Below are 66,282 nucleotides of genomic sequence, written 5' to 3' on the forward strand. Positions count from 1 at the left end.
TTAGAAAACAAACGGACCATCCTTAGAACCAGCAAATCCTTTCCTCCCTTCTCTGTTTCACTTTTGGTGTTTGGGGTAAACCATTTGGGAAGAGAAGGCAGAGAAAGAGGAAGATGAGAGGCAGTCACACTGAAGGGAAACCCTGGAGGTCAGGGCAGGAAGGTGGACGGAGCAAGGGGGCGAGTCCTGGGCTCTCCAGGCCACCCCCAGTGCCCGGTCAGTGCATGCACACTGAAATGTGACTCTTGGTGAGGTTTTCTAAATAAGTAGATTGACAACTCAGATGAAAGAAATGCTCTTTCACCACGTGCCCTAAACGGGCCAGGAAAACACAGCCTGGTTGATGGAGAGTGGGCAGACGCTCCCCTTAGGAAGGTGGAGGGAAAGGAAAGTGGGGGTGGGATGAAGCCCGGAGAGAAGCAGACCCCCTCCCTGGCCAGCCCACCAAAGCACAGGAAACACTTCCTGTGCAACATGGCAAAGACGAATACTTTAGAAATACCTCAGAAGGTGTGATGGCGCTGGTTCCTGTCACCCCAGGTCCACCCTGGTGAGACTGGTGAGAACCAGGCTCCTTTTGGGCAGAAATGGTTCTCGTCGGCTGAGGTTCTGTGGGCCTCTCCGGGAGCTCAAAGGACTGAGAGAATTGTTCAGACCTGGCTGAGGATTCCCGAAAGCCTTCAAACTCTCCCCAGGCACCGCTGTGTTCCCCTAGGTCTGGACCCCTGGCGGAGGCAGACAAGCCCTCTCCGCTGCGCCCAGAGATCCTGGCTTCCCCATCCCCATCGGGCGGGGGAAGAAGGGAGCGGGGACTCGCCCACCCCACAGCGTCACCGCCCTGTGTCCCAGGTGCCGAGCCTGCACCGCTGTATTCAGAAACCCGGCAGAAGGAAACCCCGCCTGCTTGCTCTGCGAGGTCACTCAGAAACGCGCAGAGAGGGGGCACGTGGCCAGGTGCTCCCCCCAGCTCCCGCTGGCCTTGCATGTTGGTGCCGCCAAGCCCGCATAGACGCGATGGGAAGATGCTCAGGAGACATCCACACCGCTGTGCGGGAGCTGCCCGGGGCTGGACAGGGCCCGACGGGGTTGCCTGCTCGCCCGCCGCCCAGCAGCTGCCGGCGGCTCCCTCGGGAGTACGGATGGGCTGGTGTGGGTCCACTGTCGCTGCGGAACGGACACAGACCGCATACACAGCCTGGTCACCCAGGCAAAAGTGACCGGAGCCGCTGCCCGGCTTCTTCCTCCACGCGTCTGGGCGAACGGTCCAGCACAGGGGCGTGTCCTAGAGACCAACCAGGTGCTGGGGGTCAGCACTGCCTGGGAGGGTGGACGAACTGCGGGGTCCTGTCTCGGCCGCCGTGGGCAGGGGTCTGCGAGGCCCAGTCTGGCAGAGCCGGGGAGAGTCCGGGCGCCCGAGGGAGGGCGGCGCCCGGGGGTCCCCGAGAGTTGGGTTGGGGGCTCGGGTAGTCCCCTCGCGGGGCGGGCGGGGGTCCGAGGTGGCCGCTGAGGACCACGATCGGGCCTGGCCTACGGCTCCCGAGGGGCGGACTTGGAGCGCGCTGGGGCCCCGGCGTCCGGCTCGGGCCCGCACCCACCTCGGCCAAGTCTCCGCCTCCGCCCGCGGGCGCAGCAGGCTGCGGGGGGTCTCCTCGGCCCGCGCTGGACAGTTGCCCGGCAACGACGCGCGACTGTCCAGCTTCCGTCGTCTGCAGCCCTGGCGTCAGTGCGCCGGCGCCGCGCGGGGCGTGGCAGCGCCAGGCCCCGCCCCCGCGCCGGCGAAGTTCTGTGAGCGTAGGGAGCGGACTATCCGGTTGTGCCCCGCCTGGGCGGGACCCGTCACCCCCGCGCCTTTCAGCCGCCGCGCGAAAAGGCTCTGGTTAATTAGACGACTCCTCGTGCTGCCACCCAACGTGGAGCGGGCGCCCTACACGCCCCGCGGCCGGGAGTGAGCAGGCGCGTGCTGCCGCCAACGTCCATCCCCCCAGCCCCGGCGGCCAGCTGCAGCCCTCCGACCCGGGCCGCCCTGGATGCCCTCTCGTGCCCCTGCCCCGCCTCAGTGGGGATGTGTGTAGCTGTGCCATCTGTCTTGTCAAACCCTGAATCCCCAGAAGCTAGTACTTCCAAGCGTGGGCCTCCTGGCGGGCAGGAGCGGGGGCGCGACCCCCTCCCTCTCGGGTCCCATGTAGAGCCCTGATTCTCGGCCTGGTCACCAGCCAGCCCCAAGGCAAGGCAGGGCCAGTCTGGGCCATGGACCACCAGCCCCTCCTGCTGCCACATGCCCCAGGGCAAGGGCCGCTCGTGGGCTAGCCCTGCCCTCCTGCTAGCTCCTTTCCCAGGCACTCCTGGCCTTTCCCCATCTGCCTAGATCAGCCCTCCGCAGATGCGGCCATCAGGCCCCCGGCTGAAGCCCTGAACCACACGCGGTCCCCCAGTCTGCCTTCGTGCTCAGAGTTCTCCACCCTGGGACCTCCTGGGGGCCTCCCTGGGCCCTGTCCGGTTTGCATGAATCACCTGCTCTCTTAATGGTCCTTCGCAGCTAAGCTACCGAAAATTTCCATTTTAAAAATTACCAGATGAGATCGTTCTCTGAACCCCGGACCTTAGCCATCTGCCCCATCCCCTGCTTCCCGAGGGGCACAACGGCCAGCAATGCAGTGTTGGAGTAATGCAGTCAGACTGCCCAGTGCTGGGCAGTCACTGGGGTGACCCTGCAGGAAGGTGACCAGACACCGGCTCTCTCCTGCCTCGACGTCACCCAGGGAGATCGGTCCTGTGCTGTCCACCCACTGCTCGGACCCCCTCATTCACTGTCCTTGCCATCCTTACAGTCCAGGGGCTGGAGAGGGGTAGGAGGGCTGTTGTCTTCATGTCCCGGTGAGGAAACTGACGGCCAGGCACGAAGGCCTGAGTAAGAAGTGTTGCTGGGGCTGGAGCCTGCTCTCCAGACCCTCGGCAGCTCCCCATGCGCTGTCTGGACCTCGGTGAAGAGTGAGGATGGCACTGTGACCCTCAGGGGACAGAATGAGGTGACCCGACAAGACACTGGCCTGCGGGTGGGTTGTTCTGCATTATGTGGTGTGGTAGGTGAATAAAGCCTCCTGCAGGAGCCCCTGCTGATCCCCAGAACCTGTAGGGACTCTACAGACATGACCAAGTTACGCCTCTCACGATGGGAAGAGGGTCCCGGGTTACGCCATTGAGTTCGATGTCATCACAAGGGTCCTTACAAGAGGGAGGCGGGAGGGTCAGAGTCTGAGAGAGAAGACGGCGGGACGGAAGCAGAGGTCAGAGTGATGCAGGGCCACCAACCAAGGAGCGCAGGTGGCCTCGGAAGCTGAAGAAGGCCAGGGCACGACCTGTCCTGAAACAGATCCCCAGGAGGAATGCAGCCTTGCGACACAGGAACTGTAAGGGAATAAATGAGAGTTGGTTTAAGCCACTGCCTGTGTGTGTGTGTGTGTGTGTGTGTGTGTGTGAGTGTGGTTACACCTGGCTGACCCCTGGCTACACCTCTAAGGAGGTGCTGCGTTGGGGGAACCAAGACTCAGAGGAGGCAGCAGAGGTGACCCCGACATTGGGTGCCGTGCCCTGGATGCAGGAGTGGGTGGGGGAAGCCCAAGGAGCTGACAGGTGGCCCCTGGCTCCTCAGGCTGGCGTCTGGGGGCTCTGGGCATGACGTGGGGCAGAAGCCAAGAGCCAGGCCTCCAGGTGGCTGGGCAGGGCAGGCAGCTGTTGAAGTTTGAAAGGCTTCACGTGCTGGGGGAGACTGGCCAGAGGGGGCAGGTCCCTATTAAAGTGGGGGTGCAGGGGACACAAGCCACGACTCCCGAGGTGCTGTGCGGGCTGGGCACAGTGTGGTGAAGAGAGAGCCCATGTGGCCCTCCCAGGCTGCTCGTCTGTCAACACCTCGGTCCAGCCCTGCGCCCCAGCCCTGCTGAACGGTGGTGTGGGCAGCTTCTCCTCTGCCATTGCCCCACCAAGCCTCCCCTGACACAGCCTCAGGAAGAAGGGGCCGGCTGCCACTCCGCCTGGAGCCCCACGGTATCCTAGCAACTCTGCACATCACCTGATGAGCCATGGGGAGGGCCACTCACTCCAGGGAGCACCTAGCTGGTCCGCTCCTCAGCCCTGAGTCCTTAGAGTGAGTCAAGGAGGACGCCGGTCCCCAGGCCTGGAGTGGGCACTCAGCTTGGGGGAGAGTGAGGCAGTTAGCGGCCGGGGGCAGCAGACCTGGAGCCCTTCCCCTGCCTCTGTGCAGAGGACTGGGTGGGAGGGCAGATGGCAGTGGAGGGCGACCCAGGCGCCCCCACCAGCCTGTGTGCCCCTCCAGCTGGGCTGGGCTGGGGCAGGGACAGTGGCAGAGCTATTTTTGCTTATGCTGCCGCGGCTGCCGCAAGGAGGCATCAATCATTGATGCTCTGGGCATCCCTGCCTGCCCGGAGCGGCACGGAGGGCAGCCAGCCAGGTGGGTGGGGCAGGCCTGGGGCTCTGCTGAGGAGGGGGGGCCTAAGGAGCTACGCCAGCCAGCAGCCCTGGCCCCTCGCCCTGTCCCCAGCAGTGCACTGCGTTGCCAGCCACAGCACCTGGGTACCCAGTCTGAGACCCCGACCAGCGGCGGCCAGGGCTGGGGTGTGGCACCAGCCCCGGCGCTCCTGGGGGGGGCTGAGCAAGTGCGGGCCGGCAGGAGAGAGCGCGGGCCGCTCAGGGCCCCCACAGGCCGCCCCAGGGGTGCCCCTCAGAAATGGTGCGGGGCCTCGTGCGTGCCAAGGGTGGCTGCGAGTCAGCCCGCGTCTCCATGCTTCTTGAGGGGCAGCTATTGCTGAGCCATGCCCAGCTGCTGTGGCCTCCGCCAGCGGGGCATCTGTCCCCAGAGGGGGACCTCAGGACGGGCTGGAGTGGAGCGTGATGGCAGGAGCTCCTGGCCGCGCAGGGCTCTGCGGCAGGCGCCCGGCCAGGCTTCAGCTGGGCGGTAGGGAGGGCAGGGGTCAGGCACAGATGGGCCGCGCAGGTCCTACCCGGGCAGCCTTCTCCCCATCAGGCGCTGTGACCCTGGGGCCAGGCCGGGGTTGCAAGGCCCCCACGGGTGGGAGGAGGGACTGGTAGGAGGAGGCAGGGCCAGGCCTGGCTGGCCTGGGGGCTGACTCCTGGGCAGTCTCCCTCTACACAGCTGCAGTCCGCCATCTGTGGGGTACACTGCCTGAGGGACCACACCCTTCCAGAGATGAAATGGGCGTACAGGGCCCCCGCTGGTACATAGGGGTGTGCACAGCGGGTGAGGCCAGCCCTCTGCCTCAGGGGACACAAGAGAGGGGAAGGGGCAACCCCTTGGCCGGGGCGGGGGTGTCCCTGCCTACCCTCATCCTGGATCTGGGGCCCTGAGCTAGTGCTGAGTCAACTCCCTGGCTGCAGAGTGAACTCGGCCCCAGCAGGAAAATGTAAGCCCACCCAGCCCTCACCAAGCCCAAAGGCAGAAGTGGCCCCAGGGAGGGTCCCTGCCTCAGCCTCCTCCAGGCCCCGGCTGGCCTGGATTCCCAGGGAGCACCCAAGTGCCCAGGGACTGTCCCCAGAGGGGCCAGCGGTGCCCACCTCCACTCTCCCTCAGTGGCCTCTGTTTAGGTGGGGCAGCCCCCTGGCCTCCCCTCCGCCTCCCCACAGAGCTGACAGGAGCCACCGCAGCCCTGTGTGCACCATGCTGGAAAATCAGGATATATGCCACACAGGGTGAGGCCGCTTCAGCTGAACGGGGCCCAGGAGCCACACGACTTATCCAAGTTCACATGCCTAATTGGGCAGGGGCCCAGAGAGCTTGTGCTGACTGCACAGACTGCCCCTTGTTCCCAGGCCCACAAGGCCAGAGTCACACACACACAGGACAGGCAGGCTGAGACTCCCAACAGGCCCGAGCAGATGCCAGACACACCCAGGGACCCATACAGCTCTCTCCCTGTGCCCACAAGTAACTGATTCCCATCCGGACCGAGTAGGGCAGGGTCTCGGGCCCCAGGGCAATGCTGCCTGGCCTGAGAGAAGACACCAGGGCAGGAGGGGTGAGACCCAAGCCCCGATGTCCCCACCTAAAGGACAGGGCTGTGCCCCGTCATGCCATGGGCTCGAGAGACGGGAGGCCGCCAGGGCCTCTTCCCGGCAGTGATGTGTGTGTCTGTCTGACCGTTTGCTGGAAGGCCGTCTGGCTGCAGCCCAGCTAGCGGGAACTGCCAGGCATGACTCGTCCCGCTGGGCAGGCTCACCTGGGCCCTGCCAGCTGTGCGATCCCTGAGTGAGCCCAGGAATAAGTAGTGTGCTCTGTGTGTGCACCTGTGTGTGTCTGCGTCCTGTCGAGCACACCCCGGCACGTGGGCCTGAGTGGGTGCACGTGTATGAGTGTGTTCCCAAGCACTTGTGTGTGTGTGCGCGCGCGTGCATGTGTGTGCCTGTCTCTGAGTGCATGGGGACATATCCAAGTAGACCTGTATCTGTGTATTGGTGTCAGTGTGTGACATCTCATCTACAAGCGTTTGTGTGTCTGTGTCATGTGTGTGTCTACGTGTGTTTCTGTGTCTGTGTCAAGTCTGTGTGTCTGTGTGGTCCTCCTGTTTCAGCCTGGACCCTTTCTGCCCCAGGAAAAGTTGACTGTGTGTGTTTCATCTGCCCCAGCACTACCGGCACCGTTTCAGGGCAGCCCCCAGGAATGTGCTGGCCCCGGCGCTTCACCCCCACCCCAGCAGGACCCGCACTCCCCAAGGGGCCCTTCCTCAGGTCTACGCCAGGCTGGGCCTCAGGTAACGCCCTACTTCCTCGGAAACAGAGCTCTCCCAGGCATCCCCACTCCCTGCCCACACCCCCAGACGTGCCCTGTTGCACACGTCTGCACGACACCCAAGCTGGAGCCCAGGGTGGCCCCTAAACCTCCCCAGTGGTCTTCCAAGTCCCCTCTGCCAGCTTCCGGAACATCCAGGACCCTTCTCCCTCATCACAACCCTGCCCCGGTCCAGCCCCCACCCTCTTGCGGGGCTCCTGACCTCCAGCACTGTGCCCCTAGGGACATCCCCCAGCCACCTGGTAGTCAGCCCTGCTGCCCCCTGCCCCCAACCCCCCTGAGCCTAACTTTCCGCGGTGTGAACCAGCTTCGGCTCTCTTACTCCGTCTGTCCTCTGCACACACACTACTGCGTTGCTTCGGTCCAGAACTCTGTTCCCTACTCCTGAAGTCCGAGCTTAGACTGTCTGCCCGGAGCCTTCCAGGACCCTTCCCTACCCACCCCCACCGTGGCACCATGCTACCCCGCTGCGCACACCTCCAGACCAGGAGCCCCCAGGGCCGGGCTAGTGGAGTCAGATCACATGCCGTGGCCTCCCTGGGCTCCGCTGTCCCTACGCCCTCGCCCAGGGTGCCCTGCTCCCCAGCTTGTGACTGAAATGTCTTGTCTCCGGACTGGAAGGCAAGACTGCGGCGCGCAGGTCAAGTCCGGGAGTCTTGGCGCGGCGTCCGGGGACCGCCCCCGGGCCCCCCACCCCCGACCCCCCCGGGCAGGCGTCCAAAGTCAACACTCAGGACTCTGTTGGGGCGCGGGGCGGGGCCAATCTAGTGGAGGGGCGGGCCTGCCGCGGAGCCTGTGCCGGTGATCGGACTGGAGGTGGGACGTTGGCGGGGTCCGGACTGAGAGGCTGGGCCTTAGTGGGCGGGGCCTGGGTCAAGCCGGTTCCCGGAGGGACAGGGGCGTGGCGTGGCCGCTAGGGGGCGTGGCCTGGCGGGCAGCAGCCAATGGGCTGAATGAGGCCGGCGGCTCCGCCCGCGCTCGCTCCGCAGTGGCTGGGCTCGGGCTGGGCTGGCCCGGGCGGGGTCCTGGCGGCGGCGGGGTTGGGGGCGCCGGCTCTGCCCGCAGCCCGCGGCCTGCAGCCAGCGGCATCGCAGGGCAGCGGAGGCAGAGCGCTGCGCTCGCCCGCACCCTGGCCGCCCGCGCGGCGGAGCCGGGATCTGCGACTGGACGCGACGGGCCGCCGCCGGCCAGCACCGCCCGGCCGCCAAGATGTGCGACTGCTTCCACATGATGCTGCCCACCTGGTCCGAAGCCCCCGGCAGCGGTGCGCCTCCTCCCCGCCTGCAGCCCGCTCCCCTCGGGGCGGGTGGGCTCCGCGCGGGGCGCGCGCCGGGCGGGTCCTGGGGCGCGCGTTGCGGGTGGGCTGCGGCGCCGGCCAGGGTGGGGGAGCCTCCGGGACCGGCCCGCGGTCTCGAGCGCGTTTCTGCGCCTCGGGGGCTGCTCGGGTCTGTGCCTCCCTCCTCCTGCGTCTCATCTCTTACCTGTCCCTGTCCCTTGGCCTCCCAGCCCTCTCCATCCCTGCCGCTCACTTTGTTTCTCTGGGTCGCTGACGCGCCTCTACCACCCTGTCACTCCTCGCCTCTCTCTCTGTAACTCACTGTCTGTCTCTCCCTCTCTGTCAACTGTACCCCTGCTGTAGCCCTCTGGGACGTGTGCTGTCCCTAGAGGCAGCCGCCTGGGGCGGGCCGCACGTGTAAGTGGGGCATGACTGCCGTGGGTCAGCAGGCGGTGGGAACCTGCCGCCAGGACTGCCGTCTGACCTGCTTTTGGGGAGAGCAGTCTGGCTGGACCAGGAGTTGGGGTTGTTGGCGTTGGTCCAGGGCTGCTCGGCTGGGCTGGGCTGGCCCAGCGTGTGGCTACTGTGTGCTGGCTCACTGGCTAGGTGGCGGCTGAGGTATGGGGCTTGGCGAGGGGCCTGAGTGGGGTCAGAGCTCAGGCCACAGGGTGCCCCAGTTCTGAGCAAGGGTAGGTGGGGGTTGCCCATGGGGCAGGACCCCTCCCTCTGCACCTCTGGCCGCAGAATGAGAACCAGGTGCTCTGTCTGTCATCTGTCTGTCCCTGCACTGGGCCTGGTTCCAGGGTCTGGGTGTCTCAGCATCGTGGAGGGCAGGGTGGGGTGGGGCAGGGACAGTCTTTCCAGCCCAGGGTCAGTAATGCCGCAGCCTGGCCACACCCAGGACACCTGGCCAGCTGCCAGCAAGGGGGGCTGGGGCCACACTGCATTAGCACAGGTGGAACCCCACTCCCTGGGGAAAGCGGAGATCGATGACGATGGCACTGCTGATGCAGAGGGGGTGGGGCTCCCCTTCAGCTGCGGCAGGAGCCCCCATGGTCCCTCCTGTTGCCCATTAATCTGGTTAGCACTGAAGCCCAGCTGACCTCCTGTTTCGGCCTCCCTTGCCCAGGTGGGGACCCAAGGCACCCCGATTCTCCCTGGACAGCCAACGGGAGAATGATGGGTCCCTAGCCCCCTCCTCCTGACTGTGGCGGGCCTGGCCCACATCCCTGGGAATCTGCCGCGTCACAGGGAGAGGAGCGGGGCCCAAAGGACTTGGGGCCGTTGCTCTGCCTCGCATCCCACAATGGCCTTCTCCTCACTTACTGGCCGCCTGGAGACTCCCAAGCTGCAGGGTCTCGGGCCATCTTATCCACCCTCCTGCCTTGCAGAGGCCTGTGCTGGGAGCACCTCCCCAGCTGAGGCCCTCATTCTTACTCTGACATGTGGTTCTCTGGCCTCTGGGGCAGTTCCTCCTTGTGTCCAGCCTGCAAAACCATCCCCTCTTAGGGAACAAGGTCAGTGGCTTTCATGGGCGTTGGCAGGAGACCTGGCCCTGGGGGGTTGTGTCCAGCATGCAGATTCCCAGGCTTCCCCATCCTTCTGAGGGGGCCAGGGAACATGCATTCCTAATACAGAGCCATGAGGATTCAGTCCAGGCATTTTCCAGCTGCAGTTCCCTCCTAGCAGGCCAGAGATGGGCAGGCCCTCCCTGTCCCTCCCCGCCCCTCGTGTTTCTGCCCAGCCCACACCTGCCCTCCTGGACCAGTCCCTCCAGGTCCTCTGAAGACCCCTCCCACATCCTGTCGGTGCCCCAGACAGGGGCCCGGGGGAGGGAGCCATGTCTGGTCCAGCCTGCATTCGGAGGCTGCCCCCTGGTGGCTGTGCTGGGAACACACCAGCACAGGACCCGCCTAGCCTCCCTGTGCCTGGCCAGTCTGAGTAGCACCCGCGCACCCCCACCCCACTACTGCCTTCCCAGGCGACCTCCACCTGGAATGGGCCCCCCTTTCCTATCCCAGGGGCAGCTGGTTCCTTCCCGAGGCAGAGCTGGGTCTTAGGCAGCTAGACTACTGATAGGCAGCCCCCAACTCCCAGGCTGGGCCTCTGCGCTGCACCTTCAATCCCCTGGCTTGGCCTGAGGCCCCTCCCACACCCACCCTGAGAAGCCCCCACAAGGGTCAGAGAGCCCCAGGAGCAGATGACACCATGAGGCGTCTCTGGGTAGTCTCTCCCTGGCAGGGGGCCACGGCAACACTGGGGCCTTTCCCGAAAGCAGTGCAATGTCGGGCATCCCCTGTGGTGGCCTCACCCTTCTGAACAGGGCCGGCGGCCTCTGCACAGGCCTGGACTCTGGGCTATGGGCTGGATCTCGAATCTATGAACAGGAGCGACCATGGCTGCTCACGGCCCAGGCGGGGCAGAGAGGTAGAGCCGTGTAGCCAGGGAGGCCAAGGGGTGGCTCCAGTGAGCAGTCCAAACTGGTGGCTTTGCCTGGGTTGTCCACACTGGCAGAGGGCTGTGTCCCCATTTTGCAGACAGGGACACTGAGTTTCAGAGCAGTGAGGCAGAGCCCCGAACCAAAGTGGAGCCTCTCTGGCCTCCACAGGGGTCAGAGCAGCCATGCCACACGCTCTGATGCTGCCCTGCCCCACCAGGCAGGGGGCCCACAAGGCCGGGCACAGAGAAGAGGCCTCAGAGGCCATCCTGGGCAGGAGTACCGACCCTCCTGACACTTTAATGAGGACGATTCTGAAAGCCACCGCTGGTGATAGCATACGGGTTCCTGACAGCACCCCCACTTCTTCTCTTTGTGGAGAAACACTCTGGATAGCCTAGATCCAGCCTCAGGAAGCAGGGTGGGGCCCAGGAGTGGATAGGAGGGTCCAGTGCCCCAAACCACCTGCCTCCCACTGTGCGCCCACTCCACCTGGGGCTCATCATGGCCTTGCCCTTGTGAAGGCCATGGCCTTCTCTCCCTCTGGCCAGTCTTCCATCCTGGGCCCAGCCAGGAGCTGCCTCTTCCAGGAAGCCCCCTGGATTGCTCTCCTTCAGACTCCAACCCTCTCTCTATCTTCTCTTGTGACTGCCTTTGCTGAAAGGCTGTGTTTCAGGTTCAGACTGGGGCTGCTTTGCCTGGGGGTGGGGAAGTGGAGGTCCCAGCGAGGAGAACCCCAGGGAGGTGGGGTGGGGCATGGGCCATCTGGGGGCCCCCGCCACCCATTTCAGGGGTGAAAAGCCCAGATTTCCCCAGCTTGGCCCTCTGCCTGGACAGGAGCAGGAGGAGGCAGACCCTACGCCTAGGGCTAATGCGAAGCGGGGTTGCCTGTCCACCCACCCGTCCATCTGTGCATCCCAGGGGCCCTGGGCCTTAGATGTTCACACATTGGGGAGCAGGGATTCACCAGTGTTCATTCATCAAAGGTGAGACAGGTGGGGCTTCTGCCATCAGTGCCACCTTGGTGCACAGGGAAGTCAGGGAGGGCTTCCAGGAGGAAGGGCTGCCTGATGCGGCATCGTGTGCAAGAGGCCTGGAGAGAATGTTGACTGGGGAGCAGCACGTAGCTTAACAGGGTGGGTCTGGGGATGGGGGTGGGGTTAAGGGTGGAGAGGTGTAGGGACCGTGCTGTTAGGCGGGAGGGCTATGTTCCAAGGGCACCGGGGAGCCTCAGAGGGTTTCAGGGCAGGTCCCATGGGAAGGGATAAGGCCCAGCAGGGCGGAGGAGGGGGCATCGAGGAGCTGAGGCTGAGGGTGGGGAGGGTGGACGGGGAGCCTCAGCTGCACACACGCGAGAGCTGGCCACGCTCCCCTGAGCCCCTCCCCATTCTAAGGGCAGCTGCCCCTCCTGGCCGGGTCCGGGCACACCGGGCGCCTTCAGGGGCACCTGCAGGCCCTGCCTGCCCGCCTGGCCTCTTCCTCAGGTTTCCCTTTTTCTTTTTTTGGAGGCACAGGCGGCTGGGCGCTAAAGGTCCACCTCGCTGGGATAAATATTTAATAGTCAGAAGCACTTTCTAAAATGGAAAGATGGAGCTGGGCCCAGGAGGCCTGAGGGGCCAGGGCAGGGTGGGAGGTGGCGTCCCACCGTGCCCACTGCTCACCTGGTTCCTGCCCTGCGGGGAGCCGGAGGACCCAGTGTGTGTACCCGAGGGTGAGGGGCGGCGTTGGGCCCCTCCCCAGAGAGCTTGGCCGTAGAGACTCGCCGGCGCGTCGCGCCCAGGGCTGCTGCTGGAGCGGTAGGTGGAGCTGTGGCTCCCAGCCGCCAGCAGAGGCGGGCTTTCCACCTTCTTAGTTGGTTGAACTGCCAGGAGTCCCGGGAAGGTCCAAGATGGGCTCCTGCCCGGACACAGCACCGGATGTGGGTGTCCATTGCCGAGAGGATGGCCGAGGCTCAGAAAGGAGCGGGCCAGGAAACCCGGCGTGGGGTCCTTATTTGGGCCTCCCTGTCACAACAGTGCGGTGACAGGCTCGCTCAGCCCCGTTGTCCACTGGAGGGTCCACCCAGGTGCCGGTGTCTGCGTGGGCTGGAGGCCCCCGTGGTGAGGCCCCGCTGGGCCAGGTCAAGGCTACTTTGTTTGGGGCTCAAGCCTCCGGCTGGCTGCCCACTCCAGGGTGGGGGTCAGACCGTGGGCTGCCCATACTGGGCTCTGGGGGCCCCGCCCCTCCTACTCCTCCCCCGACCCTGGCTGGTGCCCTTGTTTCCCAAGAGCTGCCAGTGCTGCCAGACCCTTCCAGGCGGGAAGAGGGTGGCCTCCCACCCGGCACCTGAATGCAGGACTCCTCCAGGCGGCTCCTCCCGCACCCCCGCCCCGGCAGGCCTTGCTCCTGGGTGGCAGCACCTGCGGGCTCCTCCGTGACACATGCCCTGAGAATGCCACGCTTGCCCCGACCTCCTCGCCGGCGGATTCACCATCAGCCGCCCCTGGCCCCGCCCCGCCCTTTCCCACAGTGACTCCAAGGGCCTGGAGTCCTGGCGGCTCTGAGCTGCGGCTGCCGGTGCAGCGGGGGTCGGCGGACACGTGCTGGGCAGCCCGCATCCAGGCCAGGAGGTGTGGCAGCGCAGCAGCTGCCCCGGCCAGCGTCCCTTCAGCTGGCCCAGCACCTGCCTGGAGCCAGGGGCCCGGCAGGTGGGGTCCCCGGGAGCCAAGGTGGGTGGACAGGGCCTCCTCACCCAGAGCCCTTATCCGCTGGGGAGCCAGGTACACCCTGCGGGACTGACACCAGCCCAGGGGCGGGGTGAGGAGTGGCCCCCTGACTCTCGCCGCTACCGGGTCACAGTGGTCCTGACCCAGAGCCCCGTGCTAGCAGCTGACCCCTTCCCTTCCCAGCCACTTCCCATCGCCCTGGAGCTGCCCCCGCACAGCACGGCAAGGGCTGCTGGCGCTGGCCTCCTGAGGGAGCGAGTCCAGGGTCTGAGCCGGGCGGGTGGATGCTGGAGTCTGGAGAGGGCTTGTGGGGGGCGGGGTCAGAGCACAGGGTGTCAGGGCTGGGGCCTCCTCCAGCCAGTGGGTGGGGGTGCCTGGCCGCAGGAGACGGAGCCCGGCCGGGGCTGTCACAATGGTCCAGGGCCCGGCGGGTGGCCGCAGGGGAGGTGGCAGAGGGTGCAGGAGGATGGCGGACGGCTTCACTGTGATGGAGCGCCCAGGCTCAGAGGGGACGAGGCGGGGTGACCCTGCTCCATGCCAGCGTCTGCCCCGCCTCCCAGCTGAGTCAGCAGGCCCGGCCCTGCCCGGGGGCGGGGGCGGGGCGTTTGGGGGTGTCGGTAGCAGTCTGGTGGGGTGTCAAGCAGTAAACAAAGAATTCCCAGGTGAGAACTGTGTGGGCCGGTGGGGTAGGTGAGGTCACTGGCCAGCAGGCCTGGCCGGTTTCCTGTCTCAGTGTGACTAGAGTCTTTTATGACCGTTAGGTTTTCACGGGGGACAGGCCGGGGGGGCCCTGGGTGCTTTTCCTCCTTCAGGCCTCTCACCCAGTGTTCCCAGCAGTGCCGGGAACTGGCCTCGAGCTGGTGGAGCCCTCCGCCTACCCGGGAGCCCTTCGAGCGGCCGGGGGCCTTCCCCTGCTGTCACCCCACCTCAGGTCGCTCCGGGCTTCCCCTGTCCTGGTGGGGCCCGGCCTCCCTGCAGCTACTTTCGGTGCCTGTTGCCCTCAGCTCTGCGGCCACCGTTGCAGGCCTGGTGTGTCTGGTGGGGGTGTAGGTGCAGGTTCGGGCTGACCCATCGCCACCCTTGAACCCCAGCCTGGGCCCCTCAGCTGTGCCGGCCTGCTCCGACCTGCCTGTGGGATGCAGGTGCCCGCAGCCAGCTGGGCCCCACCCCACGGGGCTGAGAGGCGCAGGGCAGGGCAGCCCCCGGACCAGCAGCAGATCTGCAGATAGGCCTGCCGGGCCTGCCTGGGCTCCTGGAGCTGGGAGGGGCCTTGGAGCCAGAATCCGCGTTCTCCCGCCCCACTCAGGGGTCCCCCAGGGCAGGAGCTGGGAGTCCTGGGGGCAGAAGGGTGAGGTGACAGGAGGGGCAGGCCCGGCAGGTGGGGTCTGGGGAGCGGGGGAGTTGGGCGACGACTGGGGAGGGGGTGGTTAAAACTGCTGGTTCCGGGGACCCACCCTCCAAGGGCATGGGCAGGGGGGCAGTGGCCAAGGCCACCTTCCCCAAGGCCACTGGCCCAGGCCGTGGGTGGGCTTGGTCTGGCCCCGCTCTGGCCTTTGTGGCCTTGGCTGTGGAAGGGGCTGGCTGTGCCCTGGGCAGTGGTCTCAGCAGAGTCTGGGGGGCCGTGCAGCACTGAGGTTCCAGAGGCAGCAGTAGCCTGTGCCCATCCTGGCTCCCTCCTGGAAGGGCCTCCGTCCCCGCCTTGGGCTATGCCTCCACACCCCTCCCCTGTACCCCCAGCCCGACAGCCCTCAGCCTCTGTCCCAGGCTCGTGCACAGCCTGCCGGAACGGTCCTGTGTGACATCTGAGTCTGTCCACACAGCAGGACTAGACTGGACCGGGGTGGTGTGAGTGACTCACACACCCCGAGCTGGGCGGTGTCTCCTCCCCCAGTCAGCTGCTCGGCCTGCGGGGGCGCTCTGGGGGAGGGGCGGGGGCCTGGCCCAGCTGTGGGGGCCTGTAAGGGGACCCGCCCAGTCCCTCTGGTAGGGCGAAGGGGGCTTGGCGGGCTCTTGGCACAGCAGAGAAGGGGCCTGTGGGCGGGGCGGTGGAGGGAGGGGCTGTGGAGGCGAGGAGTGGGGAGGACGGCCAGAGGGAGCTGCAAACCTGGGACCTTCACCTCTGGGCAAGTTGGGAGGACGTCGGGCTCGGTAAGTGGCTGCGCTGTCTTCTGTGCCCACACTGCGCCCCCTGTCCCCTGCCTTCCTGGGTTTAGCCCTGGGGCACCTGATCACCTCACCATCCAGCAGGTGGAGGGTGGGGGCACAGGGGTGGGGGGTGGCAGAGCCAGGCCGGGCATCTCCCTGACTCTGCCCTGCTTCAGCTCCAGCCGATGTTGGAGGGTGCCCAAGGGCACCAGCATGGCCATTTCAGTCCCAGGACAGGCAGATCCCCAAGGCTGGGCCGTGTGGCCTGCAGGGGGTCCTCAGAAGATGGCCGTTTGGTGCACTGGGAGCCCTGGGGGGTGGCGGGAGGGTGCTTCAGACACGCTTACCTGCAGGTGCCAGGTGGGCGGGGGGGGTGCCCGTGGTGGTGGGCTGCCCTGTCACAGGGTCACACCATGCTGGGCATCTAGGTGCTGGCCTTTCAGCCCAGAGAGAAAGAGACTCGGGCCCGCTGGTCCTGTTGGGGTGGACAGGAGGTGGGGATGCTCCTTTCGGCTGCCGGGCCCAGGGAGGTGGTGGACTGGTGGGCCTGCTTCCGGTCTCGGTGTCTCCAGGTGCAGGAGGAGAAGCGCCGGGCCCACCTGCTGCCCCTCCCAGCCCTCGAGACCCCGCTGCGCCCTCAGGCTGGGCGGGACTCACCTTCCCTTCCTCTGCCCACCTGTGCCCAGCACTAGCGTTCACCTAGTGGGGGCCGGGCTCTGAACGTTTGTGAGACTGCTCTAGGGACCAGGGGCCAGGCAGTGGCCAGAGATGATGACAGGGTGGTCAAGCGGAGGAAACTGCATGTGGAAAGGACAGAGGTCGGGGCAGAGCCTGCTCTGGAGCTCAGCTCCGGAGGTCTGGGGCCCAGGCAGCAGCGGTGCAGACTGGGGAGGCTGCCGATGTTGGCGGGCCAGGAGGACTGACAGGCCGGAGAGGGCGATGGGAAAACTGGTTGCTGCTGCGGCTGCAGTGGCAGTGGCCGCGGGGTGGGTGAGGAGTGCTGGCCCCCAGGCCCGGGCAGGCCGAGGCTGGTTCCTGGGCCCTCCCGAAGCCTTGGAGGCAGAGCAGGAGGCTGGGATGCCCCCCTGTGCAGCAGGCTCATCTTGGGAGCTGCTGGGGAGCGGGGCGGGCCCTCGGCTGCCCGTGGGTGTTGCTTCAGAAAGTCTGACGGTCTCATGACAAGTCAGCCGAGCTCGGCACTTTCCTCGTGGGGTTCCAGGATGGGGGGAGGCCGAGCGTCCCGTGCGCCCCTGTGGGCACCAGCATCCCCCGAGGAGGGAGCCTACATCTGGGGCTCCCACTCTCTCGGCTCCCTGGGCCGGCCGGGGGCCTCAGCTGAGGCTGTGCACGTTCACACACACACCCAGCACAAGCACAAACACCCCGTGAGCAGACGCCCTCGTGCTCATAAACACACACGCGCACGCGCACCCAAGGCTGGACACTCAGGCCACTATCTAGGGCTCGCAGCTCTCCTCCCCACCGCTCTCACAGTCCCCCAGCCCCACCGCTGCCCTCGTGACACACCAACTTGCGCCCACGCCCGGCCCCACTTGGAGGCTGGAGCTGGGCCCTGGCAGCGGCCAGTTTGGATGCAAACTTGGGTTCTGTTTAAGCAAAACTGCCACACCCACGAGTGGCCCTGCTCTGGGCCCCCTAAGAAGCCCCAGTTGGCTGGGGGCTGGCGGGAGAGGCCCCAACTCAGTCCGGGGCCCAAAGGGCAAGGTGAGTATGGGGAAGTCATCCAGGCAAATGCCCCCTCTCTGCACCCCCTCCACCAGGTCCCCCTCAGCCAGCATCGCACATCTCGGCTCTGCCCCCTCCACAGACTCACTTCCTGGAGGTCCCACCCCAGAATATTACAATTCCCGGGAGCGAAGCTTTTCAGCTGGCCTGGTGCCAACCACGCCCCGCACCCAAGGCCCCCGGTAGGTAGTGTTTGAGGCCATGGAAGAGTTAGGGTGAGGGCTGGATGGACGCGTAGCCCAACCAGGGTGCTGGGGCCACAGCAGGGCCTTGAGCCTCGAGGACGGGGGAAGGGCATTTGGCGACGTACCAGGTGCCAGCATGTCACCTCCACATCCTTCTCTGTAAAGTGGGGCTTTGGTGACCTTATTTTATTAGTCATTATTCGAGGCGACTGCTGGGTCTGGGCTATCTGTGGGGCCAAGGCCAGGCCAGGCAGGCTGTTAGGACACCTCCCTTGCACTCAGGGGGTGGGGCCCTCAGGACATGGGGACTGTCAGGACAGTGCTCTGGGGGGTGCTTGAGTGCCTCCTTTTCCCTCCCCAGGGGCACGTCTGAGGCTGGCAGGGCTGCTGGCGGCCTTGCCCTGTGGCAGGCAGGATTTCCTCCTTCCTGTTTGTGCATCTCAGCCAGGCTCCAGCCAGCCTGGGGCTCTGTCCTAAGGGTGCAGAGGGACCCGCCGGGCATCTTCCCAGCGGTCTGACCTTGGGCGAGGCCTGTCCCCGCCTCCCCGAGCCCCGCTTTCTGTTCCTACCTCGGGTGTAGGGCTCTTGCACCCAAGCGGGTGGCTGGGAGGGCAGGACTGGGCCGGGTGGGGGCCCAGAGGCAGGCGCGGTGGTCCAGCTGGAGCAGGGCTGGCTGAGCCTCCCCCGTCCCCAGGTTCCCGGCTGTTAACACCTTTCCTCACCCCTGCCCTGGAGCGGATCTGGGGGTACGGCTTCTCAGGGCCCGGGTGTCCCCGCCCGAATTCGGGGCCTTCCACCGCACCGCCCCTGACACACAGCGCCCAGCCCAAGGCCCCGCTGGCTGGCCCGACCGCACAGCCGCTCGGGGTCCCATCCTCCAGCAGCCGCGGTCCAGAGCCTTCCCAGGTCTGGGCGGACCGCCGCCCTCGCCCCCAGGGACACACCTGCCTGCCCCGCGCGGAGGGCGGTCCGGGCCTTGCCTTGCGGTGACTCAGAGAAAGCTGTGGGGCTCAGGGGAGGCCGGGCTGCCTTTCTGGGCGCGTCCGCGCAGCTCCGCAGACCTCCCCGCCGCTCTGCCGGCTGCCCCAGCCCCGAGCCCAGGCCGGTGGGGACCCTCCGACACCCCCAGCCCGTCACAGGGCGAGAGAGGCAGCCCCGCAATGACCGGTCCCGGGATGGCCGGGGTGGGAGCGCGGCCACCCTGGACTCCGCCCGCCGCGTCTAGTCCCCGCGCAGCCCCGCGGGCTGAGCCCCCTCGGGCCAGTGGCTTCCCCTCCCCCAGCCTCAGATTCCTCGTTGCTCACCCACAGCGCGCCCACTTTGCGGCTGGGGGTGAGGGTCTCGGCAGAACTGGAAGGGGAACTGCGGCCGGAGAGAGTGGGGTCAGCTGCCGTTGCCCTTGGCTTCCGCGCAGGGCAGCGGGCTCGGTGGGGGACAGGCTTTGATCGCCACTGCTCCCGGGGGCGGGGCCTGAATCAGCCTGGGACTCGCTCCCCCCTCCCCGCCGCGCTCCCCCCCCCCACCGCCCCTCCGCCTCCTCCACAACCTCCTCTCCGCCCACCTCCCACTCCCTGCGGTCCCTCTGGGCTTCTGGGTGGGCAGAGTAGCCCTCTGACATCCATGGGGAAATCTGGGCTCAGAGAAGGGACAGGCTTGCTCAGGGTCACACAGCAAATTGGCCAGGGGGTAGCAGCCAAACCTGCACTCCCGCCAGGACTGGGCTTCCCCCGTGTGTTCCATGGGGGCTGGGACGTGCCTGGTGCCCATGCCGGCTGCCCGGCCTGTGGGACAGGGATTCCCTCCCGGCTCTGAGCCCTGCTGGCTGCGGTGGGTTGGGAGTGGGCACCCGTGTCCCCTCCTCACCAGCAGTGCAGTCACAGACAAAGACGGTGTGGCTGAGCCCAGGGCCAGACCTAGTGTGAGATCCTGGGCTGCTTCTCCTGGAATACTGAGTACAATTCTGGGGGCGCTGGGCCCGGAGGTGCTTGTGGACCGGTTTTAAGGAAGGGCTTTTGTTGTTGAATCATCACAGGACTATTTACGTAGCCTGTTTCTCCTTGTGCGGTGCTCGCAGTTATTTCTCTAGGAATATGTCCAATTCCTCTACATTTTCAGATTTATTGGCATAAAGTTTATAATTTCCTCATTTCAATTTTATGTAGAATTTAAACATTTTTTGGGAAAGGTACAAATCATATGTGTGTAGCTGGATGCATTTTCCCAAAGTGGACACACTGGTGTAACCAGTACCCCTTATCCTCACCAGAGGCCTCTCCCCCGCTGGTCTGCCCCCTCCCAAAGGACTTCCAACACCAGTGCACGTGTGAACTGCGTGCAGCGGGTTCTGTTTGAGCTCTTTATGTCTAGCTCTATTGCAGCACTAAGTTTGTGAAATTCACCCACACTGTCTGTGGACGCAGTTCATCGGACAGACTCCCAAGTTTTTTTCGTTCTACTGTTTTTTTTGGCGGTGCTGCACATCATGTGGGATCTTACTTCCCGACCAGGGGTTGAACCCGTGTCCCCTGCATTGGATTCTTAACCACTGTGCCACCAGACAAGTCCCTAATTTAATAATTTTAACAATTAGTTGTTTCCTTTAAGGCTAGTGCTGTCTGTGTCCTGGTTAAGAATTGTTTCCCTATCCCCAGTGTCATTTTGGTTTATCTTCTGGAAACTGTATCGTTAAACTTTGGATCTGCAATCCACATGGAATTAATACTTCCTGGGGCTGACCTAGGGGTCGATATCAATATTATTCCCTGTGAATTTCCAGTGGACCCCACACTGCTGACTGAAAAGATCATTACTTTCCCACAGCGCTATATCTGTATGAGTCTGGTTCCGGGACCTTTGTTTTGTGCCATTGGTTTTATTAATAATTTGCATTTCCCTGACGACTAAAGAAGTTGACCATCTTTTCCGTGCTTACTGGTACATCTTCTTTTGTGAAGTGTCTGTTTAAATCTTTTGCCCACTTTTAATTGAGGTTTTTTTTATTTTTTGTCTTTTTCTATTGATTTGCAGAAATTCTTCTGGATGCAAGTTCTTTGTCGGATATATTGAATTTGCCTTTTCATTTTCTAAAGAATGTCTTTCAAGACTAGAAGTATTTAATTATGATGGAATATATTGATCAGATTTTCTTTTATGATTCACACTTTTGTATCCTGCCTAAGAAAACACTGCCTCCCCCCCAAGGTGGTGAAGAATTTCTCCTGTGTTTTCTTCTAGAAGTTTTAAGTTTTACATTTAGCTCTATGATTCATTTTGAGTTAATTTTTACATGTGCTATGTTGTAAGGGTCTAGGGTTTTTTTCCCCAAATAAATATCTACTTGTCCCAGCACCATTGCTGAAAAGACTATTATTTTTCTATTGAAATAACTTGGCTGCTTTGTCAAAAGTTAACTGATCTTACAAAGTGTGGGACCATTCTGGACTTCCTATTCGTTTTCACTGATATTTGTGGTTATACTGTACCGTCTTGATTCCGTTGAGAGTCAGAGAAAATACCTAGCTGATTTGAAATGGTCTTAATTATTTTAAATTTACTGAGACATTTAAATGAGCTAGCCTATGATCTATCTTAGTGAATGTCCCATGTGCACTTAAGACGAATGTGTACTCTGCTCTTGTCAGGAGGAGTGATCTCCGCCGTGGCCTCATTGGTTGATGGGTGGATCAGTGTTCTTACCTATTCTGTTTTGTAAGGTTATCGATTACTGAGAGGAATGTTACAATCTCTACTGTAATTGTGGATTTGTCTTTTTTGTCCTTTCATTTTTGCTAGCTTTCACTTCAGTGCTTTTAGCCTCTGTTACTAGGTATATACAGACTTAGGTTTGTTATTATTTTTTTTTATGAATTGTGCCCTTTATTATTATGAAATGATTAGTTTTTGCACTGTATGTATTTTTTATTTCCTTTTCTTTTAACTTCTTTTTGTTTATAGTCCATTTCTCCTAGATAGCATGTAGTCAGGTCTTGCTTTTTAAATTTAATCTGATAATCTCTACCTTTTTGATTGGAATTTTAAGTCCTTTTATATTTAATGTATTGTCAAAATGGCTGGTTTAAATCCTACCATCTTGCTAATTGCTTTCTATTTTATTCCATCCATCCTTTGCTCCTCTTTCCCTGGTTCCTTGTCTTGTTTTAGAATTAATTAAATATATACACAGGTATATAATTACTTAATAACATATATTACATATATAAATATAAATTTTGTATCTATAAATGAATATAGATGTATACGTTATATATAATTAATTATATATTAACTTTATATATTAATGTAAATTATTTATATACATTATATATATGTATAAAACAACGTGTATTTTTAGTATTGCATTTTATTTCCACTACTGACTTACTAGCTACACATCTTTTTCATCTTTTTTTAAAATAAATTTATTTATTTCATTTATTTATTTTTGGCTGCATTGGGTCTTCATTGCTGCGCACGGGCTTTCTCTAGTTGCGGTGAGCGGGGCACTCTCTTCATTGCGGTGCGTGGGCTTCTCATTGCGGTGGCTTCTCTTGTTGTGGAGCACGGGCACTAGGCGCACGGGCTTCAGTAGTTGTGGCTCACAGGTTCTAGAGTGCAAGCTCAGTAGTTGTGGCACATGGGCTTAGTTGCTCTGTGGCATGTGGGATCTTCCTGGGCCAGGGCTTGAACCCATGTCCCCTGCACTGGCAGGCGGATTCTTAACCACTGTGCCACCAGGGAAGTCCCTATTTTGCCTTTATTTTTGAAGGACAGTTTGCTAGATGTAGAATTCATGGTTAACAAAGTTTTTCTTTCAGCAATTTGAATATACTGTTCCGCTTTTTTCTAGCTTCTGTGGTGTTGACTAGTAATTGTATTGCTGTACTGGTAAATGTGATGGGCCACTTCTCTCTTGTTGCTTTCAAATTTTTCTCTTTCCCTTGAACATTTTGATGTGATTGTCCAGGTCTGGATCCCTTTGTGTTTATCCTACTGGGGTTTGTTGAGCTTCTGAGATCCATAGATTGTTTTTAGCCATTATTCTTTCAAACATTTTTTTCTGCCTCTCTCTCTCTCTCTCTCTCTCTCTCTCTCGTTTCCTTCTGAGACTTCAACTACACATATATTGGTGTTCTTAATGTCATCTCACAGATCTCTGAGGCTCTATTCATTTTCCTTCAATCCTTTTCCCCTTGTTCTTCAAATTGGTTAATTTCTATCAATCTACAAGTTTTTTGTTTTGTTTGGTCATTTTTTGTTTTTTCTGGCTGCACTGTGTGTCTTGAGGGATCTTAGTTCCCCAACCAGGGATTGAACCTGCGCCCTGGCAGTGAAAGTGCCGAGTCCTAACCACTGGACTGCCAGGGAATTCCCCTAACCTACAAGTTTTTTGCTTCCTTCCACTGGCATCTCAGCCCTCTATTGAGCCCCTCTAGGAAACTTTCAACTTCAGAGTTTCCATTTGGCTTTTTTCTTTTTTCTTAATATAATTTCTATTTCTTTATGACATTCTTTCTTCATTGGGCCATTGTCATCATATTTTTCATTAATTCTTTAAACATGGTCTCCTTCACTTTTTTGAATAAATTTATGAATGTTGCTTTGGAGTCTGTGCCGAATTCAACAGCTGTGGACATTCGAAGATTGTTTCCATTAACTGCTCTGCTCCTCAGTGTGGATCCTACCTGCTTGATTCTGTACATGTCATGTAGTTTTCTGTTGAACGCTGGACATTATTATAGTAACTCTGGATCCTGACTCTCCCTGTCAGGGTGGTAGTTATTGCTTTGTTTGTGTGTTTGTTTAGTAACTTTCTGTGACTAACTCTGTGAAGCCATCTACTTTGTCTGTCCTGGCTCACTGCCATCACACCTGATCTCACACTCTCCCTGGCTCAGGGGCTGTGTGTCCTCCCCCGACCCCTGCATGTGCTCCCAGACCCAGGGTCCAGGGTTACACCACCTCTGTGGTACACAGCCTCTCCTGGGCCCCTGCCCCCAGCTCCACCCTCTGCTCTGCCCACCTGCAAGCCTCCACTGACTCCTCCTTTCCCTTTGCAGCGTCTGGCCGGCAGTTGCAGCCTGAAGAGCCAGATGCAGAAACCGCGGAGGACCAGTCTGTAAGTGAGGTCCAGGGAGGATGTGCCCCACTCGTAGCCCCCACCCCCTCCTTTCCTGGACTTGAGCAGAGCCCAAGTGGCTGAGGGTGACCTGATTCTCTCCTCCTGCCAGGTGACGGAAGGGTCTGTGGATGAGATCATTCGGCCCCGGCCACAGGGGTCCTCGCCCGTCTACGAGTACGTGACTGAGGGCGCCGGCTTCGGACTCCCGGTAAGCCTGCTCCACAGACAGCCAGAGGCTCGGGGAAGGCTCAGGTGTGCGGCCACAGGTGACCACGCCTCCTGCATCCCCCGTGTGGGCACCTCACGCTCGCACCTGCGCCGCCACACTGCCCTGCCTCAGCGGCGTCCGCTCGGCTGTCCTCTCTGACTCCTCGGGCCTCCTTGGAGCCCCCCCATCAGCTGGCAGGACGCACTTGAGATGGTACACGTGTGTGCGCGTGGGGCACAGACCTCGTGCTCCTGCGTGCGACGGGGCACAGGATATGTGCACACACGTGCCCTCTCTGACGAGGAGACATAGACAGGGTCCCGCGGCCACCCCTGGAGACACCTGGGGGAAGGCATGGACCAGGCGTGTTTACTGAAGGCCTCATTCTTTCTTCAGAATTGTTTACGTACTTACTTCTTTTGGCCGTGCCGTGCGGCGGCATGTGGGATCTTAGTTCCCTGACCAGGGATCGAACCCGTGCCCCCTGCAGTGGAAGCACGGAGTCCTAACCACTGGACCGCCAGGGAAGTCCCAAAGGCCTCCTTCTTGTACTGTTTCTTTTTTGCCCCCTCTACTTGCGGACACGGGGGCTGGGCCCTGTGGGAATCACAAAGGCCCAGAGTCACCTTCCCCTGGAGGAACTCAGCTCCCCCTGCACACAGCACGCTCTGGGGGATCTAGCCCCTGAGCTGGGGCCTCCCCGAGTCCCTCCCGTCCCCTGGGCAGGGGCAGGTTGGTGACCCGCTGTCTGTCGCTGCTGCAGGAAGACACGCCAAGGAGGCGGAGGTCCTGGTGGAAGCGGGATTCGGGGGACTCGCAGACGCTTTCCAGGATGAGCCGTCTGGAGGTGGGTGTGCCAGGAGCTGATGTGGGGGGCGGCCCATCCACACGGGCTCCGGCGGGGGAAGCCAGGGCCAGAGCGAGAGGGCGAGGAGCCGGAAAGCCGGCAGTGTGGCCCTGTGCCCTGCGGACGGGCGTGCCACCTCCCTCATCAGGCCCGGGGCGGGTAGGGCCTCCAGAGCACTGGCCCAGGCCGGCCCCAGACCCCTCTGCTCTCACGGTGAAGGGCCCAGCCTGCTGGCCAGACGGACCGGGCGCACGGACCTCAGTGTTCTCAGCTGCACAGTGGGCGCGGCTGCTGCCTGCTGCGCCCAGGGCCACGGAAGGGCTGGGCTCTGTAGGCTCCCAGCCAGGAGGGTGCGCTGCCTGCTGTCACTGGCGGCCCCAGCAATCCTAACTCTCTCCCAGACCCAGAGGAGCTGTCGTGTCCGAGGCCAGGCTGGCCCTGCCGCTTCCGGTCTTTTCCTCAGCGTTTATGGCCCTCCTTGGTCTGAGCACCAGCTGCCTCGTATGTAACTGGTGCTCGGCGTGAGGGCGGCGGTGAGCCAGGAGCTGATGAAGGAGCGCTTTGGAGTGAGGGTGGCGGTGAGCCAGGAGCTGATGAAGGAGCGCTTTGGAGTGAGGGCGGCGGTGAGCCAGGAGCTGATGAAGGAGCGCTTTGGAGTGAGGGCGGCGGTGAGCCAGGAGCTGATGAAGGAGCACTTTGGCCACGTGCAGGCAGAAGACCCTCCCCGCTGCTTGTCGAGCCCCGCTGGGCCCGGACGGTCGGGGCCGGGCTGCTCCTGAGTCCTGGCAGGAGGGATCGGGGACAGGGGAGGCTGCTCCCAGCTGAGACGGCGGCAGCTGGCTTCCCCCAGAGCCTGGACCCCGTGCCCGGGCTCAGCTGCCCAATGACGGAGGACTCCGGGGTCCCTGGCCTCAGGGGAGGCAGCCTCCCAGCAGCCATGCCCACTGTGGGGCGGGCGTATGCTCACTGGGGCCCGATGTGCTTCTAGTCCACGCAGGAGGCGACGGAGGGGACACTGAAGACCAAGGTGGAGGCCGGAGCCAGTGGCTACATTGTCACGGGCGGCGGGGACCAGGGGATCTTTGTCAAGCAGGTGCTGAAGGAGTCCTCAGCTGCCAAGCTCTTCAGCCTGAGAGAAGGTGCCACGGCCCCACCCCACGTCCCCGTGGTCCCCCATCCCCACGTCCCGTGGTCCCCCATCCCCACGTCCCCGTGGTCCCCCATCCCCACGTCCCCGTGATCCCCCATCCCCACGTCCCGTGGTCCCCCATCCCCACATCCCGTGGTCCCGTCAGGATCGGGTGGGGCCTGAGGGGGACGGGCCACAGTGGACTCAGCATGGCCCCATCTCCATGTCCCCGTGGTCCCATCAGGATCGGGTGGGGCCTGAGGGGGACGGGCCACAGTGGACTCAGCATGGCCCCATCCCCACGTCCCCGTGGTCCCCCATCCCCCACGTCCCGTAGTCCCCCATCCCCACGTCCCCATGGTCCCGTCAGGATCGGGTGCCACGACCCCACCCCACGTCCCGTGGTCCCATCAGGATCGGGTGCCACGACCCCACCCCCACGTCCCCGTGGTCCCGTCAGGATCGGGTGGGGCCTGAGGGGGACGGGCCACAGTGGACTCAGATGAGTCCCTAGAGACTACCTAGCCGTGTCCAGGCTGGGGCCACCCGCACTGACAGGTTTTCTGCTTGGAAATGGGGGCTCCTTCCCACCCGGGGCTCAAGAGAAGGAAGGGGCCGGGCAGCCTGAGCAGGGTCACCTCCTCGGTCACGCACCCCTGTGGACCCCTCCCGTGAGGCCCGACGAGGTCCGGGGCACTGAGGTGCGGGGACCGCTCTGTCTTCGTCTAGGGGATCAGCTGCTCAGCACAACCATATTCTTTGACGACATTAAATACGAAGATGCTCTCAAAATCCTCCAGTACTCGGAGCCGTACAAGGTTCAGTTCACAGTCAGGCGGCAGCTTCCCGCCCGGGAGGACGAGGAGGGAGCTTCCGGCGGCGCTCCGCGTGGCTCGAGGGGCAGCAAGAAGCAGGTGCGCTTGCATGGCCAGCAAAGCTGGCCCCGGCCGGGCTCCGGGTGCCCAGGCTGAGGCTGGGAGGGGACCCCCACTGCCCCCTCCCGTCCCCGGAGCCCCTGCATTCGACTCCCTGTACGGGGGCCCAAAAGGTGCTCTCTCCCTGTTTCAGGACCAGGATATCGCCGAAGGGCGCACGGAGACCCCCACGGAGACGCTGCAGGAGGATGGAGACCAGGAGAGGCTCATCTCCAAGCCCAGGGAGGGCAGAGGCAGGCAGCCCCAGAGGGAGCGGCTCTCCTGGCCCAAATTCCAAGCTCTGAAGAGCAAGCGTGGGCCAGGGCCCCGGAGGTCGCACAGCTCCTCGGAGGCCAGCGAGCGAGGGGACGTGCCTGACCTGTCCCCCACGAGCACAGACACGGAGGCCCAGCTCCCGGAAGCAGGGCCAGGCAGGCAGCGGAAGAAAAGCTTCCCGAACCTGAGATTCCGGGTGGGCTCAGGGAAGGGGCTGTCGGGCAGGGGAGCCTACGGGGGGACAGTCCAGGCTGGGGTCCTGGTGGAGACAGGGCCCCGGGATTCCGGGCGAGAGGCCTCCAGGGCTGCCGCCCATGGCGGGAGAGAGGACAGGACGGCAGGGGTGCCAGAGGCCGCCGAGCCCCCCACGGAGCCCGGCCTCCCCACTGAGGGAGCCCCCGGGGAAGGGGCCGGCCCAGCACCCAGACCCCGAAGAAAGACAAAAGAGGCCAAGGACAGGGGGGAGACACTGCCCCAGGGAACAGCCGGGCTGGGCCCAGCGCCAGGACAGAGCAGGGAGGGGGCCGGGGAAGGCACGCAGGCGCTGGAGCTCGGCATTGCCAGGCTGTCTCTGCAAGACTCAGCAGACCAAGGCACCCACCAAAACCACCAACCAGAATTCCATGTCCGCATACCCACTTTAAAGACACCCAAGTTTGGACTTTACAAAGAAAAAGTGCTCGAGAAAGAAGGAGCCGCGACAGCTCTCCAGCAGGGACCACGGCAGAGAAGGGTCTCTGCTGAGGGCACGGAGGCCAAGGGGGAGGATGCAGGGGAAGCAGAAAAGCACAGGCCTAGACAACCCCCAGTCCATCCGCCAGCGCAAGAGGGAGGAGCAACGGAGGAAGATGCAACCCAGAAGAGAGACGAGGACAGCAAGGGCGGGGGCCCGCACACGGACGAAAAGGAGGGGAAGATGAAAATGCTAAGGTTCAAGCTGCCCTCCTTTGGGTGGTCGCCAGCGAAGGAGGCAAAAGGAGACAAAGCGACACAACTCCAGGAAACAGAGAAGGAAAAGGAGAGCAACATCACAGTAGAAACGTTAGAGACGGACGTGAAAGGCCAAGGTGGACTAGAGCGAGACAGCAAGTTCCAAATGCCCAAGTTCAAGATGCCATCCTTCGGGGTGTCAGCGCCCAGCAAGTCTGTCCAGGCCGCCATGGAGGTGTCTGTGCCCAAGGCCCAGGCCGAAGTGACTCTGCCCTCGGTGCAGGCCGACGTCAAGACCAGTGACATCAGCATCGAGCTGCCCTCCACCGAGCTGGATGTCAAGGCTGCCGAGGTGGGCGTGAAACTCCCAGAGGGCCACCTTCCCGAAGCAGAGATCAAGGAAGCAGTGGCGGGAATCGGACTCAAGGGCCACCTGCCCAAGGTGCAGATGCCCAGCATCAAGGTGCCCAAGGTGGACATCAAGGGCCCCCAGGTGGACATCAAGGGGCCTAAACTGGAATTGCAGGACGCCAAGGGCGAGGTGACGACCCCCGACGTGGAGGTGTCACTCCCCAGCGTGGAGGTGGACAGCCAGGTCGCGGACAGCAAGCTGGCGGGCGAAGTGTCCCTTGGGGACAAGGAGGTGGCTGCCAGAGACAGCAAGTTCAAAATGCCCAAGTTCAAGATGCCATCCTTCGGGGTGTCAGCGCCCAGCAAGTCCGTCGAAGCCTCCTTGGAGGTGTCGGGGCTCAAGACTCAGGCCGAGGTGACCCTGCCCTCGGTGCAGGGCGACGTCAAGACCAGTGACCTCAGCATTCAGCTGCCTTCCGCCGAGCTGGATGTCAAGGCCGCCGAGGTGGGCGTGAAGCTCCCGGAGGGCCACCTTCCCGAAGCGGAGCCCAAGGAAGCGGCAGCGGGAATCGGACTCAAGGGCCACCTGTCCAAGGAGCAGATGCCCAGCATCAAGGTGCCCGAGGTGGACATCAAGGGGCCCAAACTGGACCTGAAGGAGGCCAAGGGTGAGGTGACGGTCCCTGACGTGGAGGTGTCGCTGCCCAGCGTGGAGATGGACACCAAGGCCGCGGGCATCATGCTGGCGGGTGATGTGTCCCTTGGGGACAAGGAGGTGGCCGCCAGAGACAGCAAGTTCAAAATGCCCAAGTTCAAGATGCCATCCGTTGGGGTGTCAGCGCCCAGCAAGTCTGTCAAGGCCACCGTGGAGGTGTCCGTGCCCAAGGCCCAGGCCAAGGTGACCCGGCCCTCGGTGCAGGCCGACGTCAAGACCAGTGACCTCAGCATCGAGCTGCCCTCCTCCAAGCTGGAGGTCAAGGCCGCCGAGGTGGGCCTGAAGCTCCCGGAGGGCCACCTTCCAGAAGCGGAGTCCACAGAAGCGGCAGCTGAAATTGGACTCAAGGGCCACCTGTCCAAGGTGCAGATGCCCAGCATCAAGGTGCCCAAGGTGGACCGCAAGGGGCCCAAACTGGACCTGAAGGATGCCAAGGGCGAGGTGATGACCCCCGACATGGAGGTGTCGCTGCCCAGCGTGGAGGTGGACACACAGGTCGCGGACAGCAAGCTGGCGGGCGATGTGTCCCTTGGGGACAAGGAGGTGGCCGCCAGAGATAGCAAGTTCAAAATGCCCAAGTTCAAGATGCCGTCCTTCGGGGTGTCAGCGCCCAGCAGGTCCGTCCAGGCCGCCATGGAGGTGTCCGTGCCCAAGGCCCAGGCCGAGGTGACCCGGCCCTCCGTGCAGGCCGACGTCAAGACCAGTGACCTTAGCATCGAGCTGCCCTCCACCGAGCTGTATGTCAAGGCTGCCGAGGTGGGCGTGAAACTCCCAGAGGGCCACCTTCCCGAAGCAGAGATCAAGGAAGCAGTGGCGGGAATCGGACTCAAGGGCCACCTGCCCAAGGTGCAGATGCCCAGCATCAAGGTGCCCAAGGTGGACATCAAGGGCCCCCAGGTGGACATCAAGGGGCCTAAACTGGAATTGCAGGACGCCAAGGGCGAGGTGACGACCCCCGACGTGGAGGTGTCACTCCCCAGCGTGGAGGTGGACAGCCAGGTCGCGGACAGCAAGCTGGCGGGCGAAGTGTCCCTTGGGGACAAGGAGGTGGCCGCCAGAGACAGCAAGTTCAAAATGCCCAAGTTCAAGATGCCATCCTTCGGGGTGTCAGCGCCCAGCAAGTCCGTCGAAGCCTCCTTGGAGGTGTCTGGGCTCAAGACTCAGGCCGAGGTGACCCTGCCCTCGGTGCAGGCCGACGTCAAGACCAGTGACCTCAGCATCGAGCTGCCTTCCGCCGAGCTGGATGTCAAGGCCGCCGAGGTGGGCGTGAAGCTCCCGGAGGGCCACCTTCCCGAAGCGGAGCCCAAGGAAGCGGCAGCGGGAATCAGACTCAAGGGCCACCTGCCCAAGGTGCAGATGCCCAGCATCAAGGTGCCCGAGGTGGACATCAAGGGGCCCAAACTGGACCTGAAGGAGGCCAAGGGTGAGGTGACGGTCCCTGACGTGGAGGTGTCGCTGCCCAGCGTGGAGGTGGACACCAAGGCCGCGGGCATCGTGCTGGCGGGCGATGTGTCCCTTGGGGACAAGGAGGTGGCCGCCAGAGACAGCAAGTTCAAAATGCCCAAGTTCAAGATGCCATCCGTTGGGGTGTCAGCGCCCAGCAAGTCTGTCAAGGCCACCGTGGAGGTGTCCGTGCCCAAGGCCCAGGCCGAAGTGACCCGGCCCTCGGTGCAGGCCGACGTCAAGACCAGTGACCTCAGCATCGAGCTGCCCTCCTCCAAGCTGGAGGTCAAGGCCGCCGAGGTGGGCCTAAAGCTCCCGGAGGGCCACCTTCCAGAAGCGGAGTCCACAGAAGCGGTAGCTGAAATTGGACTGAAGGGCCACCTGGCCAAGGTGCAGATGCCCAGCATCAAGGTGCCCAAGGTGGACATCAAGGGGCCCAAACTGGACCTGAAGGACGCCAAAGGCGACGTGAAGGTCCCTGACGTGGAGGTGTCACTGTCCAGCATGGAGGTGGACAGCCAGGCTGAGGGCATCATGCTGGCGGGCGATGTGTCCCTTGGGGACAAGGAAGTGGCCACCAGAGACAGCAAGTTCAAAATGCCCAAGTTCAAGATGCCGTCTTTTGGTATGTCAGTGCCCAGCAAGTCCGTCCAGGCCGCCATGGAGGTGTCCGTGCCCAAGGCCCAGGCCGAGGTGACCCGGCCCTCGGTGCAGGCCGACGTCAAGAGCAGTGACTTCAGCATCGAGCTGCCCTCCTCCAAGCTGGAGGTCAAGGCCGCCGAGGTGGGCCTGAAGCTCCCGGAGGGCCACCTTCCCGAAGTGGAGCCCACGGAAGCGGCAGCTGTAATTGGACTCAAGGGCCACCTGTCCAAGGTGCAGATGCCCAGCATCAAGGTGCCCAAGGTGGACATCAAGGCCCCCCAGGTGGACATCAAGGCCCCCCAGGTGGACATCAAGGGGCCCAAACTGGACCTGAAGGACGCCAAAGGCGAGGTGACGACCCCCGACATGCAGGTGTCGCTGCCTAGCGTGGAGGTGGACACCCAGGCCGCGGGCATCATGCTGGCAGGCGATGTGTCCCTTGGGGACAAGGAGGTGGCCACCAGAGACAGCAAGTTCAAAATGCCCAAGTTCAAGATGCCGTCTTTCGGGGTGTCAGCTCCCAGCAAGTCCGTCCAGGCCGCCATGGAGGTGTCCGTGCCCAAGGCCCAGGCCAAAGTGACTCTGCCCTCAGTGCAGGCCGACGTCAAGACCAGTGACCTTAGCATCGAGCTGCCCTCCACCGAGCTGGATGTCAAGGCTGCCGAGGTGGGCGTGAAATTCCCAGAGGGCCACCTTCCCGAAGCAGAGATCAAGGAAGCAGTGGCGGGAATCGGACTCAAGGGCCACCTGCCCAAGGTGCAGATGCCCAGCATCAAGGTGCCCAAGGTGGACATCAAGGGCCCCCAGGTGGACATCAAGGGGCCTAAACTGGAATTGCAGGACGCCAAGGGCGAGGTGACGACCCCCGACGTGGAGGTGTCACTCCCCAGCGTGGAGGTGGACAGCCAGGTCGCGGACAGCAAGCTGGCGGGCGAAGTGTCCCTTGGGGACAAGGAGGTGGCCGCCAGAGACAGCAAGTTCAAAATGCCCAAGTTCAAGATGCCATCCTTCGGGGTGTCAGCGCCCAGCAAGTCCGTCGAAGCCTCCTTGGAGGTGTCTGGGCTCAAGACTCAGGCCGAGGTGACCCTGCCCTCGGTGCAGGCCGACGTCAAGACCAGTGACCTCAGCATCGAGCTGCCTTCCGCCGAGCTGGATGTCAAGGCCGCCGAGGTGGGCGTGAAGCTCCCGGAGGGCCACCTTCCCGAAGCGGAGCCCAAGGAAGCGGCAGCGGGAATCGGACTCAAGGGCCACCTGCCCAAGGTGCAGATGCCCAGCATCAAGGTGCCCGAGGTGGACATCAAGGGGCCCAAACTGGACCTGAAGGAGGCCAAGGGTGAGGTGACGGTCCCTGACGTGGAGGTGTCGCTGCCCAGCGTGGAGATGGACACCAAGGCCGCGGGCATCGTGCTGGCGGGTGATGTGTCCCTTGGGGACAAGGAGGTGGCCGCCAGAGACAGCAAGTTCAAAATGCCCAAGTTCAAGATGCCATCCGTTGGGGTGTCAGCGCCCAGCAAGTCTGTCAAGGCCACCGTGGAGGTGTCCGTGCCCAAGGCCCAGGCCAAGGTGACCCGGCCCTCCGTGCAGGCCGACGTCAAGACCAGTGACCTCAGCATCGAGCTGCCCTCCACCGAGCTGTATGTCAAGGCTGCCGAGGTGGGCCTGAAACTCCCGGAGGGCCACCTTCCCGAAGCAGAGATCAAGGAAGCAGTGGCGGGAATCGGACTCAAGGGCCACCTGCCGAAGGTGCAGATGCCCAGCATCAAGGTGCCCAAGGTGGACATCAAGGGCCCCCAGGTGGACATCAAGGGGCCCCAACTAGACCTGAAGGACGCCAAAGGCGAGGTGACGACCCCCGACATGGATGTGTTGCTGCCCAGCGTGGAGGTGGACACCAAGGCCGCGGACATCATGCTGGCGGGCGATGTGTCCCTTGGGGACAAGGAGGTGGCCGCCAGAGACAGCAAGTTCAAAATGCCCAAGTTCAAGATGCCGTCCTTTGGGGTGTCAGCGCCCAGCAAGTCCGTCCAGGCCGCCATGGAGGTGTCCGTGCCCAAGGCCCAGGCCGAAGTGACCCTGCCCTCGGTGCAGGCCGACGTCAAGACCAGTGTCCTTAGCATCGAGCAGCCCTCCACCGAGCTGGATGTCAAGACTGCCGAGGTGGGCGTGAAACTCCCGGAGGGCCAACTTCCCGAAGTGGAGCCCAAGGAAGCAGTGGCGGGAATCGGACTCAAGGGCCACCTGCCCAAGGTGCAGATGCCCAGCATCAAGGTGCCCAAAGTGGACATCAAGGGCCCCCAGGTGGACATCAAGGGGCCTAAACTGGAATTGCAGGACGCCAAGGGCGAGGTGACGACCCCCGATGTGGAGGTGTCACTCCCCAGCGTGGAGGTGGACAGCCAGGTCGCGGACAGCAAGCTGGCGGGCGAAGTGTCCCTTGGGGACAAGGAGGTGGCCGCCAGAGACAGCAAGTTCAAAATGCCCAAGTTCAAGATGCCATCCTTCGGGGTGTCAGCGCCCAGCAAGTCCGTCGAAGCCTCCTTGGAGGTGTCTGGGCTCAAGACTCAGGCCGAGGTGACCCTGCCCTCGGTGCAGGCCGACGTCAAGACCAGTGACCTCAGCATCGAGCTGCCTTCCGCCGAGCTGGATGTCAAGGCCGCCGAGGTGGGCGTGAAGCTCCCGGAGGGCCACCTTCCCGAAGCGGAGCCCAAGGAAGCGGCAGCGGGAATCGGACTCAAGGGCCACCTGCCCAAGGTGCAGATGCCCAGCATCAAGGTGCCCGAGGTGGACATCAAGGGGCCCAAACTGGACCTGAAGGAGGCCAAGGGTGAGGTGACGGTCCCTGACGTGGAGGTGTCGCTGCCCAGCGTGGAGGTGGACACCAAGGCCGCGGGCATCGTGCTGGCGGGCGATGTGTCCCTTGGGGACAAGGAGGTGGCCGCCAGAGACAGCAAGTTCAAAATGCCCAAGTTCAAGATGCCATCCGTTGGGGTGTCAGCGCCCAGCAAGTCTGTCAAGGCCACCGTGGAGGTGTCCGTGCCCAAGGCCCAGGCCGAAGTGACCCGGCCCTCGGTGCAGGCCGACGTCAAGACCAGTGACCTCAGCATCGAGCTGCCCTCCTCCAAGCTGGAGGTCAAGGCCGCCGAGGTGGGCCTAAAGCTCCCGGAGGGCCACCTTCCAGAAGCGGAGTCCACAGAAGCGGTAGCTGAAATTGGACTGAAGGGCCACCTGGCCAAGGTGCAGATGCCCAGCATCAAGGTGCCCAAGGTGGACATCAAGGGGCCCAAACTGGACCTGAAGGACGCCAAAGGCGACGTGAAGGTCCCTGACGTGGAGGTGTCACTGTCCAGCATGGAGGTGGACAGCCAGGCTGAGGGCATCATGCTGGCGGGCGATGTGTCCCTTGGGGACAAGGAAGTGGCCACCAGAGACAGCAAGTTCAAAATGCCCAAGTTCAAGATGCCGTCTTTTGGTATGTCAGTGCCCAGCAAGTCCGTCCAGGCCGCCATGGAGGTGTCCATGCCCAAGGCCCAGGCCGAGGTGACCCGGCCCTCGGTGCAGGCCGACGTCAAGAGCAGTGACTTCAGCATCGAGCTGCCCTCCTCCAAGCTGGAGGTCAAGGCCGCCGAGGTGGGCCTGAAGCTCCCGGAGGGCCACCTTCCCGAAGTGGAGCCCACGGAAGCGGCAGCTGTAATTGGACTCAAGGGCCACCTGTCCAAGGTGCAGATGCCCAGCATCAAGGTGCCCAAGGTGGACATCAAGGCCCCCCAGGTGGACATCAAGGCCCCCCAGGTGGACATCAAGGGGCCCAAACTGGACCTGAAGGACGCCAAAGGCGAGGTGACGACCCCTGACATGCAGGTGTCGCTGCCTAGCGTGGAGGTGGACACCCAGGCCGCGGGCATCATGCTGGCAGGCGATGTGTCCCTTGGGGACAAGGAGGTGGCCGCCAGAGATAGCAAGTTCAAAATGCCCAAGTTCAAGATGCCGTCCTTCGGGGTGTCAGCGCCCAGCAGGTCCGTCCAGGCCGCCATGGAGGTGTCCGTGCCCAAGGCCCAGGCCGAGGTGACCCGGCCCTCCGTGCAGGCCGACGTCAAGACCAGTGACCTTAGCATCGAGCTGCCCTCCACCGAGCTGTATGTCAAGGCTGCCGAGGTGGGCGTGAAACTCCCAGAGGGCCACCTTCCCGAAGCAGAGATCAAGGAAGCAGTGGCGGGAATCGGACTCAAGGGCCACCTGCCCAAGGTGCAGATGCCCAGCATCAAGGTGCCCAAGGTGGACATCAAGGGCCCCCAGGTGGACATCAAGGGGCCCCAACTAGACCTGAAGGACGCCAAAGGCGAGGTGACGACCCCCGACATGGAGGTGTTGCTGCCCAGCGTGGAGGTGGACACCAAGGCCGCGGACATCATGCTGGCGGGCGATGTGTCCCTTGGGGACAAGGAGGTGGCCGCCAGAGACAGCAAGTTCAAAATGCCCAAGTTCAAGATGCCGTCCTTTGGGGTGTCAGCGCCCAGCAAGTCCGTCCAGGCCGCCATGGAGGTGTCCGTGCCCAAGGCCCAGGCCGAAGTGACCCTGCCCTCGGTGCAGGCCGACGTCAAGACCAGTGTCCTTAGCATCGAGCAGCCCTCCACCGAGCTGGATGTCAAGACTGCCGAGGTGGGCGTGAAACTCCCGGAGGGCCAACTTCCCGAAGTGGAGCCCAAGGAAGCAGTGGCGGGAATCGGACTCAAGGGCCACCTGCCCAAGGTGCAGATGCCCAGCATCAAGGTGCCCAAAGTGGACATCAAGGGCCCCCAGGTGGACATCAAGGGGCCTAAACTGGAATTGCAGGACGCCAAGGGCGAGGTGACGACCCCCGATGTGGAGGTGTCACTCCCCAGCGTGGAGGTGGACAGCCAGGTCGCGGACAGCAAGCTGGCGGGCGATGTGTCCCTTGGGGACAAGGAGGTGGCCGTCACAGACAGCAAGTTCAAAATGCCCAAGTTCAAGATGCCATCCTTCGGGGTGTCAGCGTCCAGCAAGTCCGTCGAAGCCTCCTTGGAGGTGTCTGGGCTCAAGACTCAGGCCGAGGTGACCCTGCCCTCGGTGCAGGGCGACGTCAAGACCAGTGACCTCAGCATCGAGCTGCCTTCCGCCGAGCTGGATGTCAAGGCCGCCGAGGTGGGCGTGAAGCTCCCGGAGGGCCACCTTCCCGAAGCGGAGCCCAAGGAAGCGGCAGCGGGAATCGGACTCAAGGGCCACCTGCCCAAGGTGCAGATGCCCAGCATCAAGGTGCCCGAGGTGGACATCAAGGGGCCCAAACTGGACCTGAAGGAGGCCAAGGGTGAGGTGACGGTCCCTGACGTGGAGGTGTCGCTGCCCAGCGTGGAGGTGGACACCAAGGCCGCGGACATCATGCTGGCCAGCGACGTGTCCCTTGGGGACAAGGAGGTGGCCACCAGAGACAGCAAGTTCAAAATGCCCAAGTTCAAGATGCCATCCATTGGGGTGTCAGCGCCCAGCAAGTCTGTCAAGGCCACCGTGGAGGTGTCCGTGCCCAAGGCCCAGGCCAAGGTGACCCGGCCCTCGGTGCAGGCCGACGTCAAGACCAGTGACCTCAGCATCGAGCTGCCCTCCTCCAAGCTGGAGGTCAAGGCCGCCGAGGTGGGCCTGAAGCTCCCGGAGGGCCACCTGCCCAAAGTGGAGCCCAAGGAAGCAGTGGCGGGAATCGGGCTTAAGGACCACCTGCCCAAGGTGCCTGGACCCAGCATCAAGGTGCCCGAGGTGGACCTCAAGGCCCCCCAGGTGGACATCAAGGGGCCCAAACTGGACCGGCAGGACGCCAAGGGCGAGGTGATTACCCCCAACGTGGAGGTGTTACTGCCCAGCGTGGAGGTGGACACCCAGGCTGCGGGAACCAAGCTGGAGAGTGACGTGTCCTTTGGGGACAAGGAGGTGGCCGCCAGAGACAGCAAGTTCAAAATGCCCAAGTTCAAGATACCGTCCTTTGGGGTGTCGGCTCCCAGCAAGTCCGTCGAAGCCGCCTTGGAAGAGTCCGTACCCAATGTCCAGGCCCAGGTGACCCTGTCCTCGGTGCAGGCCGACGTGAAGACCAGTGCCCTCAGCATCGAGCTGCCCTCCACCGAGCTGGAGGTCAAGGGTGCCAACGTGGGCGTGAAGCTCCCAGAGGGCCACCTTCTCAGAGCAGAGCCCAGGGAAGTGGCGCTGGGAATTGCGCTCAAAGGCCACCTGCCCAAATTGGAGAAGCCCAGCATCAAGGTGCCCAAGGTGGACATTGAGGGGCCCAAACTGGACCTGAAGGACGCCAAGGGTGAGGTACTCACAAAATACCAGGTGACTCTCCCTGGAGCTGCTGTCTCCCCGGGGCTCCCTCTGGAAGCGGCCCCTTGTTCCCAGAACCATGCCTATCTTCCCAGCGCAGAAAGTTCTGCCAGTCTTCCAACCCAGGAGAGAGTTGCAGCATCCCAGACTGACAGTCCCGCAGGCCCTGTGGACCCCATGTTTCTTGCGTCATATGGTCGGGTGAGTTTTCGTAAGTTTCATCCACCAAAGTTCGGGTTTTCTGTCCCAGAAGCAGCCGATGCAGAGGTGGAGGCCGGTGCCGGGGGTTGTGCCCCCTCTCTGTCCACTACTGGCCCTGCCCGGGGCCTGGACTCCACAGCTGTGCCGCGCAGCGCGTGGCCGTCGGCAGTGGCTGCAGGTGAGAGCCCAGCTAAAGATACTGAACGTGGAGGGAAAGATAGTCCCTTAAAAATGCCGTGGATCAAGCTTCCGTCATTCAGCTGGTCCCCAGAGAAGGGGGCGGTGCCCCCAGAGGACCCTGAATGCAGCCTGGACGACGCAGAGATCGGCGTGGCTGTGGACACGGGTCACAAGGGCGTGCCCCCTGGGTGTCCTGTGTCTGCAGTGGAGGTGGCTGTGGACGCGCTTCCGGAGAAGGACGGAGAGGAGAGTGGCGTGGGGTCGCCTGGCTGCGCTGTGCTGGAACACGCACCTCTCACAGGGCTCACTCCAGAGGGCGGGCCCGGCCTGCCACGCGGAGACCCCGCTGCTCCACGCTCTAGGCCCCCGGCAGGGGGTGGCGCCCCAGAAGGCGCGGACGTGGACCCCCATCTGCCACAGGCCCACGCTCCCCTTTTGGACTTGGCCAGACCCGACCTCAGACCCAGCAAGGCCAAGGTGTGGGGGAGCTCGTCAGCTGCTGGCCCTCCATCTCCGGGACACAGCAGCCAAGGGCACGGGCTCCGGGACGGCCCGGCAAGCCAGCCTCTCGGCGAGGCGACGGCCCCCTCGGTAGGAGACCCCCAGCAGCCGTCCTGCAGCCCAGCAGATGTGGACGCTCCCGCGGTGGAGAGCACGGCCTCGCAGGGGGGCTGGTTCAGGATGCCCGCGCTCCGCCTGCCCAGCCTCCGGCGCCCCGCCAAGGAGAGGGGGGCGGCTGGGGCTCGGGGGGCGCCAGTGCCCGCGCCTGCTGCCAGCACACTGAGGGAAGGAGAAAGCCCAGCTCCAGTCAGGGGTCAGGGGGTTCCTGGGTCAGAGGTGGAAGAAGCTATGTCCCTGCAGCCCCCAGAGGCAGGGGCAGACGAGGCAGCAGCGGAGCTCGCGTCCCACGCAGACGCAGACGTCCTAAAGAGAGGTCCTGAGGACAAACGCTCAGAGCTGCACCTCTCTCCTGCAGGGGCACCTGCTGCAGGCCTTTCCCCTTCCGAGGCCAGGGTCCGTCCAGGCGAAGGCTCCCTCCCTCTTCAGATGCCTAGCGGCAGGCTTTCAGGAACCCAGGCCCCTCCTGCTGGGCCTGCAGGACCGGGCCTTGCTGCGGGGCAGGGGCGGGCAGAGGAATGGCCCTCCCAGCCTGAAGGCCCCATTAAACTGAAGGCGTCCAGGACCGATGGGCCGTCCCAGGTTTCTGTCGTTAACATGGGTCAGCCCTGGGAAGGCTCCGTGGTAACTGTCAGACTGCCCAGGTTAAGTGTGCCAAGGTTCGCCTTTCCTGACCCCAGCTCCGAGGCCGATGTCTTTATCCCCGCCGTGACAGAAGTGCAGTGCCCGGGGAGCAGCCTTGCCCACGCCCTGCACGAGGGAAGCCCGGGAGTCTGGGGCGCCAGCATCCTGAAGGCAGGTGCTGGGACCCCCGGGGGGCAGCCTGTGGCCCTTGGCTTCTCCCCGGAAGCTTCCCCCATTTCCGAGGTCAGAGTGCACGTTCAGCGTGCGCAGGGAGAGGGCCCCGAGGTCGCCGTCCACAGCAGGGCGACGGCAGAGTTGGCTGACCTCTCGGGACCCGAGGCTATTTCCACCCAGGTCGTGCGGCAACTGGAGATCCCCGCGTCTGAGATCCAAACGGCTTCTTACGGATTCTCGTTGCTGAAGGTGAAGATGCCGGAGCCCCGCACGCGGGTGAGTGTCCGAGACTCCCGGCTGAGGGACGGGCTGCAGGAGGCTTCCCAGCAAGCCGCCCCGGGAGCAGAGCCCGCCTCTGGAGGTCCGCACCCGGACACCGCAGGACCGTCTGAAGTGATCTCGCCCAGTGTCAATGTGCCTGGACAGCCAATGTTCACGCCCAAGGTGCACTCTGGCCGCCAGGGTGCCGACAGCTGCTCCGACAGGGACGAGGGTGCAGAGGTTCTTGCATTTCCCCCTAAAGAAGCCGGCGGGGAGGCAGCTAGCTCCCCGGCAGAGGAAGGCTCGGCTCCAGGACAGAAACCAGGAGGTAGAAGGTCTGGTCTGTTCAGGTTCTGGCTTCCGAACATTGGCTTTTCTTCCTCTGCGGAAGAGCCATGCGCTGATTCCAAAGGCGAGGCCCGCACGGCGGCTGCCCTCCAGACACAGCCTGGGGCACGGCCCGAGGCAGAGCTCCCTAGGAAGCCCCAGAGGGCAGGCTGGTTGCGATTCCCCACATTAGGGCTCTCCTCCTCTCCCACCAAGAAAAGCGAAAGCTCTGAAGACGAGGCAGGTCTGGCAGAGCAAAACGCCCAAGAACAAGCGGTCACGTTCTTTGATGCCCCAGAAAGCTTCTCTCCAGAGGGCGAGGGGGCCGGGGGGCCGGCGGAGACTGCGGGCGCCAGAGCGATGGCCACGTCCACGGCAAGGACGGGGCTGGTCCTGCTGGAGCAGGACCCAGAGGGCGGGAGGCACCTGCACCCGGGCCCACCACAGAGTGAGGACAGACGGACAGACGAAAGGAGGCCCAGCGAAGCTCCCACCGTGAGGACGCGCGTGTCCACCTTGATTCACAGCACCGAGAGTGAAGCAGAGGTGCCCGAGAGCGGCGGGGCCCCGCCCTCACACAGCCCTCCCGAAGTGGGACCCCAAACACGCCGGCCTCCCACAGCCTCAGCAGCAGAGGCGGCACCCGGACGCCCCACGAGACCCCAGCCCCACCCGGGGTCCTGTGCCCCTGACGGTCTTTGTTAGACACACGTTACTCGAGATCCCTGCCCACCAGGCCCTCGAGAACACAACTGCTGCTTGGAGAAGGGGCTGTGACGGCCGTGGGTGCAGAAGTCGTTTGGGGTTCAACTCCTGTCCTGCTGCTGCCTCCTGGTGAAGGTCGATTCGCTCTTTCGGGCAGAGTCCGGCGTGTTCCAGGAGACCCCACTCCCTGCTCGCTTGCAACAAGCTCACTCCGCTGTTGGATGCCTGGCCGCCAGCACGGCAAATGCACGCGCCCTGGGCTGGGGGCGGGCGAGCCAGCAGAGGCCGTGAGTTCCCACGGGACGGTCTGTGGGCGTCCGCTTGCCCGCGGCACACACCACCCCCGCCGCGTGCCCGGCCCCTCAGTGTACCCGCTGCGGCCAGGCTGCAGACGGGACCTGTCTGGCTGCTCCCGGGACCCTGGACGGGCAATAAATCCAGTGCTGCTTCCCCAGTGCTGACTGTGAGGTGTTTGTTCTGGTTGGAGTCCATCCCTGCGCTCCCCCACGCGCTCCGTCCTAAGTTGCTCGGGAAAGCAGAGTCAGGGGCGGCTCACTCATCCGTTTGTCTGTCCAGACCCTCCTCTGAGCCAGCGGCTGCGAGAGACCAAGGGGAAGCAGGCGAGGGCCCAGGAGTCCACAGTGTGGCCGGGGAGGCAGCGCAAGGCGTGGGTGGTGGGCACAGCAGGGACAGCACACAGGGGCCCTTGGCCTCGGGGGCCGGGGATGGGGAGCTGGGTCCTCGGCCGCGGTGGGGGCCCATCTCAGAGGCTTCCTTTGCCGTGGTGGCCCTCCACCCCAAGCAGCCCACGGGAAGCAGATTCGGAACAAGTTGGAGGAGTTTCCTATGAACTTCCAGGGGTCAGACCTCCTCCCGGCTGCCTTCGGACGCCCCTCAGGGGCCCGTGGGCACGAGGCACTCGGAGTGGGAGCTGGAGCCTATCCCACCTCCCTTCTGCTTGGAGAGGAGCCGCTGCCCTCGTGGCTGCGGCTACAGGAAAAAGAGCAGGGCTGGGCAGGGCGGGTTGGGGGGACGCTGGGCCCAGAGGGCATCCTGCTGCCCCCGAGGCTACTCCCCCCACCCCCTCCCCACGCTGCCCTGAGAGAGCCTGGGAGGCTGGGTCCTTCCCCCTGGCCACCATGGGAAGTCCCATCTCCCATGGCCGGCTGGGAAGGTCCCCCAAGGTAGGGGATGTGGAGCCCTTTGGAAGGTGGGGCGGGGGAGGGAAAGCTCAGTGGGGACTGGGTCCCGCAGTCAAGGAGGCTGCAGTGGCCTCTCCCAGCCCCAGCCTCGCCCCGCCCATCAGACCGACGTGGGGAGCACAGCCCCCTGGGAACACTGCGGTGGGGTCTGCCTGGCTCCGTGGGTTTCGTTTCTCTCTGAACCCAGAGTCAAGGCGTGAGATATCGTAGCCTTGAGCAGGCGGCTGTCAGCCTGTGGGGAGCCACTGACAGCACAGGCCCTTCCACCTTCCGTGTGGCCTCTGTTCTGTGTGACGTGTGTGAGCCACCTGCCCTGTGTGACAGCCTCGCCACAAGCGAGTGGCTTGAAACAACACACACTTACGACCCCCCGTCTCTGGGTCAGGAGTCCAAGCGCAGCTCAGTCGTACGAGGCCGCCATCGAGGCACTGGCCAGGCTGCCTCGTCTCCAGACTCAGCTGGGGGAGGAGCCACCTCCCACCCTCACAAGGCTGCTGGGTGCAGGTTGGGTGGCTGAGGGCCCTGTTTCTTGCTGGCGGGAGGCTGGAGGCTGCTCCTGGGGCCTTTCCACAGGACGGCTCACGGGCGTCTCCTTCATCACAGCAAGGGTCAGCCCCCGGCAAGATGCTGTTACCACCTCATGTCACATAACCACCTCTGCGCGTTCTACCTGTCGCAGGCGAGGCAGCCAGTGCCCTCCCTCGAGGGAGGGGTCACACAAGGGCCTGGGTTCCAGGGTCCCAGGAGGCAGGGTCTGTCTCCCACACCCCAGAAGGGGTCCCCGGCCTCTCGCGCCTCATCCCCGGGCCTCCTGTGACGGGGGTCTGCCTTGGAGGCCTCTGAGGCTGCCGCTGAGGTGTGGCCACCAGACCCACCGTGTGTGAAGGGGGCTTGCGCTGGCTGTGGCCTTTCACCCTGTTGCCCCGCCACAGCCTGGTGCACAGAGCCCTCCTGGACCACGGCCCATCAGCCCAGGGAGCAGCGGGCCTGGGGTCTGCTGCTCCTGGGGCGCTGGCCTGCAGCACGCTTGCGGTGGGAGTGGCGTGCCACCAGGGGAGCTCACGCACAGACCAGCACCCAGGGGCCCTGGGCGCGTCTCAGGCCGCGCGGAGCCATGGCGCTCTCTCCAGATCCCCGCGGGTCTGGGCAGGGAGACGGGCTGGGTTTGGGGATCTTCCTCACAGACGAGGACCCAGTCAGGTCTCCCTGGGGCCGAGATGACGCGGGAACTGGGGAGCAGCGGCCCGGGGTGGGCCTGGGGTCCGCTCGCTCAGCTCCCTCAGCGGCCAGGGTCTCCTGGACATTGAGCCAGCCCCCAGCTCTAGCTTCAGGTGCCCTGGGGGCCTCTGCGAGGGCAGGTGGGCTCTGAAGCCGAGGTCAGAAACCAGAAGGTGGCGAGGCCAGGGCCGAGACAGGCTTCTGACCCAGCATTCCTAGCAGAAGGGCCAGAACCGAGTTGTCAGACCAGGATTCAGCTCCTGCCTCTGCAGGGCAGGTGCTGGGCGAGGCCCAAGAGAGGGTGAGCTCCAATGGGGCTGCACCCAAACCCCATCCTGGCTGGTGTCACCCTCCCCCCAGCTCAAACCCAGGTCCTCTCCACCCTACAACTCTACCGCCCGGTTCCCGGCCCCTTATACACCAGGACTGGGTGCCACGGGCAGCTTGGCCTCTACAGGCCTGGGCCCACCACCCCAGGCGCCAGCCCTGCCCCCATCAGGCCTGGGCCCACCCCAGGCGCCAGCCCCACCCCCTGCTCTGTCCCTGGGTTCCTGTGGGCGGGAGGCTGGACGCTGGGGAGAGTCACGGGCTAGCATGGCGGAAGCCCAGCCCCGCCTCGATGTGGCCTCGTGGACACAGGCGCCTCCCAGGTGGGTAGAGGCTGAACTCCAGCCTGGGGCTGAGAAGGTGGGACGCAGCCTGACCCAGGACTCACAGAAGAAACAGGGAGGCACACAGTGGTGTAAAGGCTCCGTGTGTGGGCAGGAATTGCGGCTCTGTGGGAGCCAGGGAGGGCATCCTGGAGGGCTCCGTGGAGGAGGTGGGGGTTTAAGAGGGGCAAGATTTGGAGAGCAAACAGTTTGCGCCTGCCCTGCATTGGGCAGTCCTGCTCCTGACCAGGGCTTGTGCGGATGGAGCTGCTCGGGGTCCAGACTGGGGGCCAGGCAGGGAGGCCTGGTCGGGAACAGTAGGGCTCCGCAGCCAGGAAGAACTGGACGTCAGCCCTGCCAAACACAGTCCTGGCCCTGGGCCTGTCCGTCCAGGCCTACAGCGTAGCGGGAGCTCCAGTCTCGCTGAAACAGTTGCCGCAGCTGCCCCTGCACGGTGGCCGCCCCTGGCTGGGCGCTGGAGGCCCTCTGGCTGACCACCAGGCCCACACCCGACGTGCTGCTGAAGTAATCTTCGGACCAGTTGGAAGTGCCTGTGGGCGGAGATGCTGGGTTACTGGGCCGCCTGGGGGGTCCTCTGCTGTCTGGCCCAGCCCGATGGCCCCAGCGGCCACCCTGCCGTGGTCCGACTCCAGCCCTGCAGCCTCTCTGGCGCCAAGTGCAGCCCGCTCTTCACGTGAGGGACTGCACCCCAGCAGCCCACGGACTCAGTGCTCGGGGGGCTCGGTGCCAGGAGTCCCCACCTGCCTCCATGGGGGAGGGCCTGAGCCCTTTAGCAGATCCCCGCCCGGGGTCCACGCTGGACGGAAGAACAGCGCCCCCTTCAGCACCCGGCCTGGCCACCGCAGGGCTGTGTGCCCTCTGCTGGTGTCCGCTCGCTCGGCAGCCCACGAGGACTCAGGGGTCCTGAGCCGCTGCCTGCAGCCCTCCCCCCTGCTCACCTATGTAGGCCGCCTTCTCCGTGACCATGAACTTGCTGTGGTTCACCCTGCTGAAGGGGATGTTGGAGTGGTTCCTCACGGGCACAATGAAGACTTTCTTGGGGGAACAGAGAGGGTGTGTCAGCCAACAGAGAGGCTACTTCCCGGCCCGGCCAGGGGGTGGGTCCTCACCACGTCCACGAACACGTTGGCTGCGGGGTTGCTGAGGGCCTGCAGGGACCGCAGGTAGGGGAACATGCTGGGGTCCGTGTTGAGCCAGCAGCTGACCAGCAGGCGTACGCGCACGCCCCTGCTGACGGCCGCCACCCGCAGCGCCGTGTCCAGCACCGGCCAGTACCTGGGGAGGGGTGAGGGGGAGGGTCAGGGTCCTCAGGTCAACCGGGCCCTGCGCACACACCCCGAGTGGGCAGGGGTCCTGGTGGGTGAGGAGACAGGCCAGGAGCTGCCCACGGGCAGAGAGGCCTCCCCTGTCCGGGGCCACCCGGCTCCCTCCTGGCCTACCTGGCGGGGTGGCTGAAGCGTGTCGTGGGGAAATACTCCATCACCGAGGCATAGATGAACTCCTGGGCGCCCCCTATCACCGCCAGCAGTGCGTCCAGGTCCCAGGTGCGGCCGCTGGGGCAGAGTGCGGGCGGCGATGCCTGTGTGGGCAGAGAGGTCCCTGAGGGCACTGCCCACCCAGATCTGAGCCACTGGGTCCCTGGATCCGTGACGCCGCGGTGCACCCACCCTCCAGCACTGGGAACCAGGAGGAAGACAAGACGTCGGGTCTAAACAGGGGCCCCGGGCTGGCCTGACTCCAGAGAAAGCCCCCTGCGCGGCTCAGCCTGGGTCCCCACATCTGGGGAAGCGTCCCTGCCTCCGAGGCAGGGTCTCCACTGTAGCCCAGCGCTGGGGTAGCTGCCATGTACCCTGAGGGGGGCCGTGGCTGGTGGGCATGACCGCCCGCCCCTCAGTCCCCCTCTCCTCCCCCCAGAGTGACAATTGCCTGATGCACGGGTCCTCCCCCACCCTCCCTGGTCCTGAGTCAGACCCCATCCAACAGTGTGCTCTGAGGCCCCCAGGGCCACAGGACGACCCCCACAAGCACTCAGGTGGTTGTTGGATGGATGACGATGACCGCGTCCTCTCCTGGGGCCGGGCCTGCCCCTCCGCCATCCATGGCACCAGGTCCTGGAGCCGTGGCCCCGAGGACCTAGCAGACTCTGGGCTGTCTGCAGGGCAGGCCCAGGGTGGGCGGGGCTCCCTGTGCCTCTGGCCAGCCAGGAGAGCAGGGGCTCCAGTCGGCCCCCCGACCACTCTTACCGAGAAGTAGGCAGTGGTGGGCACCCCGTCAAAGTAGTCCCGGAGGGGCTGGAAGCGGTTGATGTGGGAGGAGAAGCTCCGCGGCCAGGGTCTGGGGAGGACAGCCTTCGGCACCCCCAGCACCCAGTAGGTCCGGAAGGTCTTCTGCAGGTCCCGGGCCAGGCGGCTGCAGTTGTAGATGATGGCCCCGAGCTCCTTCACCTGCAGGTACCGGGGCAGCGCTGCGGGAGGGCCCTGGGGCCGCGTGGGCCCCCTGGGCCGGGGGTGCCGGGCAGGTGCAGCCATCGCCCGTGAGAACCCATAGTAGGTGGTGCGTGGGGGGGGGGCGTGGGGTGGGGTGCGCGGGGGGGGCCGTGGGGTGGGGTGCGCGGGGGGGCCGTGGGGTGGGGTGCGCTGGGGGGGGCCGTGGGGTGGGGTGCGCGGGGGGGGCCGTGGGGTGGGGTGCGCTGGGGGAGCCGTGGGGTGGGGTGCGCGGGGGGGGCCGTGGGGTGGGGTGCGCGGGGGGGGCCGTGGGGTGGGGTGCGCGTGGGGGGCCATGGGGTGGGGTGCGCTGGGGGGCCATGGGGTGGGGTGCCCTGCAGGTCCCTGTTCTCCTCAACATTGTATTCCAAGGGCAATACGTGTTTATTACCAACAGACAATAGAAAACGCATAAATGCACAGAGAAGAAAGAAAAAAAAATCCCTCTCCACTGCTAAGCGGCAGCTGCTGTCCCCGTTTGGACTCACGGCCAGAGCACTGCTTTTCCTAGAAGGGGTCGCGCTTTGTCTGCATGGGTTCCCGGATAAGGTGCCGCGAGCATCTTTCCGGGCGGTTAAATGACCTCCCGCAGCAGGAGCTCAGTGACGTTAGAATCCCGTAACCCGTCTGCGGGTGCTTCTACCACAGCGATGTTACAGACATGGCCACTTCCCCCAGGGTGGCTGCCCACATGGGAACATGGGGTCTCCCCTCTCGGGGCTCAGGGACTCACCTGTGTCAGCGACCGCCAGTCCATGTTGGCGCTGCCCACATAGACGTGCCGCCCATCCACGACCCAGAACTTGGAGTGCAAAACGCCACCGGTGAGCCTTCCCATGGGCACGTGTCGCACCTGGGCACCTGACGAGGGTGCAGGACGGTGCGGTGAACCCACTTCGTGCTGAGCCAGATTCTCAGCTCTTTCTTTGCAGTTGGGTGGATTCCTTTCTCCTCACAGCAGTCCTACTCAGTTGATGCTGTTATTCCCATTTTACAGATGGGAAAACTGAGGCATTGGCCAGCCTCGGTCCCTCCAGGCAGCCCGGCTCTGTGAGGATTGTCCCTGCTGCCTCTGGCTCCCGGCCAAGCCACCACCCACAGGTTGAAGCGGCTGGGCTCAGCAAGGCCCGGAGACCACCCTGTGCTCTGCCCCCTGGGAAATGACACGTCCGGCTCCCTGGAACCAGCCCCCGGGGAAGCCCACTTGAAGGCGCTTGCGGCGCTGGGCTCCCGGCCTCCCCCTAACGGGCGGCCCCACTGCTCTCGCCCGTCCCCAGGCCCAGGACGGCAGGAACCTACCTCGGGCCACCAGGACCTGCAGGTCGGTGGAGTTCTGGACCAGTGTCGGGGTGCTGGTGGCCACAGCCAGGGAAACGTTTCTGTCCAGCAGCTGCTGCAGCTTCTGCAGAAGGGCCTCTCCCTGAGAGAGCAGGCCAGCGGTGAGAGGCCACCCCCATCCCACCAGAAAGGGCCCAGACTTCCCCAGGAGGCCGCCTCTGACCGCCCACAGATGTGCTGCCCGCCGGGCTTGCTGTGTGCCTGGCCCCTGGACGGCCCGCAGCCTCCGAGTCAGGGGAGGGGTGGCGCACCAGCCGGGAAGAAGAGTCATTGACCCCAGTGTCGGGCCCCGTGAGGGACCAGTAGAAGGAGGCCACGTGGACACGCTCCCGGGCGGCGTCCAGCAGCTGCAGCCAGGCCTGGGCCAGGGGCTGGGCAGACGGGCTGCCTGGTGCAGGCGGCAGGTCCTGGGGGATGCTTTCCACGAGGACAAGCCTGCGGAGGGAGGTGGCAGGCGTGAGCGTAGGAGCCACCAGCCAGCCTCACCTCACCTGTTCCGTCCCGTCCAGGCTGAGGGTGCAGGGAGGGCGCTGCAGGCCAGACTGGGCAGGGCAGGCCTGACACCCAGGAGCACCCCAGGGAGGGGCCTGAGTGGGGAGCCTGAGAGCAGGGAAGTTGGGGCCCAGGCCCACCCCAAGCCCAGGTGCTGTCTGCTCAGGGCTGTCGCTTGCGGAGCCCGGCAGAGGTGTTGGGTCTGGGCTCCTGCAGCTGTGGAGGCCTTGGAGACGCCCGGGCTGACCCAGAAGGGAGGGCTGGGCCAGTGGGGGTTGGGGGTATGCTGGGGGTGTGCTGGGATTCCAGGGCCCCCCAGGGGGCGGGAGGGGCGGGGGCTGCGACTCCACCCCAGGTAGGACCGGGGCTAGCGGCCTTGTCGGAGTCTCTGGGTGGCAGCCTGCGTTTGCTGCAAAGAGCGCCCCAAGTCGTCCCCGCCCCCGCCCCCACTCCGGCCCATACAGTTCGGGGCTTCTCCCCCTCTCCCGACCACTCCCCCTGCCTCACAGCCCACCCTCCCCGGAACCTGCCTCTTCCAACAGGAGGTGGCAGAGGGCGATGCTCGTCCCGCTGGGGAGCCCCAGGGGGAAGGCAGGCGGTGGCCACCCTGCAGACCTCACAGGCTCACTCACCGGCAGGAGTCGTTCTGCTGATGCCGCCGGGCCTCCCCTCCCAGGGGCGCCCAGGCCAGGCTGGAGCCAAGGCCCTGAGACGTGGTGGGCCCTTCCTCAGGGTGCACGTGGCCCCAGGTGGAGGGAGAGAGCGCTTGCCACAGCATGTAGGTGAGGGTCACCACGCTCAGACACAGCAGGGCCAGAGCCCCCCGCACCTGCAACCGGAGGAGGGCGTCACCACGGGGTCCCTGGGGCGTGGCCGTGCTCTTCCGGGTGGGCCTGATGGCCTCTCCAGCGCTGAGACAGACCGTCTCTGCTGCCGCTGGGCGGGGCTGGCGAGGACGGGGCCACGCAGGCCAGAGCCCACCGCCGGGGCGCAGCCCGGGGCCGCATGGTCACTGGCCATCTTCCCAGGTCCCCCGAGACAGGGCACGTGGCAGGTGCCGGGCAGCCCTCCAGTCAGGGTGCCCGCTTCCCCCGTGGCTAGTTCTGTCCTTGCCACTCTGGCCCAGGGGTCCTGTGAGGCTGCTGAGCCCCCTCCCTCAGGCCCCCAAGTCCCACTGGGCGTGCCCCCCTGTCCCGTGGGCTGCGGGCTGGCGTGGATCGGGGCCACGCGGGGGCCACCAATGTGGTCTGCATAGGCATCCGCACCTGCTTGGGGCGACCTGGCATCACCCACAGCTCCAGGCCCGGCTGCAGTGGCTCCACAGGGTCTGGGCAGCTGGGCACAGGGGCCACCACCTCGTGGGGACCCTACAGCCACCCACTCCTGCCCACGGTCACGCCCTCAGCACAGCCTGGCCTGAAGCTGGCGAGTGCCGTGCCCATCACTAGTGCGCGTGCATATCTGCGTGCGTGTGTGTGTGTGCGCCCCGGTCTGTTCCCGGGACACACGTGACCCGCTGCTCTCCCTCTCGGACCCCCTCTCAGCGGGCATGTGTGTGTCTGAATCTCAGTTCCTTGTTTCAGTTACAACCTCAACGAGTCTGATGCCACTTCTGCTTTCCAGCTCGGCCCTCTCAAGGCTGGCCTGTAAACAGCTGCTTCCCTTCCCGGGCTGGGCGCCCCCGTCCTGGCCCCTTGCAGCCCCTCCTGGGCGCCAGGCAGCAGCCCTTGTCCTGGCTGGGGAGACCCGGCACAGAGAGAGTGTTGCTGTTCACGGGGCTGGGGGCTGAGTCGGGACGCCTTGATGCTGCCAGCAGGGCTCTCCCAGTGCAGCAGGACTCTGCAGCCCGCTGGGGACGGAGGACGCGTCTTGTCCCCTCAGAGTGGTCACTCCCACGAGGAGCTGGAAGCCAGGCCGGCTGGGCCCCGGCTGGGGTTGGGCCGTTCCCCAAAGCAGCCTCAAACGCCACCACTAGTGGGACGCTCCCGAGGTCAGCGCGGCCCCCCTGAAGGGCAGGGAGGGGCCCATGCGCAGCGACAGGGACCCCCCGCCCCGCCCCACCCGGCCAGCCAAGCTCCGAGGCATCCGTGCGGGGTGGGTGCAGCCCTCCCTCCTGGCCTTGGTGGGGAAGTGGTCCCTGCGGCCTGGGGCCTGGGCTGCGCTGCCTGCATGAGTGCAGCTTGGCCATGCGCTGGGGCCCAGGGAGCAGGTGTCCTTCCACAGGACACGCTGGCCCGCCTCCGTGTGGGGAAGGGGCGGCCATAGGAGCTGGGCCTGGGGGCTGCATCTGCCCTGAGCGAGAACCGTTACTGGGAGGCGGGGGCCCCAGAAAGCAGAGTGAGAGAGGGGGACTCAGGCAGAGTGCCCAAGGCCCGGCGCCCCTCCCTGCCAGGAGCCCCCATAGAGGGGAGTCAGGGTGCTTCCCCACCCGCACGCCGCAGAGGAGCGCTCGGGGGCCTGCCCCTCCCCTGCCTGCCTGGGGAGGGCTGGGGGCCGCATCAGGCCTTCACAGTGAACAGGCCCCAGGCCCCTTCACTGACCCTCAGGAGAGGCAATCGGGGTGTGGTCCTGGGCGGGGCCCCAGGGCCATCCTTGGACAGATGCTGCGTCTGCCGCACCGCCCGGGGCCCCAGGCGGACAGGAAGGTTGGGGCGCGGCAGCCCTGCCCCCACGGCCCCCGTCTGGGACTCGGAGCACGGCCGAGGCACCTGCCGGGCCACCCATCCCCTTGGGAACTACCGGGGCCTGGGGAGGTCAGCCGTCCAAGGAGGCTCTGGGCAGCTGCAGCCCTGGGGACCCTGCGTGTCCAGGGGTGGGGCTGGCTGTTGGGAGAGGATGACCCACTAGCGCTGGCATCTCAGGGCCGTGACGGGCTGGGAGACTCCCATGGGACAGCTCTGAGCTCCCCCCAGCCCTGTGCTGGGCAGCTGTGGGACCCTGCAGGCATGGGTGAAGGGGTGGGACTTCCTGCCGCGCAGGGCATGTGGCACAGCTGCCCAGCTCAGGCTGGGGCGGAGGGAGGGCCTGCTCTGAGCTCTCTAGGAGACCCCGAGGCCCTGGCGGTCCTGGCTGCACAGACTGGCAGAGGAATGGGTGCTCTGCAGGCCTAGCTGGACTTGATGACCCTTTGGGCCCAGGGCTGCTGGCAGCACGGGGCCAGGGGGCAGTGGACCAAAGTCCCCGTCTCAGGACCTTTGGCCTGACTCTCCCCTCTGGCCTCACCGGCACTTACCTCCGGGGGTCCTGCCTTGGCGTTCATCTTGGCTTTGCCACAGACGCAGGCCCTCAGCTAGCCAGCGAGCGCCCGATCAGGTCCCACCTGCCTCCTCTCTGCAGCCTGCTGCTTCCCCTTCTGGCCACTTGCTTTTCTTCCTGAGTACCTCCCTCCACGCCCTTGACAGACATCTGGAAGTGGGTGGGCCAGCCAGGGGGTGGGGCTGAAAACTTTCACATCCAGAGAAAATCCCTCCCCACCCCCCAACCCCAAGTCACAGGCTTATGCATCTGAGTTAGTTTTGGTACCGAGACACTTGACTTGAGGAACCAGGGCTTGAACGTTGTTTTTCTCCATCACACTGAGCAGATTCTGGGGCTGGCAGCCTAGGGATGGTGTTGGCTCCACAGCCATCAGGAGCCAGGTCCCTCCAGCTCTCAGCTCCCAATCCCTAGGGTTGACTGGCAGCCTCATGGCCCCATAATTGCTGCTGGAGCTCAGCCATCACCTCATGTTCCTAGCAGAGCATAAGGGATATCCCAGAGGAACCATCCTGGAGGTCCCACAGGGCACTTCCATTTATGTCTCATGATTCAGAACTTAGTCACATGGCTGCATCTAGCTGCAAGGGAGGTTGGGAAATGGAGGCAGCTAGGACCCCCATCCGGGAGAACGCAGGTCGGTGGCTTACTGGGCTGCCTGCAAAGGCAGGCCTGGCTATAGTTCGCTGGTGCTCAGCCTGGGTCCCCAGCAAGGATTTCTGCCTCCGCCTGCCCCATCCCGCCACCACCCCGCCGACCAGGACTCTCTGAATACAGGACCCTTTCACCCCCTGCCCACCCCATGCCCCCTGCCCCCCCCCCCGCCCCCGCAGACAGCGGCCTTTAGAATAGCCCTTCTCTTTGCTTTTTGTTTTTGGATTTGGTTTTCTTTTCCTCCCTTCGGCTGCTCTCTTCATTCCTTCCTTTTTTTTTTTTTTAAATAAATTTATTTATTTTTAAATTTCTGGCTGCGTTGTGCCTTTGTTGCTACACACGGGCTTTCCCTAGTTGTGGCAAGCAGGGGCCTACTCTTCATTGCGGAGCACAGGCTCTCGGCACACGGGCTTCAGTAGTTGTGGCGCGTGGGCTCAGCAGCTGTGGCTCGCGGGCTCTAGAGCGCAGGCTCAGTAGTTGTGGCGCACGGGCTTAGTTGCTCCGCGGCATGTGGGATCTTCCTGGACCAGGGCTCGAACCCGTGTCCCCTGCATCGGCAGGTGGACTCTCAACCACTGCACCTCCAGGGAAGCCCTCTGGATTGTTTTTCTTATTCCATTTTCTCCTATTCCCTTCATTCTAGGCTTTGGGGGATGATGCTTTGTGATGGAAACTCACACAGAGGCAGGGGAGGATTCTTTGCCCTGGCCACCCTGTGGTCCGGCAGGTCACCAAACAGGTCCTGACCAGTGCATTGTGAGTGAAAGGGCGTTACGTCAGTTCTCTTCTGAAGCCTTTAATCCCGAGTGTAGGAAGTACCGCTCTTCCCTCCTGTCTGTTCGGGGCTCTGACCGTGCAGCCCCGATGGGAGAGCTCCTCGGGCTCGATCGGCAGCAGACTTCGCATCAGCAGTAACTGTGCTTTGGTTGTGCTGATCCACCGGTGTTAGGAGGTGGTGTGTTTCCACACGACTCAGCTTAGCTTTACAATTTTGCCCCACAGACATGAGAAGATATATACATAAGAAACATCTTTCCCTCTTCCTGAACTACGTGAGGACGTCTGAATACTTCAGCTCCAGTGATCTCCTCCTTATATTCTGCTGTTGTCATTTTTTTTCTAAATTCCAGCTTGTAATACTATTATTATTATTATTTTAAAACCCCAAAGGGAGTTCCCTGGTGGCCTACTGGTTAGGATTCCGGGCCTTCACTGCCATGGCCCGGGTTCCATCCATGGTCAGGGAACTGAGATCCCACAAGCCGTGCGGCACAGCCAAAAAAAACAAAACAAAACAAAAAGAAACCCCCCCAACAAATTTTGCACCTTATAATTATTTTATCCACTCAGGGTGTGTTTAAGAATTACTCACTTTTATGGATTTATCTACTCATCATTCCTTCTTTTATTTCAGAGCTTCCCTCTGTGATCACCGTCCTTCTTCCCGAAATAATCTAGAAAGGACTTTATATAAAATTTATATTTTAAGGCAGGACAAGAAAAAATTAAACGTAAAGTTCTCTCTCTGTGTTTGTTTGGGCCTCCTCCCTCCCTAGTGTGCCAAGTGCCTCTGCGCCACACCTTAGCCAGAGCTCCTCAAACGTGGGCCTGCCTGCCCCCCTGTAGAGATTGATTTTTCCTTGCTTCTGACGCTGGCAGTGCAACTTCGTAAAGAATAGCGTTCCTTCCCAGCTCTGTAGGGGTCACGGTGACCCGCTGCCCACTTTGTACGTGCTTCCCTGGGCTGTGCCTCCTTGGTGACCTTTATGTAAAATGCCGCATGTCATTCTGACGTACGATCCTTTGTCTCGAAAATGTGCGTGACTGTGTCTTCCACTCCGAGCAAGCAGAACCGTCCTCAGAGCTTCTGAGAATCTGCTTCCCCGGTTAGAATCCTCAGTTGGCTTGAATGAAGTTCGCTTTTTTCTTCTTAACTTGATAGTTCCTTGAATTTTCGTCAACAGACTTGACTAATCGTTCAGCTGGGGATAAAAGTCTCAGTTGCCCATTATTTTCCATGAACTGGGAGCGTGCTGACAAATGCTCAGTTTTTAGTAACATGAAAATGTCTCTAATTCTCCTTCATTACTGAAAGGACTTTTCTAGGTACAGAATTCTTAACTGACAGTCATTTTGTCTGGAACCCCAAAGTCTTTCGGGTTCCATCATCGTTGGGAGACCTGCTGTCACTCCTTTGCAAGGACTCCTTTGCTCTGCTTGTGTTTAGCGGATTCTCGTTGTCGATGTCTGTTACCATGATGTAACTAGGTGTAGTTTCCTTTTCTTCCTTTTGTCCTGGCATACATTATGCTTCCTGTAGCCGTGGATACATGTTGTATTAGTTTGCTAGGGCTGTTGTAGCAAAGTATCACAGACTGGGCAGCTTAAACAGCAGAAATTCACTGTCTCCCAGTTCTGAAGTCTAGGAGACCCAAATCAATGTGTCGGCAGGGTTGGTTCCTTCTGAGGCCAGGAGGGAGAGTCTGGTCCAGGCTCTCCCCTAATTTCTGGTGGCCCCTGGGTTTCCCTGGCCTGTCTATGGCGTTCCCCCTGTGTCTTCACGTCATCTTCCCTCTGTGCACATCTGTCTCTGTGTCCACATTTCCCTTTTTCTAAGGACACCAGTCATGTTGGATTAGGGTCCATCACAGTGACCTCATCTTAATTTGATCATCTGTAAAGACCCCATTTCCAAATAAGGTCACATTCGCAGGTCCTGGGTGTTAGGACTTTAACATCGTTTTGGTGGACACAATTCAACCCACAGCACATGTCTTTCCCAGTTCTGGAAAATTCCTCTCTGTTCTCTCTGTGAATACGTCCTCTCCCCTGCTCTTCCCTTTCCCTTGTCAGGAACACCAAGTAGATATGTTCCACTTTGTCACTCAGTCCTCTCTGCCATCAACCCATCTCATAGCTTCTACTTCCACGTTCCTGTGCGTTGCATTTGGATAACTTCCTCTCGTCTTTCTCATCACTGACTTATTCTTTTCTTTTCTTATAAGTTTATTTATTTATATTTGGCTGTGTTGGGTCTTCGTTGATGCAGGCGGGCTTTTCTCTAGTTGCGGTGAGTGGGGGCTACTCTTCGTTGCGGTGCGCGGGCTTCTCATTGCGGTGGTTTCTCTTGTTGCGGAGCACGGGCTCTAGGCACACGGGCTTCAGTAGTTGTGGCACGTGAGCTCAGTAATTGTGGTGCACAGGCTTAGCTATTCCGTGGCATGTGGGATCTTCCTGGACCAGGACTTGAACCCGTGTCCTCTGCATTGGCAGGTGGATTCTTAACCCCTGCGCCACCAGGGAAGTCCCCGCTGACTTATTCTTATTTTAGCTGCGTCTAACCCGTTATTTAATTCTCTTATTGAGCTTTTTACAAAGCTTTCTTCTGAGTCATTATCTTTCTCAGTGTGATGCCTTTCCAGCTCTGGCTATAGTTTATATTCTTTTGCTCTTTTCTAATCTTTTTTTGGGTTTTTTTTGGCCAATCTGCACGGCATGTGGGATCTTAGTTCCCCTACCAGGGATCAGACCCATGACCCCTGCATTGGAAGCACGGAGTCTTAACCACTGGACTGCCAGGGAAGTTCCGATACAATTTTATTTGTTATTTCATTCTAGTGTCGCTCATGGTGTGTTTTATGACCTTTGACCAGGAATTCATCCTGGGCTAGCCGTACTGTGGGGCAGTGGAGGGTCCTGGGCTGAGGAGGCCTTTCTCCAGACATGATTTGCATTTGCTTTTGTGGGAACCCGGGATGGCGACCAACCCAGAACCACTCTGTGTACATCACTCATCCTGGAGGTTCTTTACCCATCTGGGGCTGTATACATAAATTTGAGCCGCAGGCCCACATGACACAAAGGAAACTGAGAAGAGACACACGTGGGTGGCGTTCACGGCTCTTCTTTCTTTCTGTAGGTTTGGAAGATGCTGGCGCAACGGTTCCAAGTTGGATTAATGAAAGAACAAGCTGACATCGAGTCCTGGACCCAGAAACTCTTAATACGAGTCTTTACCCAGCCAGGAGGCCTTGCGGTGGGAGCTCCCAGATGGCATCTGCTCCGTCTCCCACTGACGGCATAGAGATCTTCAGGGATCTGGTCTGTCTCCCTGGGTTTTTTTCCGCTGAGGTGTAGCTGACTTACAATGTTATATTAATTTTAGGTGTACAACACAGTGATTCCACATCTGTAGAGATTACACTCCATATAAAGTTATTATAATATAATTCCCTGTGCTGTACATCACATTTCTGTAACTTACTCACTTTATACCTGGTAGTTTGCACCTATGCTCCAGCTCCACGGGGAGAGGAGAGCTGGCCCCACAGGGCACCCAGGGCAGTGCTGGGCCGGTCGCAAGGCAGGGGGCGAACCGGGAGGAAGTGCCTTCGTTGCGGTTTCTGCGGGAAGGGGGGGTGAGGCAGGGCAGGCAGGCTGAGGATGGGCCGGTTATGTTTGAAGGGCATCCCACCCCAGAAGCTGCTGGGAGTGTGACGGGCGTATAGCTTGAGGCTGTGAGGACTCCAGGTACCCCAGGCGAGTCTTCATGTGCTTAGCGATGGCTAACAGGCCCTCAGGTGGGTGATAAAGCATCAACTTACAGATAGTAAAGTGTGGCTGACACCCTCCCTGACGCCTTTTCCTAGCGCAGCAGGCCCGTCAGTACCCGCCGAGCTTGCCTCTGTGCAAGTCTGTGGGGCCCTACAGGACGGGGTGCTGCGTTTCTCCTTCACTTACGTGTGTCTAACCCATGTCCCACTATCTTCCACGTATACCAGGCAGGGCCTAAGGCTTTCTGTTCGGTATCCTTTACACAAGAGAGTTTTGGGGGGTTTTTGTTGGGTTTTTTTTTTTTTCATCCAAAGCTGGGGCAGAGACAGACAGGTTTCTTCAAGTTTGAAGGCAGTGACTTACTTCCCTGGTGGCGCAGTGGTTAAGAACCCGCCTGCCAATGCAGGGGACACAGGTTCGAGCCCTGGTCTGGGAAGATCCCATATGCTGCGGGGCAACTAAGCCCGTGCACCACAACTACTGAAGCCCGCGCTCCTAGAGCCCACAAGCCACAACTACTGAGCCCGCGTGCTGCAACTACTAAAGCCCACGTGCCTAGAACCCGTGCTCTGCAACAAGAGAAGCCACCACAGTGAGAAGCCCGCGCGCCGCAATGAAGAGTAGCCCCCGCTCTCCGCAACTAGAAAAAGCCCATGCACGGCAACGAACACCCAATGCAGCCCAAAATAATAAATAAATTAAATCAATAATTTTTTTAAAAAAGCTCGAAGACAGGTGGATTTTTGCCTTTCTATCCTGACACAGAGAGTGTAGCCCCTACAGAGGTCCCAGATTTGCGTAGCACTCCCCGCTTCGGTGGGCCTGTGGCTGGGGCCAGAGGTCATCAAACTATAGCCCTGGGCCAAATCCAGCTGAGTACGATCCTTGGCGTTCATCTCATCACAGCAAACCTCCACTAAAAACAAACTCAGTGGAGGTCTTTCGGAAAATGATCAAGGAAGGAAACATGGAAATCCAGGAGGCAAAGTAGAATACCAAAGGTACGTGCAAGGAAAGGCAAATGGACTTTAAAACTGACAGCCGAGGGCCTCCCTGGTGGCGCAGTGGTCGGGAGTCTGCCTGCTGGTGTAGGGGACGCGGGTTCGTGCCCTGGTCTGAGAAGATCCCACATGCCGCGGAGCGGCTGGGCCCATGAGCCATGGCCGCTAAGCCTGCGCGTCCGGAGCCTGTGCTCCGCAACGGGAGAGGCCACAGCAGTGAGAGGCCTGCGTACCGCAAAAAAAAAAAAACAACAAGAACTGACAGCTGACTCTGGGGTTTATGATGTGTGCAAGGACAGGGCAGGCGAGGGGACAGAGCAGGTCCGGGTACAGAGCAGGTGTGGGACAGAGCAGGCGAGGGGACAGAGCAGGTCCGGGTACAGAGCAGGTGTGGGACAGAGCAGGCATGGGGAGCTGCTTGGGTACAAGTGACCTGCGAGCAGGCTCTGGGGTGGGCCGCTTGCTCCTGCTGCCTGTCCCTCTTGCTTCTGGGTCCTCCCTGTAGCAGGAGGTGGGGGACAGTATCGCCCCTGGGCTGGAGGCACTGGGTGGTGTGATGTCACCCCAGAGCGGGTGAGGCCTCAGACCCCTCTGAAGCCATAGAAAGGGAGAAGGAACTGGGAGCAGCTGGGCCCCAGCACACAGCGCCAGCGCCCCTCCTGTGCCACGTGTACGTGGGATGGCCTATTTTACAGGGCGCTCTCGGACCCTGCATCACTGAACGGCTTGAATAAAATAACTTTTCTCTCTTTGAGGAGCAAACCTCCGGAAAGTTCCCTGCTTTGCTTTCTTGCCTAGGTCTCCCCCTGGTGGCAGCATGTCTGCATCGCACCGTGCCGGTCTTGGGGGTCAAATGGGATTTTCCAGCCCAGGAAGGGAGACCCCTGGGCTGAGCACCCGGGGGTGGCAGGGAGCCCCTCCCCGCACCAAACACCACCACTGGAGAAATGAGGCCAAGGCGACAAACGCCGGCATGTTGCCACATGACAGAAGAATGATTTATTAGAACAAATTCCATGACAAATCATATAAAATAACCATTTTCTGAAAGACATCCATAGACCACCTGAGGACAAGGTGCACGGAGGCGCCTCCAAGAGCCTGACAAACGAGTCACCAATCCCAGGGCGGAGGCTGGAGGGCGGAGCGTGAATTTGTGAAGAAAACAACTGTGCAGCGACGACCGCGGGGGGGTGCGGATGGGAGTGTGCTGGACGGACGGCCACTGCTCGTTTCCGGGGGACAGGCTGTGGGCAGCTGCGCAGAGCGCGCGGGGCGGGGTACCAGGACCAGCACCCCCTCCGCGTGCACACAGCAGGCTCGCGGACGGGGCCGGCCGCGGACCCCACTGCCATTCACACACGTACACACCGGGCAGGGGGCACAGGGCCGGGGCGTGGGCTCCACGTCAGCTAAATGTAAACACGGACACAGGCGTCACCCACCGCGGCCCCAGAGCCGCGCCCGCTGTGACCCCGGCCCCCGCAGTCGGTCCTGCCCCGCGATCGATATCAGCGCAGGTGCCAGGCCGGGTGGGGGCGCCCCAGCCCCACCCGCCGCAGCCAGTGGGCTCTTTGGCTTCGAGGCTGCGGAAACATCAGCCCCCGGGAGGGGGCTGGGCTCTGCTCGCCTGGCACGTTCCCAGCTGAAAGAATCCTGAGAAATAAAACTGTTCCTGGGGGGCTGCCCCTACCCCCCCCCCAGGACCTGGAGCAGAGAGGCCCGGGAGGCACCCAATTAATGCCCACAGAGTCCGCAGGACAGCGGGGAGGGGAGCGGGGGGAGGGGACGTTGTCCAGGGAGCTTCTGAAGCCCGGTTTTTGGTCACTTTGGTTAATCGCTCCCCTCCCTCTGGCCCAGAACCACCGGAAGCGGGTGCCGGGCCCGCCTCCCTCCCTGGACGTGCCGCGTGGGGGGCTGAGCCTGGGCTGTGTGAGCGCAGACGTGCCTGACGAGTGCTCGTGCCTGTGTGCACGGCGCCGGCCCACGCGCTCAGTGAGTTTGGCAGTTGTGTTGGCACCAAAGGCTCGAAGCAGTGGGGTTCCTGCCACAAATGTTTCCACAGGCTGCGTGCCCGCCCCGGGCCACTGGACTCTGGGGCGCCTGGGAGCTGCCATCGCCCCGCCCAGCCCGCACTCTGCCGCCTCAAGTCCCGGGGCGTCAACGAGGCGTCTCCCCACCACCCTGCTCTGTGTTTGGCACTGAAAGACCGCATCGCCCAGTCCTCTCCCCCAACCTGGTCCCAGCCAGCACAGAGGAACAGGGCAGGTACGCACGTGCCCCCAGCCCACGAGGCAGAGCGGGACCCCCCGGGCCGGGGAGGCTGCTGCAGTGGCACAAACTACTCCTTCCTTGAAAGCTAACGACAAAGTAACAGCGATGGAGAGGAGGCTGGGCACACGCCCGGACACTGGCCCTTGGCATCGGCCGCAGCGGGAGCTGGGCCAGGAGGCCAGTGGGGCGGGGGGGCGCTGGGAGCTGAGGAGGGGGCCTGGGCACCCACGGGGTTATGGCACGTGTGGGGGTCTTTGTGGTGAACTGTCCAGGCCCAGGGTGTGGGGAGGCTGCCCAGCCCCAACACCTAGATCAGGAACTGCTCCGTGTCGGGGAGGAAGGAGGGGTCCGGGAGGCCGGGGGTCCCGCAGTTTGCCCGCTGCGGGAAGCTCCTCGCCAGCAGGGCCGACGGGGGTGAGGACGGACTCTGGGAGGCCGGCCGGCCTCTCCCGAGCTGGGCCGAGCCCGCAGAACCCCGGTTTCCGGTCAGCAGGTCCAGGTTCCCACTGGGGTCCACGATGGCGTTGATAACTGGGGGGGTGGGGAGGGTCAGGCCGGCCGGAGGGTCCTGCCCTGCCTCCCGTGCCCAGCCGGGGGCCTCCCGGCCGGTTAGCTATGAGTGTGGGCCAGGCTCCCCAAGGCCCCCGACGGCCCTCCCAGCGCCCCGCACGGCCACACCCACCTTCCAGCTGCTTCTGCACTCGCCTCAGTTCCTTCAGGATGGAGGTGATTTCCTGGGGGCAGGCGGGAAAGAGGCCGCTGGAGCCGGACCCCAGCGCTCGCCTCTCCCTGGGGTCCCGGGCTCGGGAAGCTCCCCCCAGTCTCCCTGCAGCCAAGCGGGCCGGGGGCGCAGAGGGGCCCCTCACCTTGTTGGACGTCTTCAGGATGGGCACCTCGTTCTCCGCGTTGATCCTGGCCTCCAGGTCTTCCCAGGCTCGCCCTGTGTTCTGAAAGAGGATCCTGCACCCCAAGGGGCGGGGGTGGGAACAGGCAGAGGACAGTGACCAAGAGACCCAGGCATGGCAGCCTCCCAAGCCACGCCACCAGCCACGGGGAGGTCCACGCCAGCCCCTCCTGGGCACACGGGGAAACTGAGGCCTGGAGCAGGACCTGGGCAGGCCGGTCCCAGCGTCCTGTCTCTGGGCCTAACGTGCGGAAAGCTGGGAGGAAGGAGGGGGCAGGGAGGGAGGGGCGGGTCATCCTGGGGGCTCTGGCCCTCCCAGGCCCGGGGTCTGGTTGCCAAACCGCACGCGCGTGCATGCGTGCACGCACACGTGGCACAGTCCTGGCACACAGGCACACGTCTGTACCCGTGTCAGGGCCTCAGGCTGGGTGTCCGCTAGGCAGCGGTGGCTCCCCGGCCCGTCCCAGGGGCTCTCACTGGCCAGCGGCACGCGGGCCGACTCACTTCATCTTCTCAGCGAGGTGCTCCGTGTTCTCGCGGATGGCCTGGGATAGCTGCGACACGGGGTTCAGCATCAGGTTATCGAAGATCACCTGCGAGGACCTGGCATCAGCCCGGCGCCTGGACGCCCCAGGAAGCCCTGTGCCCTCCATGCCCTGACGCGGCCCAGAGCCCAGAGCGAGCTCTCCGAGGGGAGGGGCGCCTGCCTCCTCGCGGTTCCGAGGCCGCGTCTTGCCGGCCAGCGGGTCCTCGCAGCGGTCGTTCATGTTCTGGTCCAGGTCCTGAGAGCGCGGGGTGCTGGGCGGCACCTTCTGGAAGTTGAGGCTGGCCTCGGGGATGCGCTGCACCAGCTGCAGAGGTGGGGGAGCAGGGGCGTGGCCCATGGGGCGGGCAGTGGACAGAGCAGACGCCGCCCGGCCGCTCAGGGTCCCTGGGCACCCCGCCCTCGTGGAGCAGGTACCGGGCCCGCACTCTCAGGGTGGCTGGTGGGGGGCGGTGCTGGGCACGGGGTGTGGCCCCGGGGAGGGCTCACAGCCACGGCCCCCCACCTGGGCGTGCAAGGGGCTGCCGAGGGCAGGCTCACCTCCTCGCGGGCGGAGATGGTGGAGGCGGGGGTGCCGGGCACACTGGCGCGAGAGGGGCTGTGGGCAGGCCCCGGGCAGCCCGGCGAGTCGCCGTCTCCGGCCACATCGTGGATCTCACGGGCCAGGGTGGCCACGTCCTTCACCAGCGTCTGGCTCAGCCTGCAGCGGCAGGAGGGAAGACAGGTCCTGCGGGGTCCTCCTGGGCCCGGCCTCAGTGCAGGGAAGTGTGGGGACAGGAGCCAGACGGGACACGACGTCACCCCCCCACAGGCAGAAACCCCCATCCCCCCCGCCCAGGTGGGGTGGGAGTCCCTCCCAGGAGGCAGCCACTGGGTCAGGAGCAGGGCCAGGGGTACACAGCCTCCAGCCTGGCCCAAACTACACCCAACCAGCCACCAGCAGCAGTGCCAGGGGGACTCCCACTGGGCGCCTCAGCGCCCGACCCCCTGAAGATGAGGGGGCTGGGGCGGGGCCCTGGGAGGAGGGATGAGCAGATACACCCACAGGCTCCTGGCCACCAGGGCCACATGAGCCCCGCTCCACAGGCAGGGAGACGGAGGCAGAGTCACTGACAAGGGTCAGAGCCAAGCAGGCCCAGAGGCCAGGGACTCTCCACAGGGCAGGGAGGCCAAGCCTGCAGCCCCAGAGACAGCGCAGACCTCCGTCCCCTCCGCCCTGCCGATGGTAACACACACTTCCCTGAGAGGCTCCCGGGCCACCCAGGAAAGGACACAGGCCAGCTGGGAGCAGCTCCCTGCCGCAGACTGCCCGTGAAGCCCCAGGGCTGGAGCCGAAAGCCTCCGTCGCCCGCCCTCGGAGCACCTCAGCCCCACGGCCGGCGCGCTCTGCGCTACTCCAGCCCTTGGCCAGGCTCGGGGCAGGGGGACGGGCTCCGGCCTCTGGCTCCCTCAGCCCTCGAGGCCTGCTGTCACTCCAGGGACGGGACCCCAGGACCCACCAAGGACCAAGGACCAGGTCTCCGCACACAGCTGTCCCAGCTCTGCTCAGGGCGCCCCCCGAGCCGGCCCTCGTACCCGTCCACTCTTCGCGGCAGCTACAGCCCCTCCCGACAGGCGCTGGGCACAGCTGGAGAAATTTCCCCGGCTGGCCTCTGCCTCCCACCAAGGGCTGCCCCAGGCCCCATCAAGATAGGGGTCCCCGACTTGGTCCCACCCTTCCGACATCAAAAACACAGAAGGACCCCCTTTGAACTGCTGGTGACCTGTGCCCCTGCCCCCAGCCAGCCCCGCCCTCCGCTCCCTCTGTCCTCCGCAGCCTGCAGGCTGGTGTGTTCAAGCTCGCCCACTCGGGAAGCCCCCTGGGGCCCCCACTTCCCCTTCCTCTCTCCTTCCACCTCCGCCCCCTTCCCCTCAGCCAGGTGCGGCGCCCCCTCCAGAACCCCACACCCTGTCTCCTGGGCCGGCCCCTCGGCCCCCTCCCAAGCATCACTCTGCACAGGCAACTTCCCTCCAACCACCCTCCAGGTGTCCCGAGAGCCCTGCCCCAGCCCTCTTCTCTTCATGCTCTCCACGCCCTCACACCGCCCACAGCCTTGGTCACCGTCTTCATGCTGGTGACGCCCACACCTCCATCCCCCACGTGGGCCACTGTCCTAGGAGCCACTGCCCCCGCTCACCTCCCTCCAGGTGCCTCACCAGCGCAAGCTCAGCATCCTTGGCACCAACACTCACCACTCACCAGCCCCAGCCGCTCACCTCCTGCCCTCTCACAAGCCTGCAGTCAAGCCGTCACAGCACAGACCGCTACTCAGCGAAAGCCCACTCTCCTTCCCTGCCACCTCCGCACTCACCACTCACCAGCCCCGCTCCCCTCCTGCCCTCTCACAAGCCTGCAGTCAAGCCATCACAGCACAGACCGCTACTCAGCGAAAGCCCACTCTCCTTCCCTGCCACCTCCGCACTCACCACTCACCAGCCCCGCTCCCCTCCTGCCCTCTCACAAGCCTGCAGAGCCAAGCCCTCACAGCACCGACCACCACTCAGCGAAAGCCCACTCTCCTTCCCTGCCACCTCCGCACTCACCACTCACCAGCCCCGCTCCCCTCCTGCCCTCTCACAAGCCTGCAGAGCCAAGCCCTCACAGCACCGACCACCACTCAGCGAAAGCCCACTCTCCTTCCCTGCCACCTCTGCACCATCCTTTTCAACGCCTGACCTGGAGGCGATCCTTCCACTGAATGACTGCATGAAGGAACTTATCTTTAATAAAAACCTTGGTGAAGACCTTCCTGTACCAGAGGTTCCCCCACCTTTCTGGGCAGATCTGCATCCATCCATCCAGCCACCCGCTACCCATGCAACTGCCCACCCATCTATCCATTCATCACGCACCCAACCGTCCATCATCGATCTATCCACCCACTGCCCATCCAACTACCCATCCACCCAACCGTCCATCATCGATCCATCCACCCAACCGTCCATCATCGATCTACCCACCCGTCCATCATCGATCCATCCACCCACCCATCATCCGTCCATCCACCCACCTATCCATCCCCGACAAGCATTTCTCAAGCCCTTTAGGAACTGAACCCCCAGCCCAGTCCCAAGGGGAGGCGCCCTGTGGATCAGCAGCGTGTGCCGTCACCCGTCACCACTCACCTGGCAATCTCAGCGATCTCGGCTGTCTGCACAATGAAACCATAAGGGTCGGGCTCTTCTTCCTCGTCGTCTGTGTCCCGGAGGCCAGGGGCCCGGGGTCGGGCCCGGCCAGAGCTGCCAGCCCGTGGGGTCTGCGTGGCTGTTGAGGCATGGGGGCGGGCGTGTTTGGGGGAGCCGTGGTGGGAGCCATACTCCTCCTCGGATGTGGATGTGCAATCCGAGCCCTGCTGCCGGCGACGCACGTCTCGGGTGAGTGAATTGGTTCCAAAAGGAAGAACAGAACAGAGCGGCCGTCAGCACCTGCGGCAGCCCCGAGGCCCCTCCAGGCAAGGGCCCGGTGCTGCAGGATGAGCTGTGCTGCGGCCGGCACCCCGCACTCAGACGCCCTTTGACTGAAGAGCCAGCAGCTGCTGGGCTCCGGGGACTGCAAGGTCACTGCCAGCCCAGAAGCACGCACACAGACGGGCAGCCTGGCGTGTCCATGGGCCCTCATGGAGCAGCTCAGGGTCGTGGCTGGTTGGCGGTGGCAGGGGCCACGTTCTGGGGGAGGGGTCTGTGCCCATCAGGCAGAACCAGCGCCCTTGGTTAGGGTTAGGGTGAGGGAACTGGGAATTGGTGTCTGCAGACACGCCGGGTGGGGGTAAACCACTGCACGTGGATCAGCGACGGCCCTGGGCTGGACCGTACGTGTGGCCACACAGCCCGTGGTCAGAACCCAGCTCAGCCGCCGCAGCCCCTCCCTGCACCTGCCCGCCTCAGCCCCGACTGCTCGCCCACCGCTGCGCTGAGCCCCTGTGGCGGCCGCAAACATGCACAGCACAAGGAAGGGTGGGGCAGCAGGTTCCCACCAAGCAGGTGTGGCCCTCACCCCTTGGCCATGGGGCAGATGCCACCTTGGCCCCCTGAAGACCTGGCAGGCAGGGAGGGGCCCGAACTGCAAGGCCGTGGGTGCGGGAGGGGTCGGGGGTTGGGGCAGGTGTGGAAGCAGCAGCACGGGGCTGGACCGGCAATGCTGACACCTTAAACCAATTCATTCAGAGGACGGGTCAGTCCCCACGCAGGGCGAGCCTGGCTGCGGGGATGCCCACATCCGCCCCGGCAGGAGCCGGCTCTGGTGCCACGGCAGCCGTCCCTCCCTGCTGCACACACGGGGGCCGCAACTCCAGGGAGGGGCAGGCCCAGCCCCCTGTCTGCAGTCACCCAGGCCTGCTGGCGAGTCGGGGCAGTCCCTCCAGGCTGGAGATGGTCGGGGTTTTCTGCGTTCACACCAGGACCGCCTGGGGGCTGCAGGAGGCCCGCCACCCGTGCACAGCCGGGTGCACGTGTATGTGTGTGTGTCAGAGGGAGAAACACCTGCCGACGGGAAAAGGGGCTCCTCCAGGGCCAGCACTGGGGGCCCCGTAGCTGGTGCAAGGCCGACGCACAGAGACCTGCAGACACACTGCGCGTGCCGACCGGACCCAGGGCCGCCCTCCCGCTCCCCACACTCACTGGGTGAGGAGTACCGGGCGCTGCCCGGGCGGGCCCTGCTGAAGGGCTGGCGGGGGGGCGTGGTGGCGTTGGCGGCCTTCCTGGCCGTGGCCCGAGCCTCGGCCACGGCGGGCTTGCGGCCGGCGCAGTACAACTCGACGCTGCGGCCGGAGAAGCCGGCGCGGGTGGGGGCCGCCTCCGAGTCGCTGGGCCCTGTGAAGGAGCCGGCCCGCTTCCGGGGCATCGCCAGGATGTCCAGGCGTGACAGCTTCTTGGCCTGCTCGGCAGCCGGCTGCCCCGCCGGCTCGGGATTGGCCGGGGGCCCCCGTTCGCCATCTGCGGCCTCTGTGTCCGAGGCATCCCCCAGCCGGGCCCGCCTCAGCCGGGAGGCCCGCGTGGGCCGTGGGGCGGACAAGCTGTTGGAGCGGGTCAGCGCCTGCTGCACCTTCTGGAGGCCGGCTGAGCCGCGGCTCTGCTCTTCCCGGGCAGCAGGGGACGGCGGTGGGGCCGTGGGTTTCCGGCGAGGCCCCCGCCGCCCTGCCCCCACGGCCCCGGAGGTCTCGTGGTCAGAAGTGACCGTGTCCACACCGGGCAGGTGGGCAAGGCTGGAGCCTCGTTCCTCATCGGGCCAGTCCAGGGACCCTTGGGGCCCGTGGCCACGCCGTGCGGCCAGGCGCCTTGCCGGCTCCCCGCGTCCCGCGTCCACTGGGCCCGGCGGGCGACGCTGCTTCTCTGAGAGACGCTCGCGGGCGCTGCTCAGGC

At 63.2% G+C, this 66,282-nt stretch overlaps 4 protein-coding genes across 21 annotated transcripts in view; 1 reads left to right on the forward strand and 3 right to left on the reverse strand.

The window, feature by feature from the left end:
* Positions 1-2,182, reverse strand: part of CLBA1 (clathrin binding box of aftiphilin containing 1) — a 6,800-nt gene extending 4,618 nt beyond the window's left edge. Inside the window, exons 1-3 of the mRNA XM_060142458.1 lie at positions 2,119-2,182; positions 1,596-1,783; positions 503-1,282 (exon numbers count right to left, since the gene is read on the reverse strand). Coding sequence (XP_059998441.1) covers positions 503-1,282; positions 1,596-1,783; positions 2,119-2,182 — 1,032 coding nt within the window. The remainder of the gene's footprint in view (positions 1-502; positions 1,283-1,595; positions 1,784-2,118) is intronic.
* Positions 2,183-7,903: 5,721 nt separating this feature from the next.
* Positions 7,904-40,749, forward strand: AHNAK2 (AHNAK nucleoprotein 2). 13 transcript variants are annotated; one of them, XM_060148127.1, is made up of 13 exons: positions 7,904-8,081; positions 23,368-23,426; positions 23,539-23,637; positions 24,401-24,484; positions 25,473-25,623; positions 26,343-26,527; positions 26,682-28,226; positions 28,710-29,696; positions 31,188-31,691; positions 32,175-34,013; positions 34,497-35,156; positions 36,669-37,406; positions 39,252-40,749. In XM_060148127.1, exons 1-13 carry the CDS (start codon positions 8,027-8,029, stop codon positions 40,293-40,295), a joined length of 7,950 nt encoding a protein of 2,649 aa, XP_060004110.1. In that variant the 5' UTR covers positions 7,904-8,026; the 3' UTR covers positions 40,296-40,749. The 13 variants fall into 13 exon arrangements, with proteins under 13 accessions (XP_060004110.1, XP_060003416.1, XP_060003675.1 ...); XM_060147433.1 differs by having other exon boundaries at positions 34,497-34,631; positions 34,674-35,156; positions 36,669-40,749; XM_060147692.1 differs by having other exon boundaries at positions 32,175-32,951; positions 33,456-34,013; positions 36,669-40,749.
* Positions 40,750-43,482: 2,733 nt separating this feature from the next.
* Positions 43,483-51,047, reverse strand: PLD4 (phospholipase D family member 4). Its single transcript, XM_060165093.1, has 10 exons — positions 50,932-51,047; positions 48,332-48,528; positions 47,459-47,642; positions 47,169-47,289; positions 46,603-46,730; positions 45,630-45,830; positions 44,826-44,965; positions 44,496-44,661; positions 44,325-44,421; positions 43,483-43,916 (listed from the first exon to the last, which is right to left on the reverse strand). The coding sequence occupies exons 1-10, from the start codon at positions 50,956-50,958 to the stop codon at positions 43,714-43,716; spliced, it is 1,464 nt and encodes a 487-aa protein (XP_060021076.1). The 5' UTR covers positions 50,959-51,047; the 3' UTR covers positions 43,483-43,713.
* Positions 51,048-58,147: 7,100 nt separating this feature from the next.
* Positions 58,148-66,282, reverse strand: part of CEP170B (centrosomal protein 170B) — a 25,788-nt gene continuing 17,653 nt past the window's right edge. Inside the window, exons 12-19 of one of the 6 annotated variants that reach the window (XM_060148606.1) lie at positions 65,542-66,282; positions 64,051-64,189; positions 61,426-61,585; positions 61,049-61,192; positions 60,846-60,934; positions 60,304-60,397; positions 60,120-60,171; positions 58,148-59,968 (exon numbers count right to left, since the gene is read on the reverse strand). The exon at positions 65,542-66,282 is cut by the window's right edge and continues 972 nt beyond it. In XM_060148606.1, coding sequence (XP_060004589.1) covers positions 59,745-59,968; positions 60,120-60,171; positions 60,304-60,397; positions 60,846-60,934; positions 61,049-61,192; positions 61,426-61,585; positions 64,051-64,189; positions 65,542-66,282 — 1,643 coding nt within the window. In that variant the 3' untranslated portion in view covers positions 58,148-59,744. Of the gene's footprint in view, positions 59,969-60,119; positions 60,398-60,845; positions 60,935-61,048; positions 61,193-61,425; positions 61,586-64,050; positions 64,295-65,541 lie in introns of all 6 variants that reach the window. The other 5 variants (XM_060148431.1, XM_060148341.1, XM_060148256.1 and 2 more) reach the window with 5 other exon arrangements.

The sequence above is a fragment of the Lagenorhynchus albirostris genome, chromosome 1 (genome assembly GCF_949774975.1).
Source record: "Lagenorhynchus albirostris chromosome 1, mLagAlb1.1, whole genome shotgun sequence".
NCBI lineage: Eukaryota > Metazoa > Chordata > Mammalia > Artiodactyla > Delphinidae > Lagenorhynchus > Lagenorhynchus albirostris.

Excerpts from the sequence above, each read along its gene's own strand:
- AHNAK2 (XM_060147255.1), top strand. The coding sequence starts at position 8,027 with ATGTGCGACTGCTTCCACATGATGCTGCCCACCTGGTCCGAAGCCCCC. Across the intron at positions 29,697-31,187 it reads TGGACATCAAGGGCCCCCAG|GTGGACATCAAGGGGCCCAA; the intron begins GTGGACATCAAG and ends AAGGCCCCCCAG. Across the intron at positions 34,014-34,496 it reads TGCCCTCCTCCAAGCTGGAG|GTCAAGGCCGCCGAGGTGGG; the intron begins GTCAAGGCCGCC and ends TCCAAGCTGGAG.
- PLD4 (XM_060165093.1), bottom strand. The coding sequence starts at position 50,958 with ATGAACGCCAAGGCAGGACCCCCGGAG. Across the intron at positions 46,731-47,168 it reads GCAGGTCCTGGTGGCCCGAG|GTGCCCAGGTGCGACACGTG; the intron begins GTAGGTTCCTGC and ends CACCCTCGTCAG. Across the intron at positions 44,966-45,629 it reads CCACCACTGCCTACTTCTCG|GCATCGCCGCCCGCACTCTG; the intron begins GTAAGAGTGGTC and ends CTGCCCACACAG.